This window comes from Zingiber officinale, chromosome 6A, assembly GCF_018446385.1.
Source record: "Zingiber officinale cultivar Zhangliang chromosome 6A, Zo_v1.1, whole genome shotgun sequence".
Classification (NCBI taxonomy): Eukaryota; Viridiplantae; Streptophyta; class Magnoliopsida; order Zingiberales; family Zingiberaceae; genus Zingiber; species Zingiber officinale.
In genome coordinates, this window is record NC_055997.1 from 88,978,285 (window position 1) to 89,050,373 (window position 72,089).

Consider the following 72,089-nt stretch of genomic DNA (forward strand, 5'->3'; position numbering starts at 1 on the left):
ATCTTGTAATGTTTTACTTATGGATCTTGTATGGATTCTTATCGTTGATGGATTTTGGTATAATTTGGATATGTTTTACTCCATGCCTGCCTGGACGGCAGAAGAGGTGGTTTTATCGGATTTGTATTTTATGAGTGTAGTGGAGTAGGAAAAATCGGATTTGAGCTTTACGAGTGTAGTTGAGTAGGGTTGTTTTCGAGTCATCGTATTACTGTTCTATTTGTTTACTATTAAACTGCGTGGTGGTGTCAGCCAGTGGCTGAAATTGATATTAACTGCGTGGTGATTGTTTTATTATTGTTATTATTCCAGCCGCATGTGGCTGAGGTATATGGTGATTGTAGAAAGTTTCAGATTGTCCGTCGTACAGGGGAGATGCTGCCGAAATTTCTTCGGATAGGGACTCTTCCGAGGCGTGACAGATCTTATGTAAGATTACATGAAGCTCCTGGACTTGGCTTGTCACCATCTTGGAGTCAACAATCTTGTAATCCCGGAATCGACCCACGATGAACTTCTTGGCCCCTACATCCTCCGTTTTGTACTTCTTATCCAGGGACTTCCACAGCTCCTTAGCCGTTCTCTTCAAGTTATACACAGCATACAATGAGTCGGCAAGGCAGTTGAGGATGTAGTTTTGGCAAAGGAACTCAGAATGAGTTCATGCCTCCACTACACTGATGGTTTGCGCATCTGCATCCTCAGCACATTTAGGAGGGTCCTCAGTCAAGAACTGAGCCAAATTGAGCGTGGTCAGATAGAAGAGCATATTCTGCTGTCATCTCTTGAAGTTCAGTCCACTGAACTTCTTTAGTTTTTCCCCATGACTGATTGACACAGTTTCAGTCAGGGCAGAGGGGGCCTACACGTGTTAAGTCTGTTGCACCTCAACATTCTTTTATGTGGCTATATCAACATAATCGAATCTATTTCAAGATTGTCGGACAATATGTTGCCGAAGATATTGGGGAATTAACTGAATTAAAATTACACAAAATCAATTCTAACTTATCTATCAAGATGACCTGAGCTGATAATCTCAGGCTGCCAGTGGGGGTTGATTTCTGCTAATTACTGAGTACAGACAGAGCACCGAATTCAAGCAGCAAAGTCTGAGCGAGTGAAACAGCCGACAGGCGAAGCGGCCGAATAGGCGAAGGGACCGAGGCTTGCGATAGTCACAGTTTCCTTGAAAGTGATTCACCCCACCTCTGGCTATGCTTTGAGGTTTCTTCGGGTCGTCTGTTTCCGAAGATACAACGGCAAAACCATTACGCAACCAAGCATTGGTTGTTCGTGGCAAACTGAGAATGCACTTGAGTGTTATCACGAGTAGTTCAGCCGAGCGAATGCCCGACTGAGAGAAGAATCGGGGAACGAATGTGGAGGAATTCTCTTGCTTTCGCTTTTCTTACGCGTCTCTCTTTACTCAAAATCTAGCCTCCTTATATAGGAGCTCCCATCTTGCACAGGTCGTACTCGCACATGAGTCAACCTTGGTCTCATCCCTGCGCACTCACACTTGAGAGAGTCTCTCCCCATGCATATGTTTATAACATCAATGCATGTGTCATAATTTAAATCAAAAATAAAGCCAAGAGACTTCTAATGTGGGATTAAACTCATGTACAATATAATCTCTTCGTCTCTATCTCTTTATTTCATTCATATTTCCAATCGTACCAACATAACCTTTATCATTGAGGACCTGGAAAAATAAAATTATTATTAGCAGGTCCGAGTTCTTTCACTGAATTAAAGCTGCAAAATGCGCTCTCTAGAAAGAAGATGAACGCGAAGACATACCTCGGGTGCAACATAGTTAGGAGTCCTCATGCAATGTGCAAATATAGGATGAGAAAATATAGGATTAAATCAAATCAAAAGAACCTAGTTGGAGAACCAAGTCCAATCAATGGGATTTTTTGAAGTTCAAAGATATCCTTCCCTGTATTTGTGGTGCAAATGCTCTTAAACCAAAGTCAGAAACTTTAAGTACACCAAAAGAATCTAAAAGCAGATTTTCTGGCTGCAAGTTAATCAAGGTTTCATTAATTTAGGCAGTTGAACCAAGAAATCCACTATAGCATACCCAATTAGTGAATATCAACAAACCTTTAAATCTCTGTGGTATACACCTCTAATGTGACAGTAATCATCAGCATCAATTAGTTGGTGAAAGTATCTCCTTGCTTCATCTTCTTTTAATCTGCAATGGTTGACCTAAATATAAAAAAAAATTGCCTCTGTCAATAATGGGAAGATAAGTTATTCCTACTAAAATACCCTATTTAAAACTTTTAAGTTGTTTAATATTTGCAATCTCAACAATGTATCTGAAATGAAAATGTGAATCATGTTGTCAGTCTACATTTGTGCATCTAACTTTCAGGCCTATTATAAACATTTGATTAAAAAAATAAAAAAAAAATCCTTACTATTTTGCCAGAGAGCTTGCCTCCATCAACAAATTCTAGAACAATGTATATCTTTGTCTTGCTAGCTATTACCTGGGAAGTCAAATTATAAAGTGATACCATAAAAACTCACAAGATACTAGTCCATTCGAAGTTAAACAAAGTTGTTGCAGTTTCAGAAACAAGGCTATGAAATATATAAACCCGTAAGAAAAATAAATATGTTCAGCAGAAGAAGAGTTAGTCGACCACCAGTAAATGTTTTTAGAACCATAACAGATATGGAATAGATATATAGTGATCCTGTCCAGAATCTGAGTCAGACGAAGATCACTTGAGATAGTACTGGTGTTGACAGAAAGACGATTTGACACACCTGGCGTATGTGCATCGGAAAAACAGATCCCCACGTGGAACTTAAGGATAGTGGTGACGAAACCGGCGGTACTTTGACCCTGCGCACACTCAGACAAGCACATGGAGTATTAAAGACAAGAAATCAGGAGAAAAGTCCCTAGCGCAGGCCTTCCGACGCTCAAGTCAGGTCTTTTTTCCCAGAAGAACAGTATATAAAGGAATAAAGAATTGTAGAAGATGAGTGTGAATGTGCGCATACCTGCTCAAGGGAGAGGACCTCCCTTTTTATATGGCGATGTGTACCTCTGGAGCCTAACCGATGTTAGAGAAGGTTGGGTGTCAGGTCCTATCGGATGAGAGAGGACACGTGATGCCCTCCCATTAGTTTAAAGAATGTTCCATTCCCAGGGAATGGTAGACCACTGGAATATTCCCTGAAGAATGACAGTTATTCTCTGACAGGAGGTTACGATTCTCTGACACTATTATCGCCTAGTGCTATCTGCTCCGCCTGGGCTAAGATGGAGGCCACTCGGGCTGATCGCTCAGTTGTGCTAGAATGACGAAACCTTGGTGAAGAGAATGAGTTGTTGTGGGTCGCCTGGGTGTTGTCTAAGCCAGTGGCGGAGATGATAGCTTTCACGACTTGACAGCTGGGGGGTCGGTCGAGAGTTGTCTTGGCCAGGTACCCAAACCCTTTATAAAGCCAGATTTGGCCACCTGTTTTGATTGTGCCAGACTAGGAATTATGAGACTACAAGCGCAGGGCGGTTCAACCCCCCTCCTTCTTTGGCTGTTGACTGGCACGTTTTATTGACTTCTGACTGTCATGTCGCTTTGACTTTTGACTATCACATCCTCTTTACTTCTGACTGTTACATCCTTTTGACTTCTGACTTCCTGGCCCCCTCGGGGCCCTCCTTTATATGTCGTATCACAAGTCTCCCCTCCAAGTCTAGTCAAAGGAGGCCCAAGTCCGACTAACTAGACCCTAGTTCCTTTGTTGCTCACTCCGGCGTGCAGGGGATTGGGGTGTGGTCGATTATCTTAGTAAAGGTTGAATCCTCCTTGAGTACGAAGACGGCTAGGGTTGAATCCTCCTTGAGTACGAAGACGGCTAGCACCTTCCGCTCAGCAACTCCAGTACCGTTGTTGGCCAAGGGCCATTGGCGCTTGAATTGACACTACAACAAAAATCCTCATAAACATCGGTGGAACAACAACAGTTTTAAGCAAAAATCGATGTCTTTGAGTATTTTACATCATTTTTTCCAAAAATCGGTGTCTATGAGCGCAGATTTTCGCTCATAGACATCGGTTTTTTAGGCGATGTCTATGAGCGCCTTTTTTTCGTTAATAGACACCGATTTTAACAGCGGTTTTTAAAATCCGATGTCTATGATAAAATAAAATAATTTAATTTTTCCACCCATACTTAGCCGAAATTTGCAATACTTCACTCTTCCCTCCAAACCTAAACCTATATCGCGCCGTCCACCCATACTTAGCCCTAAACCTATATCGTCGCTACGACACCACCACTTTCCTCCGACTATCTCTCTCAACCCCTCATCTCCCTCTTCTCCTTCTAGCGTACCTGCCTCTCCCGATCAGGATCAAAACCACCTGCTTCGGTCCTAAGCAAAACTGCAGCATAAATGATAGATACAATTCCCCCCTTCGAAGAGCACACCGGCCTTCCCGTCGATGACCCTCTACACGATCCCACTGTACATGTGGAAAGGGTTCTTGGGGTTCTTCACAATCACGATCATCCCGGGCAAGAAAAGGGGAAGCTTGGGGAGCTTCGGCTTCACCTGCGCCAGCAACACCGTGATGCTCTCCTCGCAGCCCGCCCTTGCCTTTGCCTCGGAAGGAGAGGGGTTCCGCTGGATGAAGTCTTTGAGGCCCTTTTCACTGCCTGGGAAGATTGAGGGTGAAGATTGAGGCCCTGTGGAAATGTGAAAACGCTAATCCCCTCCTTACATCTACACTCTTACTTGTTGCAGTTCTTTGATCTGATGTTGGTTTTGTTTGCCTTTTCACTATTGTGGTCGTCGCTGGGAGATTTGAGTGGATCGGTTGATATGTGTAGGGTTTACTCGATCGATTTGTTTTCTTTGCAAATCTACGCCCGTAGATCGGTTTGGTTCCTGCCTTTTAGTGGCTGTCTATGAGACCACCTTCGAACTCCGATTATATCAATCTTCTGGGTCTACAAAATCTGCACTCCGCCAAAATCGAACCTTTCCTCTCTGAGATACCATCGTTTATGATCAATCTTCTGGGGGCAAAGGAGAAGGAACAAAGAAGCGGAGAAGCTCGTGGATTCAGCGTGGTTCTCCATCTTCAAGCTGGTTTTCTTCTCTCTGGAAGGTTCCAACTACATTTAGGGGGTTGGAGCGATCTTAAAGGAATTCTTTCTTATTTCTGGGTTCTGATTTCTGGAGTGCTCTATTGGATTCACTATATCAGATCTAACATGATCGCTTGTCTTTATTCTGCGAGAGCTGAGTTTTCTTTCTTCCGTGAGAATTTGTGAGTGCTCAGGATTTCCCAAGCTTAACAACATTCATTTCTTTTCCTTATTTCTAATTTTTGCATTCTTGTTTTCTTTGTTTCTTGTTGTTGAATGTGTGCTGGTTAGCGGGTCTCGTGAATTTGCGTTGTTCGACATAGAACATGTTGAGTTTTGATTCCCTGTTCTTTCTAATTCAATTGGAAGTTTAGCAACTCCTTCGACGGAGATTTGAAATTGAATTTGTAATTAGTTTAGAAAATGTTCTGAATACTGCCCATCTAAATTCTGATTTCTGATTTCTTGTTTCAATAAACAACTGAGATTGATTAGATCTAGATTTCGCTTGAGCACTTAGCTTGGTTGTTGGAATTCATTTCTGGTTTAAAGTTTGTCAAGTTTAGATACATAAATCTTACATGATCTAGAGTGAGGTTATTCCGTAGGAGTTGTTAGATCCTGAACTTAGAGCTACTCAGTAATTTGAGTTGCATTAATTGGAAATTCTGATCTGAATAGGGATCCTGTAGAGATTTACATCAGAACCCTATTTGGGAGTTACAACAATTTTTTTCTGAGGTCTTTGAGAAATGACCCTAGGTTACCTTATGCTATACTAGTTAAGGGTAGAATCTAAGGGAAATTTTGTAACCAAGTTGTCGCGACACAATCTTAGGTTATCAAATTTTAGCATCGTTGTCGAGGACCTTTGAAGTGGTTGTAGTTCCTAAATTGACAGCTATTTCTTTGTTGTTATTTTGTTGGTGATTCTTGACAATTTTTGTATAGGAACAGTTTATGACCAGAAGTTCCACGAATTCAAGAAGTGGACTAGTCCCATTTGATTCGGAGATTGAAAGAACCTGTCGGCACATCGTGAGACGAGAAAGAAGTTACTATCTGTAGCTAGTACTGCTCCTTTTTCTGGAATCTTTAGTTCTACAGGGAGAATGAAATAGAACAGTAATCAAATGCTTAGAGATTTGGCATCTTCTGACGGTTCAAACCAGCCTTTATGCATCTCAGAGAGGAAAGGTTCCTGCATGAACATGCTGATCAATCTTCTGATCGATTTATGCTGGTTTTTAAATAACAATAACTATAATGATTGATTTCTCTAGCATGCGTGCAAAGTATTTACACAGACTGGTCCCTTATTTAACCTTTGTTAAGTCATCCTCTACATTTTCATTTATTGATTTAAGTTACTGGTTTGATCAAATATGGATTTATTATATAGTTGTTTGGGTTTTGTAATCTAACTAATCAAGCTACCTGTCATTGCTTGAAGCTTTTTGACAATCAATTATGCTCTTATCTTTTTTTTTATTTCATCTATAAATTATTTGATTCATGTATCTATTATGATTATAAATGTTCTTAATAATCACTTTTCTACTTGTAAATGCTGAAATGTTGTAGCAGTATTTTTCTCTTGTAAATATTCAATGTTTTCATGTATCTATTTTTCTCTTGATTTATTCAATGCAGGTTGATTTGGAAAGGATTGCTAAGGATACTCATGGCTATGTTGGGGCTGATCTTGCTGCTTTATGCACTGAAGCTGCTCTCCAGTGTATCCGTGAAAAGATGGACATAATTGATCTAGAAGATGAATCAATTGATGCTGAGATTCTCAATTCTATGTCTGTTACAAATGAACACTTTAAGACTGCTTTGGGATCTAGTAACCCATCTGCCCTCCGTGAAACTGTAAGTCTTTGCTTTGGTAATTGTAATCATTTTCAATTAGTTTTTTTCCTTCTAAATATGATTATCTACATGAATTTTTAAAATAAATTGTTGCTGCAAGAATTGAAAATGAGAAATTTGACATTGGTGTTCTTTCTAAATTAAACTTACAACTCAAGAAATTCTATAGCCTGATGTGCCTGGTTGGTAACTTGTGTTTACTGTCATATGTTGATGAATGGCCTAAAAACCACTTCTATTTCTACCTTGAGATATGCTGATAGTTTGTTGGGTTTTGATCAGGTTGTTGAAGTACCAAATGTCAGCTGGGATGATATTGGTGGGCTGGAAAATGTCAAGAGGGAACTGCAAGAGGTAGTTTGCTGGATATGTTTGAGGTTTTATGTCCACCAAGTGTGATTTTTTCTTTCTGATGGTGATATTCTAGGACTTCTACAGCATGTATATTTCTTCTATTTTTGTTCTTTGCTGTAGTTAAGTAGACCAAATAATACTTTTGTTTGACAGATTTGAACAGTGGATGTTTTAACTCAAAAAACTAGGCATTTGAAGGTGAAAAGTGGTGAGATTAGGGAAATGAAAGGCGCAAGAAGAATGGAGCAGTATAGCAAGTTGAACAGATTTTGATTCTCATAATTTAATGTAGCCTCAGCTTGATTTTTGACTCACGATGTTCTACCTTGATGTGTACAATATCTATTAGCTTTTGATGTAAAAAGAATATTTGTGTATTTTATGGATACTGTTGTAAGTAGAATATTTATGTAATTTGTGAATATTTGTGTATTTTATGGATACTGTTGGAAGAAGAATATTGGTGTAATTTGTGAATATTTGTGTATTTTCTTGGATACTGTCGGTTTTTTACTGTTTCGGAAATCGAATTTGTGTCGTTAAACAATACTGATATTACATCGATTTTCCACCGCTGTAAAACCGGTGTCATTAACTAATATTACATCGGTTGTATACCACTGCCAAAACTGGTGTTATTAACATATAATATTACATCGGTTTTACACCCGATGTCGTTAAGTGATACTACACCCGGGGCACGGGACGACGCAGACAAGACCCGGGAAGAGTTGAAGGACTATCGGGCGAGGGAGGACTCCCGCCTTGCAATGCACAAGACCTCCTTCTTAGCTTCCAAGGCTTTTGGGGCTATGGTAGGCCACCTTATCAACCAGATGTTGTGTTAAGGCAGCGAGGGGGCTCTGGTGCAACTGTGAGAGAAGGGGTTGCTCCAATCCACTTGAAGACTTTCTGGACCGGACTCGTCTTCTCAATGAGCTCCTCGAAGAAGCTTTCCCCATTTTTGAATAGTTTGTGATGTCTTGTAACCGCCTCCCTTTTTAAGCAACCATGTAATGTCACCACTTTCCCTTTGAACTTCACACTTGTAGTTATTAAAAATGTTGTATTCATGAACCTACTGTTAGCTTGCCGTGTTGTGCCTAAGTGTCTGCTGGGTTCGCTTAGGACCCTTTGACGTTTTTCGCTTATACGACTAAGTGATAGGTTAAGTGCACAACTCCTTCGTGGATGCCGGGTCGGCTTATCACCCGGGCAGGCATTGTTAAAGGAAGGGCTTGTTCCCCCGATCAGGCGTTATCGCTAGTCATTACTAGCCACTTTATATTCCCGAGCAGATTACCTCGTATTCATACCAACTACCCACCCGGTCGCAAGTCAAAGTGATTTTCTTTCCGATGTCATAAAAGCTTACACTCTTTTTTTACCACGTGTTCGTGGATCTAACTTTTTCTGACAAGACCACTCCAATATGGCATTCTAAGATGATCCAACGACCAACATCACTTCTGTGTCCATGATTAACGCAACATACTATTGGGGCAATTTCCCTAGGTCATGTTTGACCAGTTTGACTAAGCTTGAGTTGGGTCAAGCTTGAGTCAGGAATTGAGTTTTGATGTTTGACAATGTATGAAGATTGTTAGAGCAATCGTCCGATTGTGGAGATGGTCAAGGGATTGAGCAGGTTGATGAAAAGATAAGTCAAGTGGGTCAGTGTTGACCGGAGACTTGATCGAGTAAGTCCTAACTGGAGTTTAGGCAATGGGAAAGTCCTAACTGGAGTTTAGGTATCTGGGAAAGTCCTAACTGGAGGTTAGGCAAGAGAGAAGTCAAGTAGGTCAAAGTTGACAGGAGACTTGACTGGGAAACTCCTAATTAGAGATTAGGCAAAGGTAAGTCCAATAGGAAGGTTGGCAAGAGTGAAAATCCAAGTAGGTCAGTGTTGACCAGACTTGGTGGTGAAAGTCCTTAAGTGAGATTAGGCAATTGGAAAGTCCTAGTATAGCTAGGCAAAGGGAAAGTCCTGGTGAGGAGCCAGACAATTGGAAAGTCCAAGTGTGATCTTGGCAAAAAGGAAAGTCCTGGTGAGGAACCAGGCAATTAGAAAGTCCAAGTGTGATCTTGGCAAAGGTTGTAAGTCCAAGCATGTGGTCTTGGTAAGGTAAGTCCTAGTGTGACTTGGCGAGGAGAACCCGACAACTAGGATGAGGCCGATGGAAGCTCCAGAAGGCAAGGTGTGAAGGATGGGAAGATATTCGAGGGGCGCATGGCTGATGGAGGAGGCTAGAAGGCTAGTTCGAGGTTGGTCAGGAGTAGCCAAATGCTAGGCATGCAAACCCAATAGGTCACGGTTGATCGAGAGTTGGGTTTGGAAAGTTGGACTTGAGTTTGAGTCAAGTCCAGAGTGTTCAATCGATCGGGCGATCGATTGAACAGGCTACAATCGATCATCCAATCGATTGGAGTGTGCTACGATTGTTGGAATGGCCCAATCGATCGGCCGATCGATTGGGGTCAGGAAATCGCGAGCACAGAAGCTCTCCCAATCAATCGGGCGATCGATTGGGCAGCAGAAGCTCTCGTGCGGACGCGAGAGCACAGAAAGGCTCTGAATCGATCAACCGATCGATTCAGGCAGTCCCAATCAATCGGTCGATCGATTGGGAAGTGACCGTTGAGCAGGAAACGAGCAATGGACGGCTGGGATTGTGCAGATGTGACGTGGCAATCGATTGGGACTAATTTAGATCGATTGGGAGCACTGTATAAAGCATGGGCGAAGCATTTTCTTCGCTAGAACTTTGCGTTCTTTCTTGCGACTCTTCTGCGACATTCACAGCGATCTTCTTCAAGCTTGCAACACCAGTTCTTGAATGTTCTTGGAGACACGTCCAAGTCAAGAGGTGAGTTATAACAAGAAGAAGAATCTAGGGTTAGGGTTTGGTGTACAAATCTTGTAAAATTTCCCTTGTATCTGCTTCTCTTTGTATTTGTGTTGTATTGTGAGCTTGTAAGGCTTCTCCGCCTTCGGTAGTTATCGTTAAGGAGTGATTTCATAGTGGAGGGTGCGTGAGTGTGTGAATCCTTGGACTAGTCACCTCTTTTTGAAGTGGATACCAAGTAAATCCCTAGAGTTAGCGGTGTTTGTGTTTGTATTGTATTTTCCGCTGCATATCAAGACGAAGCAAGCACAAGCGCGCGATGAGACGCTATTCACCCCCCCCCTCTAGCGAGCATATCGGTCCCAACACATAACTCGTCTCTGGATCACATAATTGGCGTTGATGTCGAGGCATTCTTCCGGGTGTTTCCCCTGATAACTATGAATAGTCTGCTCGACTTCTCCTTTGGACTCCATACTGATAGCTAAAGTCGTCTTCTCTTCTCTCCTATCTTCCGTGTCGTTGCCTCCTCGCCTTCCTTTTGTAACTTCTTCATGGATTCCCCAACGCCTAAATATGCTCCCGGAGTCTCAACCTTCACCAGTGTAGATCTAGATGATCTCCGCTTCGCGTATGAAGTGTCCACGACCATGCATATCATCATATCCTTCAAGGTTCATCGACTTTTCCACCCTCCTCAGGGCTATGTGATTTTTTTCAAAGAACAGATTGTAGCCGACCTTCATTTTCCTATCCATCCCCTTTTTCTCCACCGCGAGTCGCTACTTCCGCATTCCCCTTTATCAGTTTACTCCTAATTCCATATGGATTTTGTGCAGGTTCGTTCTTCTTTATGAATTGTCTGACATTCGCTGGAACCCTCGCCTATTTCACTACCTCTTTACCCCTCGACGCCATAGTGAGGTTCTTTTTCGCTTCCAGGCTTGTACCCAGACTACCCTTTTTGCTCCCCTTCCATCTTCAAAGCCAAAGTGGAAAGATAAGTATTTTTTCCTTCGCTCTCCCTCTGCCGTGGAGTGACCTATTAAGCGGCGAGTATCCCTTCTTTCGGCACCTTATCTGGGAGACTATCGCTCGGATCCTACTTTATAGAGGCGTTAGCACAACTAGAGGGCTAGCGCTTTGATCTGCACGTGCTACTAACGGAAGATGTGTTGTATCTATTTAGGTTGAGCTTCGCCCCTTCAGAGCTATCACATTCTTTAGGTAAGTATTACCCTTGCCCTGACTTGCATTTGCCTCCTTATTTTGACCCTTGCTTTGCCGCAACGAACACTCTTGCCCAAGCGTCTTTGATCAGACCTCTCCCACTAAGCGCTTTGGAAATAAATCGCCGATGGCGTATAATCCTTGGCAGACGGGGCATCTTGCATTCCATTCCAAGTGCTCCCGGGACAACCGCGGATATTGCCTCTCGCCCTGTCGCCCCTCAAATGGCGTCGCCTATCCGCTCTGCTCTTGAGCTTGCTCGGCGGACTCATCCTGTTCCTTCTGCTGTCGCCCTTGACTCCAGAGGAGGGGTTAGATTCAGACGAGTAGCCGCTTTCATGTCGGTTGAGGCATAAACCTGCTGCATCCTGCCCAATAGCTGAGCCACTGCTACCCAAACGACGCCCATGCTAGCTGCATCCTCCGTTCCAGAGTCATAACTCCCGGGTGACCCTACTATTCCTCCAGAAGCCCGACCGGGGGTCGACCGAGGGAAACCCCCAGCTGTTAAGGAAGAGATTGATCCGAAGTGGCAACCTACACCAGCTGCTCAGGCCGAGCCTTCCTCTTCTCGACTGTTTACTTCCACTCACCCGACCCCCAATAGTACCGCTCCCAGACCATCATGGTCCCGGTGTTTCCGTTTCCACGCTACTATACATTCAGAGTGGGATTGCATTACACCCCCTCTCTCTAGGCTGTCTCTGTCTTGCTATGGGGGCAACTAGAAGCTGATTGGATGGAGTCTATGGAGTAGATGGATAACCTCCCACTGTCTGCTCAGGTGGACTTGTTCTCCGAAAATGCTACCGTGGTAATTCTTTGCCTTCTCTTATTTCTCCTCTCTTTCAATTCTAACTATCTGTTTATATGACTAGGTTTTTGCCGAGGCGTTGTGCTTGAGTCAGACGCCCCTATACATTTATCAACTAAATAAGATCGTAAAGGATCATATTGCTGACCTGGAGTCTCATCTTTCTGACCCCTCTTCGGCTCTACTCCAACTAAAGGCGGAGATGGAATTTTTAAAAAAATTTAAATGCATCCCAGGAATAGATCCTAAGCGAGGTCGTACTGGAAGCCAATCGACTACGGGATGACAAGAAGAAACTAGAAGCCCTCCATCAATCAACTGATGCTAAGTACCAAGAGGAGTTGACCCTCAAGGAGAAGGCCTTATCCGAGTTGGCTCAGCAGACTGTGGCCCTGGAGACCTATAAGCTCATGCACAAGTAGATGGATTGTTTGACTAACGAGCTTAACTCCAAAGTCATACTCCTCATGGATCATTGAAGGGATTTGGAGTCTCAAGCTACAGAGTTGGGCCTCTTACAAACAGAGCTATCTCAAGCCCGCTTGGCCCTATCTACTTCTTCTATTGCCTTAGAAGCTTATAAGGCTAGGGAGAGTGACCGTCTTCGAGCAAGCCGTGAAGAATGCTTGCGTTCTTCAAAGTTTGGCTCCTAAGTGGGAGACCATTTCATCCGGTCGCTCGCCTATGGAGCAATAGGCGCGGTCCAACAACTCTAAGAGGGAGGATATCTGTCCTCTAACCCTCCTGAGGATTTTCTGGACCATCATCGGATCATCAAAGAAATGCCTGATGATGTATTTTTAGAGTTTAAGTGACTCAGCCCATGTGTTGCTTCGTTTTTCTTTTACTTCCCTTGTTTATAAGAGCTTTCCTGTAGCCTTTTAATTCTTGCTTTTTATTAGTGTTCAACGATTTCTCCCCTGGCTAGATCCCATCGCGGTCGTACCCTCAAGTCATTGCGCACATGAGCCGAGTGGAACTTACCGCGAGCCACAAGAGCTAATTGTGAATGAGATTTTTAGATCCTCGCCCGATCGAGCTCGAGCGATGAGGCAGGGTCAGGAAGAGTTCTACTTGGGGCTTGCACCTGGAGAGAGAGAATAAAGGACTAAAGCATAATACCGGTCGATCTTTCCCGACTTGTCACTATGTGCATACTCCCTGTAGTGCTCATCCTCGACCTAGATCTTTCTCTCAAACAACTGTTAGTACAAAGAGTAACATTTTCAGACACAATAAGGCTGGGGGTAATTAGCACTCCATGGGCGGTCCAACCTCCTACCCTGAGTGTCTTGTAGGTAATAGGCACCGGACGCTAGTTTTTTAATGACTTTATAAGGGTCGTCCTACTGAGGTGCTAACTTAGTTACCTCTCCTACTGGTCTGATCCTTTTCCATACTAAATCTCTTTCTCCGAAGAAGCGGGGGATCACCTTCTTATCATAGTTTTGCCGCATCCTTTGTCGGTACGTGGTTAATCAAGCGGTCGCCCTCTCACGGGTTTCACTGATAAGATCTAGCTCTAGAAGCTGCCGCTCGGCATCTTCAGGGTTGTACAGTAATCGTTGGGCAGATGGAATCCCAACCTCGACCGGCACAACTGCTTTGTTACCATAGACGAGGTGAAAGGGAGTGAGCCCTATACTCTCTCGTAGAGTCGTTTGGTATGTTAGGGTTGTTTGGTGCTAGAGGGGGGGTGAATAGCTCATCGCGCGCTCATTGGTTGCTTCTTTGATGATGATATGCACTGAAAAATACTCAAGCAATGCTAACACTAGGATTTACTTGGTATTCACTTCAAGAAGAGGTGACTAATCCAAGGATCCGACCCTCACTCACTCATCCACTATGAAAATACTCTTTTACGGTAACTACTGAAAGCGGAGAAGCCTTGTACAAGCTCACACACAAAGGTATACAAGAAGAACAGAATACAAGCTAATGCAATATCAAATCTTACAAGATTTACACGGCAGAAACCCTAGCTTGCTTTTCTTCTTGCTTGAATACACCTCTTGACTTGCTTGGAAGTGCAACAACACTCCTATCTAAGCCTCCAATATTTGGTGTGTGTCAGTGAGCTCAGTGGAGAACAAATCGTGAAGATTGGGAAGAAGCACTCAAAGTCGTGTCGAAGAAATCACTCGCAACAGCTTTAAACCTGCGCAACGGTTGGATCCCAATTGATTAAATGACTCTCAATCAATTGGGGAGGCTTTGAATCGATCGGCTGATCGATTCAGAGTGTCTCTGTGCTCTGCTGGAAATGGCTGAATCGATCGACCAATCGATCCAGCATTTCTTGCGTCCGCGCGCGAGAAATCCAGTCTCCAATCGATCGGTCGATCGATTGGAGATGCCCAATCGATCGGTTGATCGATTGGAAAAGATTCTGTGCTCGCAACAATTGCTCCCAATCGATCGACCGATCGATTGGGCCAAACCTTCTTCGTGCACACATGCAATCGATCGGTTGATCGATTGACCCACCTTTGACTTGTACTAATGGATCTAGAGAGCTTCGATTGCACTCATTTCAGTTCCTGTGGATTCTTGATATTGCAAAGAGTTCAAATATGTTATCCATTGTTTATTTTGACTTTTAGAATGTGTTAAAATATAAGAAGAAAGAATCAGTAAAAAACCTCCACGTTAGGCCTGATATGAATCATATCAGGCCTATGTTAGGCCTGATAGGATTTTTTTTATCCTACATTCTTATGTTTAGCTTGCAGTAATTGTACAAGTGAAAGAATATACTACTGACCCAAACATAAAAATCATAATGAATTACAGAGACAAAATATAGTATTTTTGAAGAATTACAAGACAAGAAGAATTGGACTTGTAAATTAAATACCTCTTATTTTCTTACAATGATACAAGCTGAAGTCCTCAGTAACACACCATAAGCTAGAAAGCATGCATGAGATAACATCTTGTTACTATCTCCATTTCTCATGAACTGAAGCAGCTACAACCTTGCTTTGGCATCTACCCTATGGCGTGATATTTGACTGCACTTTCTTCTGACTTCAATAGCTCTTCACCACACAGCCTCAGTCGTTGCCCTCTTCTCTTTGGCTTCTTTGTGAATCATAGCAATTTTGTTTTTCATTTTCTCAGCATATTCTGCTTCTTGTTCTCTAATTTTTGTTGTCCACACAGTGTTAGCGCAATCAAAGACACATCTATTATGAAATGAAGAGTTCCTAAAATAATTGAGCATTCCGAATAGAGTAAGACCCACATTGGACCTGATATAGAATCATATCAGGTCCACGTTGGGCCTGATATGGTTCCATATCAGGCCTAACATGAGCCTGATATAATTCATATCAAGCCTAACGTGGAGATTTTTTTGCTAATTCTTTCTTCTTATATTTTAACACATTCTAAAAGTCAAAATAAATAATGGATAATATATTTGAACTCCTTGCGACATCAGGAATTCACATAAACTGAAATGGGTGCAATCGGAGGTCTCTAGGTCCATCAGTGGGTTTTGACCAAAACTCACTAATGGACCTAGAGAGCTCTGATTGCACTCATTTCAATTCCTGTGGATTTATGAGATCACAAGGAATTTAAAATTGCTATTCATAGTTTATTTTAACGTCTCTAAATATATTAAAATGTTATTAAAAAATTAACTAAATCTTAAATGTCATTGGACAGATATGATTTATATATCAGATTTATGCTATACATACATGTAAATAAAAAAGAAGACAGAAAAGAAAGGAAAAAATAAAAGAAATAACATGCATATGAGAGATGAGAGAGGAGATAAGAAAGAAAAGAGGGAGAAAAGAAAAATGACAAAAAAGTTAGGGTGTATTTGATTTGTCTCATTTTCATTTTTATTTTCTAAAAAATGCGCGTTTTTCGTTTTTCAAAATATGACTTTTCCGCGTTTTTCGTTTTCTTAGAAAACACTCTCTCATTTTCTTAAAAATGAATGTGAAAAACGCAAACCAAACGTATTTTTCATTTTTTCAGAAAATGAAAACAGAAAACAGCATGAAAAATACAAACCAAATGTCTCCTTAGATTTGTCATAAGAATTGAAAAGGAAGTGCACTTGAAAAAATATATCGTAAATATCAAAGTAAAAGACGTGTCAATTAAAATTTCTAGGTGCGCTTATTTATTATTAAAAAGGAAAATAAAAGATACACTGCGTGTCAATGCCACCACCTTCCGTTGCTCCCTAAGCTAATCGATCAATCCTCTAACCATTTTGTGTTCTCCACAAGCCCTAACGCCTTCGCAGCTCAGCCACCTACCTACTACCGCCTCCCACTTCAACCCTAGAAGCCGTCACCCGATCATGGCGTCGTCGCTGATGCTCGCCACCACAGTAGCCCGTCTTCCCTCCTCCCCGCTTGAGGTCCGCCCCACTCCCCGCCGCCGTTTCGCCGCCGCCTTCACTGTCCACGCCGTAGGTGGAATCAACCCTGACGTCCGCAAGAACGAGGATAAGGTCGTCGACTCCGTCGTCGTCGCCGAGCTCACCAAGCCCCTCACGGCTTACTGCCGGTACGCACCCCCTCCCTATTTCTCTCTCCCTCTCTCCGTAGCAAGCGATCTTGCTGAGATCTGTCTTGTCAGGTGCTGGAGATCGGGCACGTTCCCGCTCTGCGACGGCAGCCACGTCAAGCACAACAAGGCTACCGGCGACAACGTCGGCCCGCTCCTCGTTAAGAAGTAGACAAAGCATGTGTCCTGTCAGAAGATTGATTGATATTTGCAAACGAATGAAGCAATCGATGTCTATTTTGTCAAGTATGATCTGTATCTTTCTCGTGGAAAAATAAATCTGGTTAGTACCAATTTTTATTGCCACATTGAATGCTCCACCAATTCGACCTGCACATCTCACCGTGGATCGAATCAACCTGTTGTTGAGGTCCATTAGCCTCGCCGTCTCCGGCTTCAAACCCTTCACGGCCTCGCTCGCGCAGAAACTCTCCGCCCACAACGCCAAGCGCGGCGGTCTTCTCCTCGTCCAGGAGCTTGAAGCCCACAAACTTCTCGGCCGCCCTAATCCTCCCCAACCGCTAACCCAGCGCGATGTCCAGGTAACCGATATCGTCGCCGCCGAAGAAATCCTTTCTTCCCTTTTCTGCAGCCCGAAATGCTTCTTCCATAATCCATATGCTGGAAAAAGATGCGCGCATCTTCTACTCCTCTCACGACGGCTCTTCGTCCAATCCTCTTAAGATCCGCATCGCAGATGCTAACTAGCGCATCAAAGAGATAATTCCAAGGTTAGAACGATCAAACTGAAGCTGTGATACCGTGTCGTCAATGTGTGTTCCTGAAGTTGCATTCCATGAACAATATTTAAGACGTCTTCCATCTTATTTGGAAGGCATTTGTGTTATTCATCTGAGCCTTTTTTATACTCTCTTTGCCCTGCAAAAAGTGTTACTCTAACAAAAAATATTTAACCTATAAAATAAGGTTAGTACAATAATAATAAGTAGTAATAATTAGTTCATGTCTTTTCAATATCAAGAACTAGTCAGGGTCTTAGTTTAGGGATTCAAAATAAATCTAAACTGGACCAGTGCCTAAAGTCCAAACTTAGACTCATCCTCATTAGAATTCTCTCCTCTAGTGACTTACCCTCACTTACCAACTTGCAGTCTATTTATTAGCTCTCGACCCACCAGGTCTTCTCGCCAATTGTCTGGTCCGCAAATTCAACTGGACTTCGACCAGCTATCAAACCCTACGGACCCAACCGAACTTCTCGCCAAATATCAAGTCGGCCCTTTGACCTATCTAGGCTTCACACCAACTATCAGGTCCTCAGACTTAGTTAGGTTTCTTCTTAATGTCAAGTCTCCTAGACCCGTCAATCCCTGCATGCTCGGTAAATGTATTAGATTATAAAAATACTTGACTTAACTCACTTGTCATTTATCAAAATTTAAGTCGGACCGTTAGTATAAATTACACCAATAATCTCTCTCTTTTTAATTTAATGACAATCTGAATTAAAGTTAGGAAAAACAAGTGCATACAAATGTAGTTAGAGAAAAATAATGCATAGAATAACTTGATGTGCATAAATCTATTCTTTGTTTCTTCTCTTGATCATCTATTCTTTTTCACATTCTTTTTCTAACTTAATCTCCTACTCTCCTCTTTGGCATTCATAAAAAAAATATAATGCACAAGTGTACAAAAGTATGTGATCTAAATGCTCAAGTAAACAAAGCAAGTAAGAAATTTTTCTAAGTGAGTATAAACACACTTACAGGTTTGATCGTGACTTTTGCATTTTTCAAATAACACTGAATAATTCAGCGGAATAAAGAACAAGTAAAACAAAAGCAATGCTAACACAATTTCTTTTACTTGGTTCGGAGTCTGTGACGACTCCTACTCTAAGGCTCGCGATCGTTGATTGCTTTCGTTGGACAATCACTATAGATCCGAAAAGGTTTTACAAATCTGCAAGTACAAGTATTAACAAAAACAAAGTGTACCGACAACAAATGATTAGTAGTTCATTGATTGTCGGAGCAGTAGTTAGGCGTTGTTGAGTTGTTCCGAAGCAGCGTGCACGTAAGATGATCATTCTGAATGTGTTGTTAGTGTAGTCCGAAGCTGTTGATCGACCCTCCTTTTATAGTCGAGTCAAACCTGATCCAGATCCACTAATCTCGGGATCAGTCTTTGACTCAAAGTCGATCGGTTGACCAATCCAAGTGTTCGGTTGATCGAACCCTCTAAACTTGCCTAGCTTCTCATCCACAAGCTCCTGCTCGGATAAGAGTCTTTGTTCGATTAACCTATCCTATCGTTCGGTCGACCGATCCCCAACTTATTTGGTCCGATCAACTCAGCTCGACCACATCGATGTCTATCCACTGTTCAATTGACTGAATCCTAGGTTCGGTCGACCGATTCGTTGGTTGAACCCAATCAGTTCGCTGGAAATTTGATCCTTCTGTTTGAGTGTTCAGTCGATCAATCCGGACATTCGACCGATCGATCAAGGCGAATCTAACCCTACAAAAAGTGTTTGTCTCCTGCAAAATAGGCTTAAACAAATAGAAAATAAAGCAATATGAAAGAATAACTTTTGACAGCCTCTGAACTGTCCGGTTCTGACTTTCAGATTTCCTCCAAAAATCCTAGGTCGAACCGACACCTACTATTCCCTCAACGGGGAACGCGCCCTCACCTACTCCTCTCAGGAGAAGTTACTTGTTGCCAGACTGGTCTTCCATACCGATTGGACTTTTGCTCAATGCCTGAGACTTCAACTCTTCATGCTGGACGTCTGCTCCATGATCCGTCCAAACTTTCACCTAGTCCGTGACCACCAGGATTTTCACCTAGAGTCCCCGACTATAGGATTTCACCCAAAGTACACGACTCGCCAAAAATTTCCACCTAGGGCTACCACCCCTAGGACCTAGGGTTACCTCCCCTTAGGGTTTTTCATAACCTAGGGTTACCATCCCCTAGGACCTAGGGTTACCTCCCCTTAGGGTTTTCTATAACCTAGGTTTACCACCCACTAGGACCTAGGGTTACCACCCCCTAGGACCTAGGGTGTCATGCCCCAGGTAGTTCCTGCTAGAAGAAATTTCGGTAGTATCTCCCCTGTACGAGTGACAATCTGAGACTTTACTACAATGCCCTCAGGGCCACACATACCTCGACCAACACGGTCGGAACATATATAATGAAATACAATAAGCAATCCATGCAGTTTATATATTTTAGCCTCTGACTGTCACAACCATGCAATTTACATTTGAAAGCCACCTACTCCACTACACAACGGAAAACTTAAAACCACAACAGAGAAAATAACGCAGCGGAAAAAGATGTGCAGTAGATCAAAACTCAATGAAAATCCTCAAATGCCATCATACATCATATATATATTAAATATACCAAGTAAAACCAAAAACCAAAATGTGCAAACTCGTCGCGACGCGAAGTGGTGGGGGACTAGCGACTGGAACCTCCTGATAGCATTAACCTGAAATGGTAATATCAATGGGGTGACTCAACTTCTCAGCGAATACTAAGTTGACATGCATAGTAAATAATAACCAACGGTAATAAATATGCGTACAGTCTCCTGAAGTAATATAACAATGCATAACTGAAGATAAGGGAGAAGTTGTACTCACCAAGATCTCCTTTTAACTACAAATAAGGAAAAATATCAAACCTTTCTCTTAATCCTTTTATAGAAACTATAAAAGGAAAATTTTAATTTTAAAACTCTCTTTTAAATCATGGCTTCCACATAAGGAAAGATTTTAAAATTAAAATCCCTTTTATTTTTATTGTGGCCATCCACCTACTTGGGCTTCAAGCTAGGGCCGACCACCTACTTGAACCCATCTCTCCTTGGTTTGGCCGACCCTAGCTTGGGCTCCAAGCTAGACTTGGCCGGCCACCTTAAGGTGGGTAAGAAGTTGGGTTTAGGTGAGTATAAGACTTTATAAATAAGAGGCTACGACAGGGACCGAGAGAAGGAATTGGTTTTGGTCTCCCGATGTACTTGAGCTTCCCGTGTTCACCCCGAACGCCCAACTCGAGTTCATCAATAATAACTCATACCACTAAAGAGTTATTATTGAACTACTACACCAATCCCATATTACTATATGGGCTCCTTCTTATCACGAGTGGGTTAATCTCCCTGTGTTTAAGATATCAAATGTCCACTAATTAATTGAGTTACTGACAACTCAATTAATATCTAGCTCCAAGAGTAGTACCACTCAACATTGTCGTCATGTCAGACTAAGTCCACCTGCAGGATTTACATGACAATCCTTGTGAGCTCATCTTGGGGGCATCATCAACCTAGATTCCTAGGGCACAGTTTCCTTCTATAATCAACAACATACACTATAAATAATATTATTTCCCAACTTATCGGCCCTGTTGATTTATTGAACTAAATCACGCCCTTTGATAAATTAAAGAAATAAATACTAAATATATGCACTTGTTAATATATCAGGATTTAGAGCACACACTTCCATAATAACAAAGGTCTTGTTCTTTTATACAGTCAGTATAAAAAGAAACTACCTTAAATGATCCTGCTCAATACACTCAGAGTGTACTAGTGTAATTTTATAGGTAAGATAAACTAATACCAAATTACTATTTTACTCAGAGTGTACTATGACTATTCCAATGGGTTGTTCCTATCCATTTTATTCATGAGCTAATATTTATAATGTAACGACCCAATTTTCCCTATTTCAAGTTCTAAATGTCCTTAAAAATATTTGGAAATACTTTTAAAATATTCTAGAGATTTTTAGAGTATTTTTATGCAATTTTTGGAGGTCGTTTGGTATTTATACTAAACGAAAGAAGTTTTGACAAAAAAATATCCAAGCTGAGATTCGAACCGAAGACCTCGGACCCGAACCAAACCTTAACCGAACCTAGCTAGCCAACTGTTCCACAAGTGTTTCGTGAACGATTATGGAACGAGATGTATATAAGTTCTAATTGATACAGAAATACCTTAGGTTTAAAAAGGTTGCAGAAAAATGGTCGAGCCGAAGCTCGACCCGGCGACCTCCGACTTAGCCAGGCCTTTACCTGTCCAGGCTGACCAAGTGAGCAAGCGATTGTTTCTTGAAGAAAACCGAAACCAATAGTAGTTAAGCGATATTTTAGAAACCGAAAATAAACCTAGGTATTAAAGGATAAGTTAAGGAGAGGAAATTTTCTCTCGATTAAACCTCTTCTCTTCTGCGTGCGTCGGCGATTTTTCTTTCGGGCGAAACAGGACCGCAGCTAGGGCACGGTTCCGGCGGCCGGTGAGGGGATTCTCTGGAGGTTCTTCACCAGTACAAGGTTCTCTCGTTGAGGCGGAGCCGTGAGCACAAGCGGAGACCGAGATTTGAAGCTTCACTCGAACCCTAGATCTCCCTCTTCGGCTGTGAGTTCAAGGACACGAAGGGTAAGTCGCTTACTCACCTACGGTAAGGGTGGTTCCGGATTTCGATTGATGTTTCCTTGTATCTTTGATTTTTGAAGCATGTTGTGAACTTGCTGCCATGTTGCTGCCGTGAGCTTCATTAGGGTTACAAGAGAGGAATTTGTTTAGGTTTTGAATTAGGGTTAAGCTGTGAAGGTGTTACAATTAGATGGATGGTTAAGGTTTTGCTGCCGTGTACTTTAAAAATCTTAACAAAATCCTTCTGTGAAGAATACAATATCTACACATATGCATCTTCTTTGTTCAAACTTTAGAATTGGCAGATCCATCTTGATGCAGGTTAACTGTAATCATTCCCCAAGCACCGCTGGGATATTCTTGAAAAAAATCTCGATAATCATTATAAGTCTTTTAGTAAACACAAAGCAACTGTGTTTTGTTTAGCTAGGTTACAATTTAGAAAATGTAAACCTTGTAACCTTGTAGTTTTAGTTTTCCTCTTCGTGCTCAAGTTTCAGATTTAGTTCTCTTTAGTTTTCCTTTTGTTAACCTTGTATCTAAGTATAAGATTTCAGTTTCAGATTTAGTTTCTTATGCTTTCTTAACTAGTTGGAACAACCCTATGTTTAGCATTTTCTGTTTAGATCTTTTTGTGCCATTAATGGGCACGAACAACCATATGTTTAGCATTTTCTGTTAGACCTTTTTGTGCTATTTAGAGGGCACGAACAGCCTTTAATCTAAGTACATAGTATTAGTTTTCTTTGCTATTTTAACAAACATGATCAGCCCTGTTATTAGCATTGCAGTTTTAGTTACTTCGTTACTTTAACAAGATTGAACAGCTACTCCCTAAGTGTATGCAGTTTTTTTTTAAGAATGCAGATTTTTCTTCTTTGATTTATTTCTGCTGTAGCATGCCTAAAGATTTCAGATTTATTTTCCTTGGTTTTAAATCTGTTGTAGCATGTTGGAATAGACTAGTATTTTACTTGAACAAGTATAAGAAAGATAAAGAAAAGAAAGAAAAAGGTCAAGACCTTAAGTAGATTCCCAAAGTCAAGACTTTAGAAATTTTAGCACACAAGGTGCTTGTTAAAATGTCAAGACATTTAAAGAAGAAGTAATAAAAGATAATAAGTATTTTACTTTAGAGAGGCTGGTACCCGACTTCCGAGGTTGTCGTTAAACAAATCTAGGTGACCAATTCCAAGGTCTTGGCCCTGGTAAGACCAAGGTCTTTACCCTCGTAGGACTGATGACTAGCTATCACAGTCTCTATTAGGGAGCGCGCATTGGTACTAAGCCTGGGCCTAAGAAAGAAGTTGATTATTATTTTTTAAGTATTAAAGTATGAGTTTTTAACCAAGAAGAACTTTATTATTGTTTTGAAGTAATAAAGTATAAGATTTGGAACAAATGAAACAAGTTTCACATATGCTTAGAATCAGTAAGTTTAGTTCTTTTGAATTCTAGCATGCAGTATTAGTTTTATTTGTTTCCTGATTAGTTTATTGAGCATGATTAGATTTATCTACTAGCATGCAATTTATTCTTGTATATCATGAGTATGCAGTTTATAGTGCTTTACTATTGATTATGCATGAGCAGATTTATTTCTAGTTTCACCACATTTAAACATGATGCAGTTATATTTATGCTTTATTTTCTTTTAGAGCATTCAGTTTCTAGTTTTTCTTGTATACATGCATATTCATGTTTTTGTAAGTTAGATAGCGCTTACTAAGCAAATTTTTCTTATAGATTGCATTTCCTCTTACTGCAGATAAAGGAAAGGAAATGATATAGCAAGGGAGGTGACAAGGTGGTGCGGGTGGTGTGTGATGTCAGGACTGTGGGAGAGAACTGGAAAGTTTTGAGTTTTCGTGTCTAGTGGATGTGAAGTAATTGAGTTGTACTTCATGGTTGATGTCATTGAGACTGTATTTTATATTCTATGTTTCTATTGAGTTTATTCGTGTTTTAGTTTGCATGCTGTGATGAGTTTCTATGTAATAAGTAGATATTATAGTTTTTGACACTTATTAAACTGCATGGGTGATTGATACATGTTCTAGCCGCCTGTGGCTGAAGTATATATGAATGTATCTCTGTTTATGGTCACCGGTACAGGGGAGACTCTGTCGAAATTTTTCGGTAGGGATTCCTCGTGGTTTCGATCACACCGGTTAAGTAGAGTTAGTAGATAAGTAACGGTCATCCTTAGAGAGTAGTTTAGTATAGTAAGAAGGGTGGTCGTTACATATAATTTATAAGGAACTGATAACATGATCTTCTGTGTGTGACACCACACACCATGTTATTTTCAATATAAATTAATTGAACAACTACACTTAGCATATAAATGTATACATTTGACCAATATGATTCTTTATTTCAAAATAAATGTTTACAAAAAACTATGCTTTTAGTATACACTCTTGTTGGTGCAACCTTAGGTCAAGGTTGACCTGGTTGACCTGACTCGAGTTGACCTGACTCGAGTTGTATTTTGATGTTTGACGAGAATAGAAAAGTTCTATTCTGATGCTTGACGAGAATAGAAAAGCTCTATTCTGATGTTTGATGAGAATAGAAGAGTTGTATCTTGATGTTTGACAAGAATATTGGAAAACTTGGGAGGTTGTGGGTGCAACCCTTGGTCAAGGTTGACCCGACTTGAGTTGATCTATTTCGAGAAGTCCAAGCAGGGAGATTGGCACGGGAAAAGTCCAAGTATGGAGACTTGGCACGGGAAAGTCCAAGCAGGGAGCTTGGCATGGGAAAAGTCCAAGCAGGGACTTGGCACGGAGAAGTCCAAGTATGGAAGCTTGGCATGTGGAAGTCGGAGAGGTCTTGGTAGCTCGTTCTCCGGTCTGTGGTCAGAGAGGGCTCGGTAGCTCGTTCTCCGGACTATGGTCAGAGAGGGCTCGGTAGCTCGTTCTCTGGACCGGATGTCGAAGTCGGAGAGAGCTCGGTAGCTCATTCTCCGGACTAGGTCAGAGAGGGCTCGGTAGCTCGCTCTCTAGACCAGGAAGGCAGATAGAAAATCCTGGTGAGTGAAGCCAGGTGAAAGTCTTGGTGAGTGAAGCCAGGCAGATTGGAAATCCTAGTGAGTGAAGCCAAGTGAAAACCCTAGTGAGTGAAGCTAGGTGAAAGTCCTGGTGAGTGAAGCCGGGCAAGGAAAAATCCAGATGGATCAAGGATGATCGGACATCTGGTGTTGAGAAGGTCAAGTAGGTCAAGGGAGTGACCGGATACTTGGCACGAAGAGAAAAGTCCAAGTGGGTCAAAGGGATTGACCGGACACTTGGTGGGGAGTCTTAGCAGGTCAAGGGAGTGACCGGATGCTAAGCATGATGTACCAACAGGTCAAGGTTGACCGGATGTTGGTGTGGGAGACTTGGGGGAAAAACCAAGCTCTGGATCGATCTGGGGACCGATCCAGTGATACGGCTGATCGGTCTGGTGACCGATCAGTAACCAAACAGAATGCTTCTGTGGATTATCTGATCGGTCTGAAGACCGATCAGGAAGCAAACAGAAGAGAAGAAGGAGAAAGGCTGATCGGTCCAGGGACCGATCAGACTCCTCCTGGACCGATCAGCCTGATCGGTCCAGGCTTAGCCTGATCGGTCCCAAGACCGATCAGGGACAGTGTGGACCGATCAGGTTGGAGCCTGATCGGTCCAGGCCTAGCCGTTGTGAGTGACAACGGCTAGATCTCAGTCTTCGTGTCTTCTTCTGTCTTCACAGGTTTGCAGGTTCAGCTATATAAAGAGTCGAGCGACTCTACAGGACCTTCTTCTTGCTTCTGCAAGTTCTTCCAGGTTCCTTCTGCGAGCTTTGCTGAGCTCGTACTTCTTGAAGCTTCGCGTGAGCTTCCCTGCTGCTGGCATCCGTGAAGCTGCTGCTTCATCAACGGATCTCCAGACGAGAAGGCAAGCTTGTTTGTTTTACATTCATATTGTCTTGTGCTTCTTTGTATTTTGTGTACTTCTATCTTGCTGTTTGCAAGAGTTATTGTGGCGAGGTTTCTCCACCCAGAAGGAGTTCATATTAGCCGGTTTTCCGGGGTCTCATCCACCGACGGATTGATAGGCTTCGTCCACCTTACGGACACGCCGAGGAGTAGGAGTTTCATCTCCGAACCTCGTTACATCGCTGTGCTTGAGGTTTGAATTCTCCATTTACGTTTCTGTTGTTATTTTTCCGCTGCGCTAACTTGATTTGTAGAAAGAAACGCAAATTTGGGGTCGGCTATTCACACCCCCCCCTCTCTAGCCGCGACCGTCGATCCTAACAAGTGGTATCAGAGCAAGGTTGCTCTTCGTCGGATTAACACCCGGGGGAGCACAAGCTAGAGAATGGATCGACTCGGAGAAGACATCACGATACCACCCTTCTACGAGTGCTGTGACTTCGCGTATTGGAAGGTAAGAATGAAGTATTTTCTTATGACTAACCTAGCAAATTGGAATTGTGTACAAGTAGGTTTTATTCCTCCGGTGGATAGAAAGGGAGAACTTCTCAAGGAAAAGAAGTGGACGAAGGAACAAATCCACCAATCCGTAATCAACGATGAGGTAACGAAAATTCTTGAATTTTCATTACCTAATGATATGTTGTGCAAGATAGGTGGATACAACAATGCCAAGGAATTATGGAACAACTTGGCTAAGTTCCATGAGGAGAGCTCCACTTCAAGTCATGAAGAGGAGTCAAGTGAGCCAAGTAGCTCACATCATGGAGGATAGGAATTAGAAGTTGAGGGCTACTCAACATCTAAGGAAGAGGAGGAGGAGAGTTCTTCTTCAAGATTGGAGCAAGAAGAAGAAGCCTCTACTTCCGGAAGGGATGAAGAAGAAAGCATACAACCATCCTCAACCCTAGGTAACTCAAGCAATTTACTTTCAAGTAAATTACATATAATGTGCTTTGAGTGTAGGGAATTTGGGCATTACAAGAGTAAATGTCCAAAGAGGATTAGGAAGACTCCACCGGCGCCAAAGGTAAGAAAGTCGGAGTCCCGATACGCAAGGGTAAGGAGCACGTGGTGTGCTTCCAATGCAAGCAAAGGGGACATTATAGAAGTCAATGTCCGAGGGGGAGGCAACCTCACAAGGACAAGAGACCGAGCATGTCTATAGGGGGAGCTAAGGCAAACCCTAAGGTAATCTCTAAGGCACATTCTTGCAATTCTAGTAGGATGTATGCTAGTAGCCTTATTGCCATTGTCAATAATAATAAGCATGATAACTATAGTAACCGATATACGTGCTTAGGTGCCAAACATATTAGCCTAGATAAGGACAATACTAGAAAAACCAACCCTAGAATTAACTCATCTAAGGTTAAGGAAAACCTAGGTAGAAATCCCAAAACAACTAGACATATGCCTAGGAATACCTCAAAGAAAAATGACAAATTAAAACTTGAGGTATTAGAAAAGGAAAATCAAGTCTTGAGGTCAAGACTTGACACTTTAGAAAAGACCCTTAAGAATTTGGAGAAATCATCTTTAGGGTCTAAGGGTCAAAAACCAAAGCCCAAGGACATGAGAGGTTTGAGTCACAAACCTAAGTCTCAAGTGGTCAAGCCCACTTACCATAATGTTCCATTCGATTATGGAACAAGACCTAGGGCTAGGAAGACCATCACCAAGGTCACAAGGGGAGTCACCCCTAGAGTTGATCTTGATGAGTCTCAAATGACCAAGGCTTTAAATCCTAGGAGGATCATTAGGAGGGTTGCTAGGGAAGTCATCCCTAGTGAATATTTAGTGAACCCAATGAGCTCAAATAGGTATTGGGTTCCTAGGAGCGTGATTCCATCACGCTAGATGAATTAGGGTGTGCCAACCTTAATTGAATAGGTAGTTAACCTAATCATGGAAAAAGGTGGCACTTTAGGAATGTTCAAGGTGTAATCAAGCCTTGAAAATAAGATTAAGAAATTATTTCTAAGGTGATTAGCATGTGCCAACCATATTCGAGGAATTCTCTAGGGTCAATCTAATTGGCACATAGTGATCTAAAAATCTTTAGTATATGATTTTAGGTCTATTACACTTAGGAATATAGAATTTATGGCAAAATGATCAAAATTATCAAAAATGACAACTAAAGCTAGAATTAGTTATTTTCTATGCCTTTATATGTTATTTGCCATATATTGTTTGCCATATGCCATGTCATGACATCATATTTATTTTATTATCATTTGAAATGTCATGATAATACTTAGGTTAGCTATATGTCATGCCTTATTTAAGTTTCATACTTTATGTCATGACATCATGACACTGGTACATGTTTTTACTTATGATATTATTTTATGTCATGTCATCATCTCTTGCATTTATGATCAATTAAATTGATTTAAGGATAAAAAACTCAATTTGATATGGAAATCAAAGTGTTATTTAGAAAATGCATGAGAACTTAGCTTAAGATGACCTAAACCCATATCTCACATCAAAATTGACTTGGATGTGTTTGATACACCTTAGATGTGTGTGAGATATGAGGATCATGAGTTAGGATCAAGGTGCATAGTTCTTGTACCTAGATGAGCCTAATTCGAAATGGAGGATCATAGGGAAAGCTTGTGTACAAGTCATGTACATTTAGCCCTAAGATTGTGGTCCTAAATTAAATGGTTTAAAATCATTTCAAAGTTGATTTGAAAAACCTTGATGAAGCTTTTCTAGTGATAGCATTCATCATTGAGTAAGTTGATACAAAGATTGATTAACTTTGAGATATTTCAAAATCTTTTGAACTTTGTATCAAGATTTGAAAATGGAAGTTATTTTCATAGAAAACTATTTTTTCTTGATAGTATATGTTATGAGGAATGTATTCTCAAAGTTTTACAATTTTTAAAATTTTCTGAAATTTTCTAGGAGTTTCTGAATTTCGGGAGGAAAATCAGAAATTCTGATATCAATCTTGTGGACCGATCAGAGAGGATTCTGATCGGTCCAGGAAAGTGTGGATCGGTCACCAGGACCGATCCAGGAGAGTGTGGATCGGTCTGGTGACCGATCAGAGCGTGCCAAATGCTGATTTTTCGACTGTTGACTGAAATTTCAGCTATGGAAGTTAGTGGTTTAGATTTCTAAAGGTTTGAAACTCTCCAAGACATTGTTGGTGCAATGGTCAAGGGGGATTTGACCTTTAGGGGGAGTTTTTACTCCTAAAGACTTGAGTGATATGGGATTATCACTAAGTTAATTGTTGACCTTAGTATCAAGAGGGAAATTAAGAGTTTCAATGAAAGGTATGGGACTTTCATTAGGAAGAAACTCTTGACCTTGATTCACTCTTTTTGATGTGTGTCAAAAAGGGAGAGAATGGGAGAAAGTTCTATTCTGTTCAAGGAAGAACATTGGAAAACCTAAGTTAGGTTATCAGTTTAACCTAACTTGATTATGGTTTTGTCAAACATCAAAAAGGGGGAGATTGTTGGTGCAACCTTAGGTCAAGGTTGACCTGGTTGACCTGACTCGAGTTGACCTGACTCGAGTTGTATTTTGATGTTTGACGAGAATAGAAAAGTTCTATTCTGATGCTTGACGAGAATAGAAAAGCTCTATTCTGATGTTTGATGAGAATAGAAGAGTTGTATCTTGATGTTTGATAAGAATATTGGAAAACTTGGGAGGTTGTGGGTGCAACCCTTGGTCAAGGTTGACCCGACTTGAGTTGATCTATTTCGAGAAGTCCAAGCAGGGAGCTTGGCACGGGAAAAGTCCAAGTATGGAGACTTGGCACGGGAAAGTCCAAGCAGGGAGCTTGGCATGGGAAAAGTCCAAGCAGGGACTTGGCACGGAGAAGTCCAAGTATGGAAGCTTGGCATGTGGAAGTCGGAGAGGTCTTGGTAGCTCGTTCTCCGGACTGTGGTCAGAGAGGGCTCGGTAGCTCGTTCTCTGGACCTGATGGAGTCGGAGAGGGCTCGGTAGCTCGTTCTCTGGACCGGATGTCGAAGTCGGAGAGGGCTCGGTAGCTCGTTCTCCGGACTAGGTCAGAGAGGGCTCCGTAGCTTGCTCTCTAGACCAGGAAGGCAGATAGAAAATCCTGGTGAGTGAAGCTAGGTGAAAGTCCTGGTGAGTGAAGCCAGGCAGATTGGAAATCCTAGTGAGTGAAGCCAAGTGAAAACCCTAGTGAGTGAAGCTAGGTGAAAGTCCTGGTGGGTGAAGCCGGGCAAGGAAAAATCCAGATGGATCAAGGATGATCGGACATCTGGTGTTGAGAAGGTCAAGTAGGTCAAGGGAGTGACCGGGTACTTGGCACGAAGAGAAAAGTCCAAGTGGGTCAAAGGGATTGACCGGACACTTGGTGGGGAGTCTTAGCAGGTCAAGGGAGTGACCGGATGCTAAGCATGATGTACCAACAGGTCAAGGTTGACCGGATGTTGGTGTGGGAGACTTGGGGGAAAAACCAAGCTCTGGATCGATCTGGGGACCGATCCAGTGATACGGCTGATCGGTCTGGTGACCGATCAGTAACCAAACAGAATGCTTCTGTGGATTATCTGATCGGTCTGAAGACCGATCAGGAAGCAAACAGAAGAGAAGAAGGAGAAAGGCTGATCGGTCCAGGGACCGATCAGACTCCTCCTGGACCGATCAGCCTGATCGGTCCAGGCTTAGCCTGATTGGTCCCAAGACCGATCAGGTTGGAGCCTGATCGGTCCAGGCCTAGCCGTTGTGAGTGACAACGGCTAGATCTCAGTCTTCGTGTCTTATTCTGTCTTCACAGGTTTGCAGGTTCAGCTATATAAAGAGTCGAGCGACTCTACAGGACCTCCTTCTTGCTTCTGCAAGTTCTTCCAGGTTCCTTCTGCGAGCTTTGCTGAGCTCGTACTTCTTGAAGCTTCGCGTGAGCTTCCCTGCTGCTGGCATCCGTGAAGCTGCTGCTTCATCAACGGATCTCCAGACGAGAAGGCAAGCTTGTTTGTTTTACATTCATATTGTCTTGTGCTTCTTTGTATTTTGTGTACTTCTATCTTGCTGTTTGCAAGAGTTATTGTGGCGAGGTTTCTCCACCCAGAAGGAGTTCATATTAGCCGATTTTCCGGGGTCTCATCCACCGACGGATTGATAGGCTTCATCCACCTTACGGACACGCCGAGGAGTAGGAGTTTCATCTCCGAACCTCGTTACATCGCTGTGCTTGAGGTTTGAATTCTCCATTTACGTTTCTGTTGTTATTTTTCCGCTGCGCTAACTTGATTTGTTGAAAGAAACGCAAATTTGGGGTCGGCTATTCACACCCCCCTTCTCTAGCCGCGACCGTCGATCCTAACAACTCTAACAACGTCGGTTGTGGTGCGAGCTCAATGAAGGGGAAGAGTAAAGAGGGGGGGGTGCGGCGGTGGAGAGGCTAGGGCAGTGGCGTCGCAAGGGAAAGGCGATCGGCTCGGGGATGAGGAGAGGGCTTTGTAATCGGGGGAAGAAGAAGAATCGTTTACGGCGTCGGTTTGGGGGGATATGAGGAGACAACGTTCGACGCAGTGGGGAGGGAGGAAATCGACGTCGGGTGAGGATGTAGGGCACGCGAAGGAAACAGAGGAAAAGAATAAAAGGAAAAGAAAAGGAAAAGGAAAAATAAAAATCAAACTTTTACTCGTTTAAATGGGGTAGCCTAAACAGGCTTTCCCGGGGCTCAATATCTATCCCCGTAACCTACACCATACGGTCTCCGAAAAATTCTTAGAAAATTTCTAAAAATTCTAAAAGATTCCCTTATGGCTATTTGCCCTTTTTCGGTATTTTACATAGGGTTATCTCCCTCTAGGGTTTTCTATAACCTAGGATTACCACCCCTAGGACCTAGGGTTACCTCTACCTAGGGTTTTCCACCTGCCTAATATCTACTAGGACTTTTGTCTAAGAACACTTAGTATTTTCCTGCAAGCTCAATCACACTTGTTAGATAACAAGACAACTTAACTTTGAATCCTTTGGCATTATCAAAACATAGGTTCAATCGTCTAGTGCTCACTGCACTAACAACAGGTTTATTATAGGAAAGAATTAAGAAAATTTTCCAAAGTATTTTGAAAGATATTTCAAAATTTTTGAATGGTTTCAAAACTTAGAAAATTGAATTTGTTAAAATAAAATTTTTTGCAAAGCTAAATTATTAAAGAAGTTTAGAAACTGGTTTTCAAGATAGATTTCAAAACATGTTTTTATAAAAATATTACAAGAATTTTGTAAAATATTTTAAAAGGTTTTCAAAAAATTTGTCTAAGCAAAATAACTTTGGAAATATTTTCAAAATAGCTTTTAAACAAACTAAAAGGTTTGCTAAAGATAATTTTCAAAGTGAAAGGATAAGTTTTGCATGAGTTTTCTAAAATTTTCAAAAAAAATTCAAAGTGTTTTCAAAAACATCTTTCGAAGTATTTTGAAGCAACTTCAAGACACTTGCATTTGATTTTTCAAAATAGATATTTAAAAAAGTGTAAGAATTTTTGCAAAGCAAGTTTTGAAAGGTCTTTTGTAAAATATTTTTCTCAAAGATTAGGTAAATTAATTTAGTGCAACTTTTGAAGGTAAATTTTTCAAAGCAAGTTTTCAAGGAGTTTTGTCAACAAATTTTTTTAAAAAATATTTTAAGTATTTTATAAAATATTTTTACAAGTATTTTTTAAGTATTTTTCATGTAAGTTTCATAAATACATGGAAAATAATTTCCAAAACACTTTTTAAGTTGTCCAAGCAAATTCTCCCCCTTAACCTGATATTAAAAAAAAATATTCATTTAAAAATTATATTTAAAAATTATCCTTAAATATCTAATTGTTTGTTACTAACTAACTATTAGAAGATAACAGTGTTCATTTGGTTAGTCAAGTTAAGTACTAATATTCAGTTAAAAATTTACTGAAAAAGAACTACTTAACTTGATCAATATACTGTTTGTATTTTTCACCATTGATGCACTGATATAAACATATGAAATTCAAGTAAAAAGCCTATGTATCTCACGCATTCTAAATTTTTGAAAACACAATTAAGGTAAACCTAGTATATTTATAAGATGCTTGTTACCTAGATCTATAGGATCAAGTTTTCTAGGGGTTTGATCTAGACTAAGGTCAAAATAAATTTTTAAACACTAAGAAGATAAGAACTTTTAGAAAATATAAGTAAAAATTTTTCTTAGAATTTATAAATCATTTGAAAATTTAGAATAAGAGTCCTAGTCTAATATTCCTAATTTTCTTCTTAGGTTACTAATGTTTAAAGATAAGTTAAGTTCGAATTCGTAAGTTCGATTTAAGTGTATTCAGTAAGTTTTATTTTTGGATTGATAGTTTTCTTGAAACTAAATTAGATTATTTCTTATCAATATTGAATATTATTTAAGTTTTAATGGTATTAAGTTAGGTTTAATTACAGTTAAGTTAAATTAAGGAATACATTGTAATTAATTTAAGTATGAATTGATTAATTAATTTCTAGTATAATTAATTATTTGTCTTGGATTAATAATACTTAGTTTAAATTAGGGTATTAATTAAGTTAATGCTTTAACTAAGATTATCCTAAATTATCAAATTAGGTTAGTTAATTAAAGTTAAGTTTAAATTAATATTTTGAGTTTAATTCAATTAAGTTTTATTTATTAATTATTTAATTCAGTTTTAAGTTTAATTAAATTGAAGTTGATTTAATTATTTATATAATTAAGATTAATTTAATTAATTAAACTTTAAGTATACGATTTCATTAATGTGTTAATTTAAGTATAAGTTTTAATTAAGTTTTTGGGTTTTAGCTAAGTGTTTAAATTTTAACTAAGTTTTCAAGATAATAATTTTTAAATTAAAATATTTTTTAAATACTTTTTAAAATATTTTTAAAGGATTTCTTACAATAATTTCTAAAATAATTTTAAAAATATTTTTAAAGGATTTTTAAATAATTTTTTTAAAGGAATTATTAAAATATTTTCAAAGGATTTTTAAAATAATTTAAATGTAAATTTAAATTTAATTTGAATGTAATTTTAATTTTATTTAAATTTAAATTTAAATTTAAATTTAAATTTAATTCGAAATTTATTTAATTTTAATTTTATTAATTTTAAGTTTAATTTGAATTTTAAATTTTAATTAAGTTTTGTTTGATTTTAATTTTTAAGTTAAGTTTAATTTATTTTAATTTAATTTAGTTGTAATTTATTTTGATTTAATTTTATTTAATTTAAATTTTTATCCTTATTTATCTCATCTGATCTATATTTTCAATAAATGGAATCCTATCATTTTGTGAGATGTGTTAAGTTGAATTTTAGAGTTTGATTTAACTTATGTTAGATTCATGTTTAGCTTTGGGTTTAACAAACGGGTGGGTGAGACGCTATTCACCCCCCTCTAGCGAACGTCAAGGTCCCAACAAGTGGTATCAGAGCTAGGTGAGCTCTTGTTGGACTAATCGCCAAGAGAGCGACTAGAGGAAGAAGATGGAGTCGGAGGGACCTCTCGGATGGGACATCCGAATCCCACCTCTATACGAGCGCGAGGACTTCGACTATTGGAGGAAGCGCATGGAGATGTGGTTCCAAATGAATTGGAACCAATGGATTACGTTGGAGGAACCGTTTAAAGCTCCAACGGACAAAAAGGGAAAGCGTCTCCGACGTCGATATTGGACCGATGAGCAAAGAGAGCAATCGGAGACAGACAAGGAGGAAACTAGAATTTTAATTAATTTATTACCTCCTAATGCAATATTGAATGTAGGTGAATACGAGAATGCAAGTGACCTTTAGAAAAAGGTAATTACGCTTCATGAGAGTCCTACACAAATCCAAGAAGAGAATAAACCTAAGGAGAAGGACACATTGGTCCAAGAAGAGAAGGACCAATCGAATGTTGACATGAGCTCAACATCCGAGGAGGGGAAGGAAGATGAGGAGGTATCATCCACATCTTCAAGGGAGGAAGAAGTGGAACCGTCCACATCTTCAAGTGAAGAGGAAGAAGAGCAATCCAAGGAAGAGGAGATCTTGGAAGCTCAACCCTCCACCTCAACTACCAAGAAGAGCACAAAGGATCACATCAAATGCTTTGAGTGTGGTAAGATGTGGCACTACAAGAGTAGGTGTCTTTCGCTCAAGAAGGTAAAGGAGGTAAACCCTAAACTCACTAAAGTTAATTTAGAAACTAATATGAGTTGTAGGAAGAAGAATGAGAAGAAGCACATTAGGTGCTTTACATGTGGTGAGTGGGGTCACTACCACACAAAGTGCCCAAGGAGATGAGAGCTCAAGAAATTGGCGCACTTGAAGAAATGGGAAAATAAGAGGAGCACAAGTCAAGGGGGAGCTTCAAAGGTAAAAGGGAAGGTAATCCCTATTTTGAACTTTTAATCCAATCTCCAATTCTTATATGCTTGTTAGAAATAATGTAGATTATTTACCTAAGCATAATCATGGATTTAGGTATAATGATAGAAATAGGGTTAACATGGTAGATAACCCTAAGAAATCATACACTAAGGGTAGACCTAATAAGACCCAAACCACTTTGCCTAAGGGAAGGAAAGTGGGTGAAAACCTAAGCATTAATCCCAAGAAGGGGAGACACATGCCTAGGAAGAGTAGGTCTAGGAATGTATATGATGGACATGTTGATTCTAGGGTTAGAACCCTAGAATTGGAAAATCAAGCCTTGAAGAGAAAGCTTAAGGAAATGGAGAAAGTCCTAGAGAGGTTCATTATTGGACCTAAAGGACTTGACATGTATTTGGGTGGTCAAAGACCCAAAAATGTCAAATTAGGTCCCTCCAAGACTAAAAGGAGGTCAAGTGCTAAGGTAGCACATAACATTGGTAAGGGAGGTGTGACCAAGGACAAGGGAGCGTCATCCAAGGTCAATAAGAAGGAATATGCTAGGGTGGCATATAATTATGGCAAGGATGGGATGCCCAAGGTTAAGGACAAGAAGAAATTAACCAAAGACAATGTGTCTAAGGTTAAGAAGGTGAGTTTTGTAGGCCAAGTGTCACCCGAGGTGCACCGAAGTGGCCTAGCCATAATGGATGAGTCACCAAGGGAGGTGACTAAGGTTAAGATTCCTAAGGTTAGGAAGAGCCTTTGGGACCCATGGTAGATGGGTTATCAAATGTACCAAGTGGTTAGGAGATGGACTTAAGTTTCTAACATGGTGGGTTGACACAATTGGGATGTATTTCATGCATTGAAATGTGAATTGAGTTCATATTGCATGAAAATTAGTTTTTTATATATAGATGTCATATAAACTAATGCTAGGAATGCATTATGGTTTAGTATGGGCAGATACATCAAAAGGAAGTCAAAACTAGGACTTTAGGTTAATGTTCAATTGAACCATTTAGCTAGTTTTGAATTTTGTGTCAATCTTGGGATCTATGATAAATATATTTTTATATATATTTTCCCAAGTAGACATGGATAAAATAGACCTCTCCACAAAATTTGGATTTTTTTGAAGGTCTGTGGAATTTTTGGCGCATTTATGAAAGTGGATAAAAGGCTGATTTTTGCCCAAAAAGAGTACCAGTCGACTGGTACAGTTACCAATCGACTGGTAACAGTAATTTTTAGCACAGAGGACCTCTGTAAGCTTATTTTTGACGAGGCCAGTCGACTGGTAGCACTGTTCATGAGCACAGAATGTCTCTGTAAGCTCATTTTAATGATGTCAGTCGATTGGTACTTATAGCAGTCGACTGATATGATCTGAAAATATTTTTTAGCATTAGAAAATGAACAAAAGAGTGGTGAACATGTATGTAATCTTATGGGGGATTAATACATGATGTTTATGGTCATTAGAGGTCAAAGAGTGCAATAATTGGGATATTGTTGGAGCTCTTTTTAATGTATGGTAAAGGTGGAGAAATTTAAGTTTAAGTGGGAAACCTACATACCTTTGCAAGAAATCCTAGCTCAAGGGGGAGCTTAGGTGAAGGGGAAGCGATTGCTCATTTGTTAGCAAAGGGGGAGAAATTTATCTTTACAAGAAATCCTAGCTCAAGGGGGAGCTTAGGTGAAGGGGGAGCTTAGGTGAAGGGGGAGCCTAGGATTAGGTTCCATGATTTATGCATGTGTAGATTGTATATTTATTTGCATTATTATTGCTATATTGTTTCCCTAACTTAAACGGGTTGCCAAACATAAAAAAGGGGGAGATTGCTGGAGCAATCTGGGTACCTTAAGTTTTGATGTTTGAGCAAAGGTTTAAGTTAGGATTATTGTTGTATTTGATATGCATTGTGAGTGTGCAGGATACAGGTACAACAAGGAAAGTCCAAGTGTGATCTTGACAAAGGAGGAAAGTCCAAGGATGAGTCTTAGCGGTGTAAGTCCAAGCATGTAGTCTTGGCAACGTAAGTCCAAGTGTGACTTGGCAATGGATGAAGTTCCGGAGGCGCGACCTCTTGGCAAAGGAAGACCCGATAACAATGACAAGGCCGATGGAAGCTCCAGAAGGCAAGACATGAAGGATGGGGAGGCATCCGAGGGACGCAAGGCTGATGAAGGAGGCTAGAAGGCTAGGTCTAGGTTGGCCGGGTGAGAACGAGTGATGAGTGAATGTACTTGGGGTAAAATCCTAGAATTAGGGTTTACTGTAGTAGTACTGTAGCGTTACTGTAGTAGTACTGTAGCAGTTGACTGGTGGTTTCATTAGTCGACTGGTGCAGTCGACTGGGAGCGAACAGAGAGTTGGTATCGAGCCGTTGGGCTGCAACGGTCGAATTTCCACGAAGGGCAGTCACTGCATGTTTTGGCAGTCGACTGGTAGGCGGGGTTTTCTAACTTATGGCCTATATAACCAAGCATTGGAAGCTTGGTTAAGGTTGACGAAATAGAGGTGGTTAACTTCTATTAGTAGTCTACCAGTGCCCTAGCTTCTCAAGAGTCCTTGGTGAGAGTTTGTGGCGAGGTTTCTCCACCCACAAAGAGCTACACGAGCTAGCCGGAGGTTTTCCAGGGAGTCATCCACCGACGGATCGGGATCATCCACCTTACGGACAACCGTGGAGTAGGAGTTTCATCTCTGAACCACGTTAAACAACGTGTCATTGGGTTTGCTTCTTGTTTATTGTTTTCTAGGGTTAGCTTTGTTTTTGTTTGTTAGTATTTTTGTTTCTGTTGTGCACTAACAAGTGTAGGAAGCGACGATTTGGGTGAGACGCTATTCACCCCCCTCTAACGAATGTCAAGATCCCAACACTAAAGTCCAAACTTGCACTCATCCTCACCAGAACTCTCTCCTCTGGTGACTTACCTTCACTTATCAACTTGTAGAGTTGAAGAAATAGGTAACAAAACATCTAACTCTTGTGCATGTGTTTTTTAAATGAGTTTTTATTATTTCTAATATATTACATCAATACCATATCAACAATATAAAAATCTACTATTCTCATCATAATAAAAAAAACCTCCATGCAACTTTTTATAGGCTCAACTTACAAATCACATATTTTTATTTATTTATTATTTAATATCTCTATATAATTTTTATTTTATATTTTAATTAATTATGATCTTTAATTTAATTTATTTATAATTTTAATTGATATATTAATTAATTTATGATTTTTAATTTAATTTAATTTATAATTTTTATTTAATATTTAATTAACTTATAAATTTTAATTTAATTATAACATTTGTATTTTTATATTTATTTTTAAAATAATAATTTGTTAACAATTTTATTGAAAATTTGTATCTTAATATTTTATTAAGAATATGCCCTTACTAACTAATTTTGATGAAATTATGTTAATATCATTTTTTTTTTCTTTTAACACCTACAATAATTTTAAATTTATTAGTAATTTTCACAAACACATCAATTATGGATCTATAGTTCAAGACTCAGCTGCGATATATTATTATAAATTTTTTTCATTAATCAATCAAGGATCTAGAATTCGAGACTCCGACATTTTATTAAAAAAATTTCTCATTAATCAATTAGAAATCTAGAGTTCTCTTTAGTCCAACATCTTAGAATTGGCAAACAGAAAAGCTTCTATAAATACCTTGGACTGGAGATATTAAAAAGTATATTTTTATCGATTTTTTTTTACTAAGATCAAATATGATATTAAATTATTTTTTTATAAGGGAAGTTCGTTAACTCTTACCCAATTTATGGATGACCTTTTGGTTAAGATTAAGTGTAATATTTATTTTATCAATTTAATATCTAATATAAATAATTAAATTATTTTTTTATAAATACCGGTGTAAAAAATTATAAAAATAGTAGTCTTAGTAGTTACTACCTAATAAAAATATTTAAGTCTTGCCCAATCTAGTCAGTTTAGTTTATATAAGAAAAGAATTATCACTCACTAGAAATAAAACATTATAAAATTAAATTTATTGCTAAAATAATTCACAGATGAAGTAAGTCATTTTGAAATTGTTTTGAATGTCATTAATCATTGGCTCTATTTCTCATAGAAAAAAAAATAGGTTTAATTTTTCATAATTACTCTTAACCAAAAATCTCAAACTTGCTTGTTGAGTTTTTTTTTTTTTTTAATTTTATAAACCTGATTAAAAAAACCTGACATTCGTGCCGTGCCTTTCTCTTCTCATTTGCTAATAGTATAAATATGAATTACAATGTATGCACACCCTTCAAAATCTTCGTCCTGTTTTATTTATATCCCTGATTGTTAGTGTTACTTGCTCACCACCCTTAATCGGCTCCCCTTCTTCATGGCAGCTTTGGTCGCTGCTGCTGCCGCTTCGGCGGTTGGGTTTCTGCTGCTCGCTGCTATCCCCGCCTTCTTTTTCTTCCTCTTCTTAGGCGGCGGCTGGAAGAGGAGGCAAGTACTGCTTCCCCCGGTGGTGGGCACCATCTTTCACCAGTTCCTCAACTTCCATAGGCTTCACGACTACCACACAGAGCTGTCGCGCCTCCACAAGAACTACCGGTTGCTCTCGCCCTTTGGCGGGCAGCATTTCACCACCGACCCCGCCGTCGTCGAGTACATACTCAAGACCAACTTCAACAACTACGGCAAGGTATCCCTTTTTAAGTAAGCACCAGAAATGTTACGTTCATCATTAACTGACTTAATGATCTGGTTAATGCAGGGATTGCACAACTACAGAAATCTGCGCGATTTGTTCGGAGATGGCATATTTGCCGTCGACGGCGATAAGTGGCACCACCAGCGGAAGCTCGCGAGCTTCAACTTCTCCACCAAATCCTTGAGAGATTTCAGTGGTGCCATTTTCAGAAATAGTTCTTCCAAGCTCGCAAGAATCCTCTCTGCCTATGCCAACTCCAATGAGCAGTTCGATATGCAGGCAAGCTTTTTCTTTAATTTCTCATACATTAATTAATTTTAACCTATTCATGCCTAAAACTAAGCTTCGAGAGCCCCAACAGGATCTCCTGATGAAATCCACCATGGACTCCATCTTCAAGATCGCGTTCGGGTTCGAGTTGGATTGCCTGGGTGGTTCGAATCAGGACGCTGTCGAGTTCGCCGAAGCATTGGATACAGCAAACGAATTCACCCTGTTGAGGTATGTGCATGCCTTCTGGAGGATCATGAGATTTTTGGGAGTTGGAACAGAGGCAGCTCTCAAGAAAAATCTCAAAGTGATCGATGAATTCGTGTACAAAGTGATGGACATCAGGTTCAACCAAATAGCCAATGCTCATCAGGAAAAGAGAGAAGACATTCTGTCAAAGTTCTTGGAAGAGATCAAGAATCAGACGACGACAATGGATACGCGATATCTGAGAGACATAATTCTGAGCTTTGTCATCGCCGGAAAAGATACCACGGCCGGCTCGCTCGCTTGGTTCTTCTACTTGATCTGCAAGGACCCGTCAGTGCAAGAGAAGATACATCAAGAAGTGAAGCGAGTAGTGCTACTCGAAACTAAAGAGTGCACAGACTTTGTTGAGTTTTCGCGGAACATAAACGATGAATCCATCAACAATCTCCACTATCTTCATGCTTCCCTCACCGAGACACTTAGGCTCTTCCCCGCAGTTCCTCTAGTGAGTTTAAGTGCTACAATTAGCCGAAATGGCACGATCTTAATGAGAATTCTTTTGTTCGACTGCAGGAAAACAAGGTTTGCTTCTCAGATGACATTTTACCGGGAGGCTACAATGTGAGCAAAGGCGATATTGTGTTTTTTCAGCCCTATGCGATGGGTAGAATGGAGTATCTATGGGGCGAGGATGCCCAAAGTTTTCGGCCGGAAAGATGGCTCGATGATGAAGGGATCTTCCAGCCTGAAAGTCCATTTAAATTTGTAGCATTTCAGGTGAATAATTCATTGACCCTTGTAGAGTTGGAGAAACAGGTAACAAAACATCCAACTCTTGTGCATGTGTTTCAGGCTGGTCCAAGAATCTGCTTGGGGAGAGAATTTGCCTACAGACAGATGAAGACATTTGCAGCAGTTCTTCTCTACTTCTTTCAGTTCAAGCTCAGTGATGAGGAGAAGGTTGTCCACTACAAAACCATGGCCACGCTTCGAATTGATCAAGGTCTTTATCTTCAGGTGTCCTCGAGACAAAGAACATCTGAATGAAGTGTGTCTGCAAAAGTAAGTTAAAAGAATAGTTCGCCTTTAAATTAAAAAACTAGCAGTGTTTATCTTTTGGAAATGAATGATTCTAACTATTCCCTGCCTGTCAATTACAAAACTAGTTTTTAAAACGAGTTTGGGCAAATTCATAAAATTAAATTTTTATATTACTCAAGGATTATATATATATTTGTCTTCTAATTTTTTTAGCCAATAATAAGTATATAACTATTTGATCCATTTGATCTTATAAAAAATTATTATTAATTATCAGAAAAAATCGGAAATATAGACTCCTCACGGACGATCAAAATGTGTATTTGTCTTATCGAAAAGACAACTAAGACCTATGGACAATGAAGAATGATAATATCAAAATTTATAAGTCATTTTCAAATATAATTAAATTTTTTTTGTGAAACTCAATAAATATGTGAATTATTTGAAACATCCAATATTTGTCATAAATCCTTCACTTTTATTACATTAATGTGGATTACATCTAGAAAAAAAAATAATAGAACTAATATGGAGATAATTAGAGGGGTCGCGTTGCTAAAAGAAAGTCATTAATTAGTCTTACTGAGATGTGGTCAAAATCAATCGAAGACAATTTTTTTACTCTGAAAATCCAAGTTCCATGTCGTTTTAGACTCCGAACCATCCCCGATTTCTTGTCATCCCAACTTTGGATCGTTCCGGTTCCATATTGTAAAATACAACACGTGAATAATAATTAAATAATAAAATTATTTGAAAAATAATTTTATTGAATTTTTTAGAAATTTTTAGAACTTTTTCTGAATTTAAACGAAGTTCGTATGATATATTTAAGAGATCGAGTTATTGGACTTGGAAAGCATGTTTGGAATAACCAATTAATCACGCCGATTTCCCTTCTTACCCTATCTCTCAGCCCGATCCCCCACTTCATGCGAGCGCCTTCCTTCTTCCCGATCTAGATGGCGCTATCTCTCACGATCTTGCTAATGTCGATCACCACAGTCGATCGCCGCTATCGTCTACCTCTTTCATTATTTTCCATGAGTCGTAGTGTCGAGTGTCGCTTCTCATAGGAACACTGTCGTATCCTCCGTGTGTAGACTACTCGACAACATCACAAATCTATTACCGACATCTTATCACCGTTCGAGTGCCTCGGCGCCGTTCGACCCACCTCCAGCCGAGCCTCTCTCCATTGATCGAGTTTGTTTGGGGGTCATTCTTCTTCTCGAATCGCTGCATCTACGTGGGTTGATATTCGGCCAAGAGGGGAACTTGAGCGCTAGCATCAATCCTTTGACGCTACTCCTATGTGCCACGGCTCCAACCACGGGAACCCCTTGTTCCAGTCTACATACGTGAGAGATTGAGCTCTCTCATTCCAATTTTTCTTCTCCGTTGAACGCTCGATTTTGGTTGGGTTTTGGCCACCGATGGTAACTACAACCACTGGATTCCCCTCTTCGGATACCTCTCTACCTATAGGGAGGGTGCTGGACCTCTTCCCCTAGTCCTACATGAAGCCTCTGACCAAAATCCTTCTATCGGCTGACCATCACTGTTCCAGCAAAAACAGGCAAGGTAAGGGCTAGAGGAATTTGGAATTAAGGTTACTGTCTTGATTATGGTTGATGTTGATTGAGGTTTATGATGGTTTGGGATGTTGGTAGTTGTTGGGACAACCATTGTAGCCCCGGTCGTCACTATTCGTGGCCGATCCACAGCTCCAATAATCTTTCTAGTTGTGAACTCCTTCGATCGTAAGCCACCAATGACCATTGCTAGTTTGTGGTGAGTACTATTAGAAATGTTAGTTCATATCTTTTTTGGATTAAATTGAAGCATGTGAGGGAAGAGTTTGGATCGGTTTAGATTGATTAATAGTTGATACATTGATTATAAATCCTTAGTTTTACCTTGTATCCTGTATTTGTAGGATTCGAGTTAGATGTGATTTTTTGGACTTGTTGAAGACGGTTAGCATGATCTACAGCTAAAGGTGGGTATTTCTTTCTTGGTCTCTTTAGTTCTTTGAACTTGGTACATGGTTATTTTTATTTGATAGATTATGTTGTTTTACCTTAAATCTATTCGTATTGTTATCCTGCTTGATACTTGTGCTTGACCTTTAAGATGATCTATTTATTTCATATACAGTCTTAGCTTTTGGATATCCATACTCTGTTATATACTTACATGTAGAGTATGTATAGTAGGGGATATCTTATTGTCTAAGCTAGCATGCTGATTATGCATTTGAGGTTGAGTTACATATGATTGGTATGTGTTGTAGGAGTCACCTGGTTCATTGTCCATTTATATGCTGTGTGTGTACACATGTCCGGTGTTTACTATTGGAGGAATCATATTGATTGTTTTTATGTTGCGTGTACATGTGTCTGACTATTGGGGATATTATGTCGATAATAACTATGTTGGCGATTTTGTGTCTGGTGTGATATTGGAGGTATCATGTGATTATACCTACGTTGTAGGGTGCGTATGTATGTGGTGTGTATCTGTCTGATGTTGCATTAGATGGATCATTGTATTGGAGGTATTTATGGTGGATTGAGATGTTATATTAATGATGATCATGTCTATATCATGATTATTACATCATGCTCATCATTTGCATTGCATACTGACAATCAAATGTCTCCCTTGTGGTTGAGCTAGTTGTCAATGATTTTAACGTCGCGCACTCGACCACTCATGAATAGTGGTAGCTGGAGCATTTGCCGCTGGTCCTGTCGTGCCACCCGGCCACTAGGCATTGTGATATCCGGCGTTGTGAGCAGTTAGGGACCCCATCGCTATGTAATTAGATAACTACTTAGCGCGCTTTCCCCTCGGCCACTCGAGAGTAGTGTTTGCTGGAGGATTGTATAGTTGTCATTATCCCGACCCCTTAGCCACACAGGGGTCGTGGAAGGTGGAGGGATGGGCAGGAATGACACCATATGGCATGCATGCACATTTGCATATGATGCACGGTGCATCTTGTAGATATATATTTGCATACATTTCAAGTAGATACTAGCTACATGTGATTGTGATATGTTGCACTTGTTTGAACTATGATTATTGCATATGGTTGTCATATTTCATACATGTCATTTATTATACATGTATATGTTGTCGATTATATTGCTCAGGTGTTACAAGCAGATTTGTTGATGATCTCCGATGAGTTTACTGATATTTATACCGTATGTATCGATTCTAGATTAGGTATGTACATTTATTATGTCATTTTCGATCTTGACCTTATATGTTAGATCCAGATTGAGTATGCATGCTTATTATGCTATGGGTGATCATGATCTTATGTATTAGATCTAGATTGTATATGTGTATTCATTATGTCAGTTATGTTTAGATGCATTGATTATGTCGTATATGATCATATTCTTATATCTCTATTGAGATTGTATACTTTGATCTTCATATTTTTATATAGACCATGCACTATCTTATCTATTATCCGTTGAGTGGCCCGCACTCACCACCGCATTTGTATATTGTCTTTTTCCTCATGTAGCAGGTAGATGATTGTGAAGTCGCTTGGAGTATTCTGTCTGCCGGTCTCACGTCACATCAGAAGACGGTCTTTACTTCGTTCTGATTTTCTTTTCATGTTTTCTTTAAGGTATTGGCATTGTATTGGTGTTTAGTCATGTGACTTCTTTACCGTTTTTAGTATCTGGTTGTGTTTAAGCTGTGCCGACATGCATTGTATCTTTTTGGTTTATATGAACTTTCCTTTCGTTTTTCACTGTATTTTTATTATAGTCGTGTGGGTTGTTTATTATACAACTGCGTGGTTGTGATCATTTTGTTCCAACCGAGTGGAGAGTGTATATAACTGTGTAGTTGTGTATATTCTGGCAGTGTGGGCTGATGATTATAGCTTGTGTGTATTCTTGTGGTTGTATTCATGATTCATATTGTTACAGTTATAGGGGAGATGTTGTCCGTTTGCTAGGCAGGGACCCCTCTGGGGCGTGACACATATCGTTCTTGACTCTAGATCGTCCCCAGTCACATGCCGTTGCGAGCTCTGGATCATCACCAACTCCGTGCCACTCCTAGCTTCATGCAATCTCCCTATTCGTACCGTTCCCGATTCTATAAGCAAGGCGTGGAGTTGTTGCTCACGGAAGATACCGATAATGTAGCCATTTTCTTCAGCAAATGTGGGAAAATGAAACTATTTATCCCAGAAAATATGGGAACGTAAATGGTAATCTCCGAATACATGCAGAACGTGAAGACACAACTACAACTTTATAAAGGTCATTTGCTCTTGCAGGCGCAGGTACAAGCACACACATTTAGACTTCTAGAAACCTTAAACCATTGTTCTTCTTCATTCTCATTGGCTAAAGACTTACTTGAGCATCGGAGTGACTGTGATGGGGAACCCCGACCGTCATTGTAACCCTCTCATTATGGTTCTCTTCCACTCAAGCTTTGGCTAATCTCTCCACTAGCCCTTATTGCTCTCGGTTGATTGACGACTTAGTCAACCTCAACGTCAACTCATTAGTGGTTTGTTTATCAGTGATCTCAGGCAGGATCAAATTGGTGTTGTTTGTGGGAATACTAAGTTTAAACCTAAACTAAGACGTTGAGATGCATGACGTCAGAAGACCTAATGTTGTCATCATGAGAACAATTGATTTCAACTAGTTAGTGGTTTCTACGGTGTAGGCGGTGTTGCAGGGACAGTACCAATAGTTGGCACCTCCAGTACCCAACCCTCCATCATTTGATAGGTCGCCTCGATTGACAAGCGTCGTAAACGCCTTCTCAAAGGTAAACTCGATCAACCAGAATGCCCTAGGCTGTGATCCATACTCAAATAGGACATCAGTTGTGCGTACATCACCCTTGGAATTCTCAAGAGAGACCCCACATTGAGGCCCTTCAAGTGTAAAGACTCCCACACCTAGCAAAACAAAGGCCCTCCAAGACCCTCTATTTTAAAAGAACATCCTTTAAGATGAATTACTACGATACTTTTGAGTCCTATAGATAAGGTAATATCATGGAACAACCAATCCTGAAAACCATATATGCAAATTCAAAAAGGCCTTTGTGTTACACCAGTATATGGATGACATCAAGTGTCAAGTCTTCTTGATAACTCTTTCGGACTCAGGGCAAAGGAGGTTTAATCGTCTTCTCACTTCCTCCATTAGGACCTTTGAAGGCTTCAAGATGACATTCATGCATCAGTTTGCGACCAGTCGAAGGTATCAAAAAACTCTGCTCGATCAATTTGCTCTCAAGAAAAGACCAAGGAACCTTTGAAGGAATACTGATTGCAGTTCAATCGAAAAGCCATGGATGTTCACTCAGTTAACTCAGACGTTCTAGTCAGCGCCTTCCCCTAAGACTTGATGGAGGGAGATTTCTTCAAGTCCCTATCTAAGAAGCCTCTATCAATTTTGACGATTTACAGGTTCAAGCGATCAAATATGTTCATATTAAGGAAATCTAGTCGTAAAAAGAAAATAAGTTCCAACTCTAAGTTCCACCTCCACTCAGTTGTACCATAGATCTCCTCTTATTCCTTTATGAAATCTATAACTCATGAATAGAAGAGGAGAAAAGGTTGTGCAAATGATGGAAGTGGTCTTGGCATCTGAGTTGGGTTGAGAATTCTCTAGGATAGATTGTTATTGCGTCTATCATCAATCAAAAACCCACTCTATTTGAGATTGTCAACAATATGCAAGGGAGTTACAATGAGTCACCAATCCATGAAAATCCAACTGAAATCGATGAGTAGAAGATCTCCCAAGCCCTACCGACACTCTCGCCATCTTACCCGACACGCCGCTACTGATCGTAGTTAGATTGGTAAACTCACTCGCCCTTTATGGAGCCGCAAGGTTTGTTTCAATCACATAAGGAGATGGGTCAAGAGAAGGATAAAGAGGAAAAAGGAAAAGGGAAAATTGATCCACGAGGAGTTGTCTATATAATTTTAGGAGGTCTAGTGGATGAAGACTACACTCGGGCTAGAGAGGCCCATGGTCGAAGAATGGAGAGTTATAGAGTCGGCACCAGTAGAGAAAAAAGGAAGGGACCCCTCAATTAGCTTTGGCTTTAGAGATTTAGAGGGAGTAAAGGCTCCTCATAACGACGCCTTGGTGATCGAAACTCTCATCGCCAATTACACTATGAATAGAATGTTCATAAACATAAACAATTATGTCAATATCATCTTCAAAAAAACCTTCGACAAAATGCAGCTTGATGGGGAAGGGTTTTATCTGATACACACCTCCTTGTAGGGATTCATAGGACATGAAGTACAACTGCTCGGCCAGATTGATATCTCCATTTTCTTGGAAAAAGAATCATTGATGAGAACTCGATGTATTCCTTTCATTATCTTAAATACGACCTCAACCTACAATGTCATGGTAGGGAGACCAGTGTTTAGTGCTTTCTAAGTAGCAGTCTTCACTTTCCACAAAAAAAAGAAAGTTTCTTGTGGAAGACCAGGTTAGAGAGGTGAAAGGGGACCAGTCAGTGGCCAAAAAAAAAAATACTATATTGATGTAATCAAAACCGACTTATACAAGGCTCACCAAACCTAAGATACCTCAATACAAGCTATTCAAGAGGTGGCGGTGTCTCAACCTATAGAAGACCAAGAAGACATGCAAATCCATCCCAATAGGCTGGAGGAGATCACCCTAGTAGTTGCAAATCTCCACTCGGAACTTAAACAAGACTTGATTGTGTGTCTTTCATGCAACCATGATGCCTTTGCCTGGTTGTCTAAAGAAATCACAAGCGCCTCTCCAACTGTGATATTCCACTAGTTAAATACACTTTTGAATGTTCGGCCGACCTAGTAGAAAAAGTGATATTTCCCACTTGAGTAGAACCAAGTGATCCAAATATAAATTAATAAGTTACTGGAGATCTGACACATCCGAGAAGTCCAATTCTCGATTCGGCTTACAAATTTAGTACTAGTGTTTAAGCTAGATGGTAAGTGGAGGGTCTACATTGACTTTCGAGACCTCAACAATGCATGTCCAAAGGATTCTTATCCTCTTCCCTGCATTAATCAGCTGGTAGATTCAACTTCCGATTATGAATTTATATGTATGTTGGATACCTACCAAGGCTATCATAAAATTTTCTAGGTCCCCCTAAGGATCAAGAAATGATTAGTTTGTTATTTATAATAAGAGCCATGAGACTTTTTGTTATACTATCATGTCGTTGACTTAAAGAATACAGGGGTAACTTATCGACAACTTATATAAATAACATTCTAATCAAGATTGCTTGATCTGAGAATTTAATCTCAAACATAAAAGAAACATGTAATACTCTGAGGTGCTACGGGTTCAAGCTCAACCCTAATAAATGTCTATTCAAAGTAAAGAGAGGGAAATTTCATAGCTACATCATCACTGAACTAGGAATTGAAGACAACCCCGAGAAGGTCCATGAACTTCAAAATATGACTCCCCCCGATGCAATCTTAGAAAAGGACAGTGATTGGTCGGTCTCATCCTAGCCTCTTGCGATTCATCTCTCGTTCCATTGGTCAGAGTCTACCCTTCTTTAAGGTGTTAAAAAAGGTTTCCAAGTTTGATTGGTATGCAAACTGTGATAAGACTTTTGCCTAGCTAAAAGAATATCTATCTAACTTATCAATCTTCTCCAAGCCAGTAGCAGGTGAAAGGCTATGGGTGTATTTGTCGGCAGCCGAGGGAGCGGTCGTCACAGTCTTGCTACACCAGAAGGATAGTCTACAACACCCCATCTATTTTACAAGTTACCTATTGAAGGACACTGACAGCATATACACCATGTTAGAAAATTTTGCTCTAGTATTGGCCCTCACCGCTCGTCGATTGTTGTCATACTTTTTATCTCACCAATCAAAGTCCTCTCCAACATCACTCTTGGTCGAGTGCTAACAAATCCTGAAACCTCTAGGACATTGATCAAATTGACCACTGAAATGAGAAAAATATAATATTCAGTATTAGCCACAAACTACTATCAAAGCTCAAACCCTAGCAAATTTCTTAACTGAAGTTTCCGATCAAAAAGCTGAAGGAATATGGAAAGTTTATGTGGATGGATCATCTACTCGATAATGCAGCGGTGTTGGGATACTATTAATGTCTCCTCAAAAATATATGCTCTAACTTTCCGTCCGACTCAACTTCTGAGGGTCCAATAATGAAGCCGAGTATGATACTTCACTCACAAAACTCCAAGCGATCAAGCAGGTCGGGACTTCTTGAGTTATCATCCACTCAAACTCCTAGTTGTCCGCTCAACAGCTAGACGGAAGCTTCAAGATCCAGAATGATCGGTTGTGGTGCTACTCAAAAGTTTTTGAGAGATTGAAAACTGAGTTCCAAGAAGTCACTCTGTGGAAGATTTCCCGATTGGAGAACCAAAAGGTAGATGAGCTAGCTAAATTGGCGAGCATGATCTCTACTTGGACCCTGGAAGACTCGGTGTTTCAGACTCTACTAGTTGTTCAAATCGATCAAGTACCAAGTGTTGTTCCCTTTGGAGGCCGGCAAGAGGGGAGGGGTGAATTGCCCTATAAATTAAAACACGAATCTTTCTCAGATTTCAACTATATAATGAACACTTGTAATAAATAAATAAAAGAGACTAAGTAAAGAAAAACATACACCAGAGTTTACTTGGTTTGCAATCAGGGGATTGCTAATCCAAGGAATGTAAGCGCACTATCTGATTCTCCTCTGGGCGGAGTAGCCTCTTACAGCGTTGAACGTACAAGAAGAAAAGTAAAGCACACAGAGGTTGATTACAAGTTCGTCGTTCTGATTAATTGATTTGCTTCTGGACCAAGGCTATATTTATAGCCTTGGTCGGGGCGCCTGGAAGGGTTCCGGGCGCCCTGGGGGGATAAAACTTTATCCCCCAACGTTCAGATCGAGTTTGACTCGATCTGGTCAAAAACCTCATTCCGGGCGCCCCGGAGGGGTCCGGGCGCCCCGGAGGGTTCCGGGCGCCCCGGAGGGTTCCGGGCGCCTCGGACCCCAAAAGTCAACTCTGGTTGACTTTTTCCGTCTGGTCGCTCCGCTTCGGTTCAGCTCGTCTCGGTCCGGGTCTTCTGTTCCGGCTCCACTAGCTTGGGTGATCTCGGCCATCCGGAATAGGGCTCACCCGAACCCATGTTCCGAGCAGCCTTCCTTCCCTGCTTCTCATCGTCGCGCACGTTCTTCTCGTCCACCGGTGTACTCTTCCGCGGACACCTCGTGCCTCGGACGCACCGAGCCCGTCGGCTCTCTCCTGTGCCGTCCTTCTCGCTAGCCGCGTCTTCCGCTCGACTTCCTGTGTTCCTAAGTTCCTGCACACTTAGACACAAGGGTTAAACAACGCAGGACCTAACTTAACTTGTTTGATCACATCAAAACACCTCGGGGTTCCAACAATCTCCCCCTTTTTGATGTGAGCAACCCAAGTTAAGCTAGGGAAAAACAGATGCAATAAAAACAATTTATTTGTAATTAAGTCCAAAGATATTTCATAAAAAAATTTATATACCTCCCCCTAGACTTAACATTCTTCTCCCCCTTTGATCACATTAAAAATAGGGGTTCTTTAAACAAGTCTAAGGTAAAAAAAAATTAAGTGAATTTTCATAAAACTTTTTAAGGCAATTAATATTAATTTCTAAGGCAATGTTTCAAAAGAGAATATTTAGTAAAAAAAATTCTAAGTCAATATTCAGAAAATTTTAACGTGAATTTTTATAAAAGATTTCTAAGGCAATTTTCAAAGAAAAATGTCTAAGACAGTATTCATAGAAAAATTCCTAAGTTAAAAAAAATATCTAAGTTAATTTAAAAAGATTTAAGTCAATTTCCAAAAAGAATTTCTAAGTCAATTTTCAGAAAATTTCTAAGTCAATAATTTTCAGAAATTTTCTAAGTCAATTAAAAAAAATTTTAATTTCAAAAAAAATTATTATAAATTATATAAATTGAATAACTCTTTTAAAGCATTAGGTAAATTAAATTAATGCTTTTTCAGTTAGTCAGTTAAACTTTTCATTTCGATACTTGGCTTCCATGTCGTGGCGAGGCACTAGGCCTTCTTGGTTATTGGAGCAACAACCACTTCCTTAGACAAAGCCTCATAATGAAATTAGTCGTTTAATTTCCTTGCTGAAAATGCTAAGTTAAATTAAACAGGTTTTTGGAACCCAGTAGAGGTTCCTACCTACAGGGTTAACCAAGTATTTCCTAGGTACATAGATTTTTGATATATTTCTAATTTGACTTTGATGAAATCTATAATACCAATTTAAACCTCTATAATTTCCAAAAGTAGAAATATTTGAACTTTTATATTTTTTTCAATCTTTCTATTTCTTTTTTTAGTTTTTCATTGTGAATTTTCAATTTATCAAAATCCTCTATTAGACATGATTTTGCTAAAATTCCTTTTGTTTCCAAAATTTCATTTTTTAATTTGGCATTTTCTTTTTCTAATTTATACATGGATTTAGTCATTGCCTTAATGCCAGTAAAGTTGATCAGGGTAAGAGGCATACCTCACTTACCATGTCGGACTTAAAGCCCGACCCTCCTTCGTTGCCTTCATCCGAGGTCGCTCCTCTTCATCGTTGCTCGATTCTGATATACTTTGTCCATCGTAGCTTGCCATCGGTGCTATCCGGCATTTTTGAGCTTGATTCAGATGAAGAAGTGTCATCCCAAGTTGCTTTTAGGTTGTGTTTCTTGGGAGACTTCCTTTTGTCCTTTTTGAGTTCTGGGCAGTCTTCTCTTATGTGTCCCTCCTTTTGACACTGGTAGCATCGCACCTTTCTTCCTTTTTGATTCTTTTTATTCTGCATTTTAAATTTATTAGACCTAAAGAATTTTTTAAAATTTCTTACCATGTGCGCTTCTTGATCATCTTCGGAGTCTGACTCGAGTTCATCCTTCTGAGTTGTGTTCAGCGCTATAGTCTGGGTTGTATCCTTTGTCGTTCCTGCACATCTAGTTTCGTGTAATTCAAGAGTAGAAAAACATTCCTCTAATGTACTTACCTCCAGGTCCTTTGAGATGTAGTAGGCGTCGATGATTGACGTCCACTCTGGAGTTCTGGGAAAGGCGTTGAGTGCGTAGCGTAAGGCGTCCCGATTTGTTACCTTTTCACCGAGGTTCTCGAGACCAGTAACTAGTTCTTTTACCTTTGCATGTAGACCGGCTACTTTCTCACCTTTCTCCAAGCGGATGTTCATTAGTTTGTTTCGGAGGATGTCCCTTCTAGCGAGCTTCGCTTCGGATGTGCCTTCATGGAGTTCTAGAAACTTCTTCCAAAGATCTTTAGCTGATGAGTAGCTTCCGATGCGGTTTACTTCCTGAGGCGGTAATACGCTTAGCAGGTGATGTTCCGCACGGCTGTTTGCTACGAACTCATTCTGCTCTTTTTTTGTCCAATTGCTTTCTTCTTTTTCTTCACCGTTCTGATTTGTTGGAGCTACAAAACCGTATTTCATAATAAAATAAATTTCAATCTCGGTTTTTAGAAATACCTCCATACGACGCTTCCAGTCTGTGAAGTTCCCCTCGAATTTTGGTGGAACGATGCTTGGTTCGGCCATCTTTGTTGCTTCGATCGGCGGTTAGTCCTCCTGAAGCGTCCTTGCTCTGATACCACTTGTTGTTCCCTTTGGAGGCCGGCAAGAGGGGAGGGGTGAATTGCCCTACAAATTAAAACACGAACCTTTCTCGGATTTTAACTATATAATGAACACTTGTAATAAATAAATAAAAGAGACTAAGTAAAGAAAAACAGACACCAGAGTTTTACTTGGTTTGCAATCAGGGGATTGCTAATCCAAGGAATGTAAGCGCACTATCTGATTCTCCTCTGGGCGGAGTAGCCTCTTACAGCGTTGAACGTACAAGAAGAAAAGTAAAGCACACAGAGGTTGATTACAAGTTCGTCGTTCTGATTAATTGATTTGCTTCTGGACCAAGGCTATATTTATAGCCTTGGTCGGGGCGCCTGGAAGGGTTCCGGGCGCCCTGGGGGATAAAACTTTATCCCCCAACGTTCAGATCGAGTTTGACTCGATCTGGTCAAAAACCTCATTCCGGGCGGCCCGGATGGTTCCGGGCGCCCCGGAGGGGTCCGGGCGCCCCGGATGGTTCCGGGCGCCCCGGACCCCAAAAGTCAACTCTGGTTGACTTTTTCCGTTTGGTCGCTCCGCTTCGGTTCAGCTCGTCTCGGTCCGGGTCTTCTGTTCCGGCTCCACTAGCTTGGGCGATCTCGGCCATCCGGAATAGGGCTCACCCGAACCCATGTTCCGGCCTTCTCCTCGAGCAGCCTTCCTTCCCGGTTTCTCGTCCCTCGAACGCCGCGCACGTTCTTCTCGTCCACCGGTGTACTCTTCCGCGGACACCTCGTCCCTCGGACGCACCGAGCCCGTCGGCTCTCTCCCGTGCCGTCCTTCTCGCTAGCCGCGTCTTCCGCTCGACTTCCTGTGTTCCTAAGTTCCTGCACACTTAGACACAAGGGTTAAAAAACGCAGGACCTAACTTAACTTGTTTGATCACATCAAAACACCTCGGGGTTCCAACACCAAGCTCAAATAAGCCCACCGATTATAGTTGTTTACGAACATGTAGATGTGAGTTTTATTAATGAACATAGTTCATTTAAATTATTCACAAACATTATTTACGAATATTATTCATAAACTTTGTTCATAAATATTAACGAATTGAATACATATGTATTTAAACTTGTTTGTTTAGTTTAATGAATTATTCAAGTTTGTTTATTTAATTGATTTTATGTGTATTGAACGACCGTAAACAAATTGTTACCAAATCCAATACCAAACTTGTTCATAAACGTTTATTTACAACCCTACTAAAAGATAAAATAAAAAAAATAGAATAACATCGTATTGCAATGGGAGCAACACCAACAATAGTATCTTGAGTTTTGTGTCATCGGGAAAAAGCTCTTTCCACCTGCTAACCTCTTATCAGTAGGCTATAAGTTGACCCTTTGATTTATCTCCCTTCACATAATCTGGAGACGGACTATAAGGAATTCTGGAGTGAGCGTAATCAACTTTTGCTATAATTAAGTTTTACACTATCAATCCCACGGTATAGTTGAGTTGGTGCTCGTGTAACAAAGTTGCTTCATTCATTATGTTCTGCTCTATCATTTCAAGGGTAGACCTTTGAGTGCATAAACTATGTTTTGAATTTACTTGATAGACAAATCTAGAAAAAAATTATCTAGACACCTAAATTATCAAAACAAATATATATAATATCTTGAGATTTTTGTGGAAATAAGAATTGAATATCCCATCATCAAGCACAGGGCAATCAAACTTAAAAATGCAATATTGTGTTTTTTCAGCCCTATGCGATGGGTATAATGAAGTATCTGTGCGGCGAGGATGCCGAAAGTTTTCGGCCGGAAAGATGGCTAGATGATGAAGGCATCTTCCAGCCTGAAAGTCAATTTAAATTTGCAGCTTTTCAGGAGAGTAATTAATTGATCGTTTTAGAGTTGGAGAAACAGGTAATAGAACATCAATCTCTAGTGCACGCTGGTCCAAGAATCTGCTTAGGGAGAGAATTTGCCTACAGGCAGATGAAGACAATTGCAGCAGTCTTCTCTACTTCTTTCAGTTCAAGCTCAGTGATGAGGAGAAGGTTGTCCACTACAAAACCATGACCACACTTCAAATTGATCAAGGTCTTTATCTTCAGGTGTCCTCGAGATAAAGAACATCTGAATGAACTGTGCTTGCAAAAATAAGTTTAAAGAATAGTTCCACTTTAAATACAAAAATGCAAATTAAATAAGTGTTGGCCTTTTGGAAATGAATGATTCTAATTATTTTCTGCCTGTCAATTCCAAAACTAGTTTTTAAAACGAGTTTGGGCAAATTGATAAAGTTAAATTCTTATATTACTCAAGGATTATATATATTTGTCTTCCAATCTTTTTAGCCATGTAATAAGTATACAACTATTTGATCGATTAATCTCGACTTGGTCCTATGAAAATTTACTATTAATTATAAGGGAAAATTGGAAATGCTCCCCATGGATTGTCGACATCCCAATTTATCATATCTCTAGATCAAGATATATATGTCTTCTAGAAAAGACAACCAAGCCTTGGACAACCAATGAGTGATGACGATATTAAAATTATATTTACAAGTCATTTTCAAATATAATTGAAGGTAAAGAAAGAAATTTTGTAAAACTTAATAAATATGTGAATTATAAACACCCTATATTTGTCACGAATTCTTCACTTTTATTACATCAATGTAGATTAGATCGAAAAAAATAATATAATTGATACAGAGATAATTGGAGAGGCCACGTTGCTAAAAGGAAATTAGTAGTCTTACTAAAGTGTGGTCAAAATCAACAAAAGGTAAATCCTTGACTCTGAATTATCCCAATTCCATGTCATTATAGATTCCAGACTATCCCCGACTCCATGTTGTCCCCAACTCTAGATTGTCCCATTTCGATGTTGGTCTTGACTCCAGTTCATCCCCGACCCAAATCGTTCCCGGCTCAGGATCGTCCCCAAATCCGTGCTGCTCTCGACTCCGCACAATCGCCCTTATCCGTACAATTCCCGACTCCACAAGCAAAGTGTGGAGCCGTTGCTCACAGAAGATACTGATAACATAGCTGTTTTCTTCAGCGAACGTGGGAAAATGAAACCATTTATCCTAGAAAATGTGAGTAACATAAACGGAAATCTCGAAATACATGAAGAACGTGAAGGCACAACTACAAATTTATAAAAGGTCATTTGCTCTCGCAAGCGCAAGTATGGACACACACATTTAGACTTTTAGAAACCTGAAACCATTGTTTTTCTTCATTCTCATAGGTTGGAGACTTAATTACTCGAGAGTCGGAGTGACTGTGCTGGGGAACCTCGACTGTCATTCTAACCCTCTCATTCCGGTTCTCTTCCATTCCGACTTTGGCTAATCTCTCCACCACCCCTTATTGTTCCCGAATGATTGACAATTTAGTCAACCTCAACATTAACTCACTGGTAGTTTGTTCGTTGGTGGTCTCAGGTATGATCAAATTGGCGTCATCTGTAGGAACACTAAGTTAAAGCCCGAACTAAGACATTGAGATGAACAGCATCAAAAGACCCAACATCGTCGCCATGAGAACAAATGATTTCAACAAAATAATGACTGTCGCGGTGTAGGCAGTGTTGTAGGGACAGTCCCAATAGTCGACATAGCCAGTACCCAACCCTCCATCATTTGAGATGTCACCTCGATTGACAAACGCTATAAACACCTCGTCAAAAGTTGACTCAATCGACCAGAATGCCCTAGGTTACGATCCCTACTCCAATCGGGGCATGAGCTATGTGTATATCATCCTTAGAATTCTCAGGAGAGACCCCACATCGAGACCCTTCAAGAGGAATGGTTCCTACACTTAGCGGAACAAAGGTCCTCCATTTTCAAAGAACATCTTTTAGATGAATTACTATAATACTTCTGGGTCCTGCAGATCAGGGAATATAATGGAACAACTGATCCCAAAAATCATATATGCAAATTCAAAAAGGCCTCTTTGTTACACCAGTATACGAATGACATTAAGTTTCGAGTCTTCTTGATAACTCTCTTAGACTCAGCGCAAAGGTGGTTCAATTGTCTTCCGACTTCCTCCATTCAGACCTTTGAAGAGTTCAAGACAGTGTTCATGCATCAATTTATGACCCGCCGAAGGTATCAAAAAACTCCGCTCGATTAGTTCGCTCTCAAGAAAAGGCCAAGGAAACTTTGAAGGAATACTGACTACGGTTCAATCAAGTAGTCATGGATGTTCCCTTAATTAACTTGAATGTGTTGGTCAGTGGCTTTTACCAAGGCTTGATGGAGGGATATTTCTTCAGGTATCTAGTCAAGAAGCCCCTATCGATTTTGATGAATTAGAGGCTTAGGCGATCAAATCTGTTCATGTTAAGGAAGCCTAGTCTGCAAAAAGAAAATAAGTTCCAACTCTGAGTTCCACCTCCACTCGGTCAGACCATAAAGCTCCTCCTATTCCTTTATGGAATCTACAACTCATGAACAGGAGAGGAGAAAAGGTCATACAAATGGTGGAAATGGTCTCGGCATTAGAGTCGGGTCAAGAATTCTCCAGAATAGATTGTTATTGTGTTTATCATTAATCAAAAATCCACTCTACTCGAGATTATCAACAATATACAAGGGTGTTGTGACAAGTCACCAATCCACAAAAATTCAACTAAAGTCGATGGAGTAGAAGATCTCCTAAGCCCTACTGACGCTCTCGTCATCTTATCCGCCAGGTCGCTACTGATCCTCAGTCAGATCGGCAAACTCACTCACCCTTTTGGGAGCCCTGAGGCTCATTCTAATCTCATAAGGAGACGGATAGAGAGAAGGATAAGGAGGAAAAAGGCAAAGGTAAACTTGATCCACGAGGAGCTATCTATATAATTTCGATAGGTCCAATGGATGGAGACTACACTCGACCAAAAAGGTCCATGGCCGACAATTAGAGAGTTATAGAGTCAGCACCAGTCGAGGAAATGGAAGCAGCCCCTCAATCAACTTTGGGCCCAAAGATTTGGAGGGAATAAAGGCTTCTCATGATGATGCCCTTGTGATCGAAACTCTCATCGCCAATTACACTATGAAAAGAGTGTTCATAGATACGGACAATTCCGTCAACAACATCTTCAAAAAATCCTATGACCAAATGCAGCTTAATGGGGAAGTGATTTACCCTATACACACCTCCTTGTACAGATTCACAAGACACAAAGTATAGTCACTCAATTTCCTTATAAAAGGATCCATTAATGAAAACTCGGCGTACTCCTTTCATTATCATAAATACAACCTCAGCCTACAACATTATAGTAGAGAGACTGCTGCTAAGTGCTTTTGAAGCAACAGTTTCCACTTTCCACCAAAAAAAAAAAAGTTTCTTGTGGGAGACCGGGTTGGAGAGGTGAAAGGGGACTGGTTAGTAGCTAGATAATATTATGTTGATATAATCAGGACCGACTTATACAAGGCTCGCCAAACCCAAGGTACCTCAGTACAAACTATTCAAGAGGTGTCGGTGTCTCAAGAGATAGAATGATGGGATATGTCCGATGCGGTATGTGCTAAAAACATATTTCGTAAACATGCATAGCGGAAACCTTAATGATAAATAAACGAATTTATTACATCACACACACCACATGCATGCAAAATATAATCACGCAGACAAGATTATAAAACAAAACGAAATTGAATAACAATTATTCTATTTTTATTTTTGATGAATATGTAAATAGATCATGGAAAAAATGTATACAGGCCGAAAGGTATGAAAGATCCCAAATACGTCACTTCCAGACTAATGTTGGATCAGCTATGGGAACTTGAGTACCGTATAGGGCTGGTGTATGCACAAATACACCAACCTACATCATAGTCAAACATATCACAAACACAACTCGATCGTACATATGTCACAGTCATGTATCTCTCACATTGATCTCACACATCCATACACTCTGTCACTATCCGTACTATCACGTTAGTCGCAACGTCTCATCATCATTAGTCCATCTCGTCCTGATATCCTCTCGTGCTACCGGCCGCCCACGGTCGCTTTGGAGACAATCATCAGGTTCCAAGCATGGTGAAGGAGACAAAGTGAACGACCGCCACTAGCCATCCGTATCCGGAACTCCCCATCGCTCTGTGATACTTTGGAACTCCAGTAGCCCATCCACGCTTCGGCCATTATTGAGACTCCACCTTCAACTTAGTCAAATCTCTGGCGATTGCCCAATAAGGCCCCTTATGGTGTGGCTGTTGGTTAACCCTAGGAAAACGTACCGGTTCCATTGTACAAAATTTTTGTACAAGTGTCGAACCTTTCCTTAAATAACCTATTGTGTTCTTTAGAAGTTAAATTACGTATCGCAGACCGAACTTAATATCATTGATTCTAAATTTAATTTATCTGTTCTTAATGGTTTAGATTTGAATCACAAGCGGAACTTAACACTATTGATTCAAATCCACCTACGTTATTAATTCCATTAAATATTAATTTCTAAAATTGGCTTCCAGGACTGCATGGCGAGGCACATAGCCTTCTTGGATATAGGAGCAACCACCACCGCCTAGTCAAAGCCTTTTAAGGAAAGCTAATATTTAATTTCCTTAAATAACTCTAGGTTAACCAAAAAGAACAATCGAATCACAAATTCAAAAAAGAAGAAAACACAAACTCGAAAAATAAATTCGAAAAACTAGATCTAATTGCCTCTTGTATTTAGAATTCTTACAAAGAAAATAACTAGTATGATGAGGAAGAAAATTACTAGTTATACCTTCTCTTTATAAGCTAATGACCTCGAGATCTTCTGCCGTATTCCTCGCCTCGCCTTGGACGTCGTGTGGGCGACGATCCTCCAAGATGAAGACCACCCAAAAGAGCTTCTCCTCCTTGTAATATTCAGCCACCACCACCACAATAGAAAAGAGAGCAAAGGGAGAAGAGAGGGAGAGAGGGGCCGACCACCAAGAGAGTCTCCAAGCCAAAGAATAAGAGTTGTGTCTCATGAAGCCCTCTCACCCCTTATTTTATATAACTTGCCCAAGGCAAATAAGGAAAAACTTTTTACAAAAAAATAAAATCATCCAAGAGTTTTTCCTTTTTCCTTTTTCCTTTTTATTTTTCCTTTTTCTTTCCTCTTGATTGAATCAATCACCAAATCAATGGTTGTGATCAATCCTATTTGGTTTAGGATTGAGTTTGGCCGGCCCCTTGCTTGGGCACTAAGCAAGGTGGTCGGCCACCATATTTAGGAAAAGAAAATTAATTTTTTTATAAAATTTTACAAGAAGAAAAAACTCTTATAAAATTTTACAAGTTCTCTTTCCTAAAGTTAAAAAGAAAAGTTTTAAAAATTAAAACAATGTTTTAAAATTTAAAACTTCTCTTATAAAATTTTCTTTTTTTTATCATGATGATAGAAAATTTTAATTTTAAAACTTATCTTCCTTTTTTTCTTAAACCATGAGGATGGTTAAAAAAGGAAAGTTTTAAAACTTTTAAAACTCTCTATTAAAACATGTGGCCAAATTCAAATAAGGAAAGTTTTTAAAATTAAGATCTTTCTTTTAAAACTTATAGTTTTCTATAAAGAGAATATTTTAAAAATTCAAAAACAACCCGCCATGTTTGAATATTGTGGCCGGCCCCTACTAGCTTGGTCACCAAGCAATAGGGCCGACCCTTTAAGAGGAGATGTGGCCGGCCATTGCTTGGTCACCAAGCAATGGACCGGCCCCCTTCTTGGACACCAAGATGGGTCTTTCTTTGGATGGACTTGAGGCTCTAATGAGGCTACGCAGGGACCTAGAGGAGAAATTAGTTTTGGCCTTCCGATGAGCTTGAGTATCCCGTGCTCGCCCCGAACAGACAACTCAAATTCATCGATAATAACTCATTCTACTAGAGAGTTTATTACCGCACTACCGCACCAATCCCAAATTACATTATGGGCTCCTTCTTATTATGAGTGTGTTTGTCTCCCTGTGTTTAAGATTACAAATGTCCACTAATTAAGTAAGTTACTGACAACTCATTTAATTAATATCTAGCTCCAAAGTAGTACCACTCAACTTTATTGTCATGTCGGACTAAGTCCACCTGCAGGGTTTAACATGACAATCCTTATGAGCTCCTCTTGGGGACATTTTCAACCTAGATAACTAGGACACAGATTCCTTCTATAATCAACAACACACACTATAAGTAATATCATTTTCCAACTTATCGGGCATATTGATTTATCAAGCTAAACCTCACCCTTTGATAAGTCAAAGAAATAAATATTAAATATATGTACTTATTATTATATTAGGATTAAGAGCACACACTTCCATAATAATCAAGGTTTAGTTCTTTTACTAAGTCAGTACAAAAAGAACTTACCTAAATGGTCCTACTCAATACACTTAAAGTGTATCAGTGTAATTTATTAGTCAAGATAAACTAATTTTTAATTACACTACGACTATTCTGATAGTTTGTTCCTTTCTATCTTAGTCGTGAGCGACTGTTTATAATTTATAGAGAACCGACAACATGATCTTCTGAGTGTGACACCACACTCCATGTTATCTACTATATAAATTAATTGAACAATTACATTTAATAAATAAATACAGATATTGACTAATGTGATTCTTTTATTTCAAAAATTAAATGTTTACAAAAGCTAGGCTTTTAGTATATACTCCAACAATCTCCCACTTATACTAAAAGTCTAAGCTGTCGTATCTGTTGCCATACATCTGATTCCCATCCCCTCCACCTGTCGATCAAAAGCTTTCGCCGAAAGGGCCCTAGTGAAAGGATCTGCCAGGTTATCCGCTGATGCAATCTTGGCGACGACAACTTCTCCTCGCTTGATGATGTCTCGTATCAGGTGGTACTTGCGCTCTATATATTTACTTGCCTTATGGGCTCGTGGTTCCTTCGATTTTACAACTGCACCGCTATTATCACAATAAATTATGATGATCTTGGGCAAACCAGGAATCACATATAAGTCCATTAGAAAGTTCCTGAGCCATACAGCTTCTTTGGATGCCTCAGAAGCTGCCACATTCTCAGCTTCCATAGTTGAGTCCGAGATGCATTTCTGCTTAACACTCCTCCATGCAATGGCTCCACCTCCCAGAGTAAACACATAGCCTGATGTAGACTTATTATTGTCCCTATCTGATTGGAAGTTCGAATCTGTGTAACCCACAGGAAGCAAATCGTCAGCTTGGTAGACTAGCATATAATCTCTAGTCCTTCTCAGGTACTTTAATATATGCTTCACAGTAGTCCAATGTCCTTGTCCATGGTTACTCTGATATCTGCTAACCATGCCCACGGCAAAATAGATATCAGGTCTCGTACATAGCATTGCATACATAAGGCTTCTTACAGCCAAAGCATAAGGAACTGCCTTCATGTCCTCTATCTCCTTTGATGTCTTCGGAGACATCTCTTTAGATAAGGCTACTCCATGCCTAAAAGGTAAGAAACCTTTCTTGGAGTTCTGCATGCTAAAACGAGCAAGGATTGTATCTATATATAAAGCTTGGGATAGGCACAACATTCTTTTCTTGCGATCCCTTATAACTTTGATCCCAAGAATGTGTGCACATTCTCCTAAGTCCTTCATATCAAATTGTTTGGAGAACCATACCCTTACGTCTGATAATACCTTGACATTGTTGCCAATTAACAAAATATCATCTACGTATAGTACAAGAAATACCACCACGTTTCCGTTACACTTCTTGTATACACAAGACTCATTCGGACACTGAATAAATCCATATGACTGGATTACTTCGTTAAATCGGATGTTCCAAGATCTTGAAGCTTGCTTCAGTCCATAAATGGACCGATTAAGCTTGCACACTAGATGCTCTTTGCCCTTTTCAATGAACCCTTCTGGTTGATTCATATGGATGTTTTCTTCAAGACTTCCATTAAGGAAAGCTGTCTTGACATCCATTTGTCAAATCTCATAATTCATATGAGCGGCAATGGATAAGAGTATCCGGATAGACTTAAGCATAGCTACCGGCGAAAAAGTCTCCTCATAATCGATTCCCTCTTTCTGAGTGTACTCTTTCACAACAAGCCTTGCTTTGAAAGTTTCTACCTTCCCATCTGTCCCTCTTTTCATTTTGTAGATCCATTTGCATCCAATGGCTTTTACACCATCAGGTGGTTCTACAAGTTCCTAGACCTTATTGGAATACATAGATTCTATTTCAGAATTCATTATCTTTTGCCAAGATACTGCATCTATATCTTGGAGTGCTTCATCATATGTCCGGGGATCAGGTTCATGTTTACCCGGGATCAAGTTCGAAGACTCTCCCAAAAACATGAATCTCTCAGGCTGCCTTACAACCCTCCCACTACGACGAGGCACCGTCTGTGGTTGTGTATCATGTGTGACACGTATTGCAGTCTCTTGTGGTACTACATCTTGTACTGTTGGTACTGAAGTAGACGTGTCCTCTCTAAGTTCTTCTAAAATAATTTTGCTACTGGGCTTGTGATCCATTATATAGTCTTCTTCTAAAAACTGGACATTGGTGCTAATAATGACCTTCTGGTCTTTAGGACTATAAAATAAACCACCTTTCGTTCCTCTGGGATAACCCACAAACACACGAACTTCTGTACGAGATTCTAACTTATCAACATCTGATTTCAACACATGTGCTGGACTACCCCAAATCTGAATATGTCTTAGACTGGGCTTCCGCCCATTCCACAATTCTATGGGAGTAAAAGATACTGATTTAGAATGTACTAAGTTCAGAATGTGTGCTGCTATTTCCAGAATGTATCCCCAAAATGAATTTGGTAATTCTGAATAACTCATCATCGATCTAACCATCTCCATAAGAGTCTTATTCCTTCGTTCTGCCACACTATTCTGTTGGGGTGTACTGTTAGAGTGTATACTAAAAGCCTAGCTTTTGGTATAAATATTTATCTAGAAATAATAATCACATTGGTCAAATATCTACATTTATGATAAATGTAGTTATTCAATTAATTTATATTGTAGATAACATGGCGTGTGGTGTCATACACAAAAGATCATGTTATCAGTTCTTTATAAATTATAAACAGTTGCTCACGATTAAGATGGAAAGGAACAAACCATTGGAATAGTCGTAGTGTAATTAGATATTAGTTTATCTTGACTAATAAATTACACTAGTACACTCTAAGTGTATTGAGTAGGACCATTTTAGGTAAATTCTTTTTATACTGACTTGATAAAGAACTAGACCTTAGTTATTATGGAAGTGTGTGCTCTTAATTCTAATATAATAACAAACACATATATTTTATATTTATTTCTTTAATTTATCAATGGGTGGGATTTAGTTCGATAAATCAATAAGCCCGATAAGTTGGGAAATGATATCACTTATAGTGTATGTTGTTGATTATAGAAGGAATCTATGTCCTAGTAATCTAGGTTGAGAATGACCCAAAGAGGAGCTCATAAGGATTGCCATGTTAAACCCTGCAGGTGGACTTAGTCCGACATGACGATAAGGTTGAGTGGTACTACTCTTGGACTAAGATATTAATTAAGTGAGTTGTTAGTAACTTACTTAATTAGTGGACATTCGTAATCTTAAACACAGGGAAATTAACACACTCATGATAAGAAGGAGCCCATAATGTAATTTGGGATTGGTGCGGTAGTGCGGTAATAACTCTCTAGTGGAATGAATTATTATCGATGAACTTGAGTTGTGTGTTCGGGGCGAGCACGGGATACTCAAGCTCATCAGAAGGCCAAAACCAATTTCTCCTCTAGGTCCCTGTCGTAGCTTCATTATAGCCTCAAGTCCATCCAAATGTAAGACTCTTCTTGGTGTCCAAGAAGGGGGTCGGACCATTGCTTGGTGACCAAGCAATGGCCGACCACATCCTCTTATAGGGGTCGGCCCTATTGCTTGGTGACCAAGCATGTAGGGGCCGACCAAGATTAATTCAAATAGGAGGGGTGTTTTGAATTTTTAAAATCTTCTATTTGAAAAAAATTATAAGTTTTAAAAGAGAGATTTTAATTTTTAAAACTTTCCTTATTTGAATTAGGCCACATGTTTTAATAGAGAGTTTTAAAAGTTTTAAAACTTTCTTTTTTAACCATCCTCATGGTTTAAGAAAAAAAAGGAGATAAGTTTTAAAATTAAAATTTTCTATCATCATATTAAAAAAGGAAATTTTATAAGAGAGTTTTTAAATTTAAAACATGGTTTTAATTTTTAGAAACTTTCCTTTTTTAACTCCTTCTTTAGGAAAGAGAGCTTGTAAAATTTTATAAGAGTTTTTTCTCTTGTAAAATTTTTTTAAAAAATTATTATTCCTTTCCTAAATATGGTGGTCGGCCACCTTGCTTGGTGCCCAAGCAAGGGGTCGGCCAAGCTTAATCCTAAACCAAATAGGATTGATCACAACCATTGATTAGTGATTGATTCAATCAAGAGGAAAGAAAAGGAAAAATAAAAAGGAAAAAGGAAAAACTCTTGGATGATTTTATTTTTTGTAAAAGGTTTTTCCTTATTTGCCTTGGGCAAGTAATATAAAAGAAGGGGTGAGGGGGCTTCATGAGACACAACTCTTATTCTCTTGCTTGGAGACCTCGTGATGGCCAGCCCTCTCCCTTTCCCTTTGCTCTCTTCTCCTTGGTGGTGGTGGTGGCCGAATCTTAGAGGAAGAGGAAGGATTCTTTTGGGTGGTGTTCATCTTGGAGGATCATCGCCCACACGACGTCCAAGGCGAGGCGAGGAATACGGCAGAAGATCTCGAGGTCATTAGCTTACAAATAGAAGATATAACTAGTAATTTTCTTCCGCATCATACTAGTTATTTTCTTTGTAAGAATTCTAAATACAAGAGGCAATTAGATCTAGTTTATCGAATTTATTTTTTCGATTTTGTGTTTTCTTCTTTTTCGAATTTGTGATTTGATTGTTCTTTTTAGTTAACCTAGAGTTATTTAAGGAAATAAATATTAGCTTTCCTTAAAAGGCTTTGCCTAGGCGGTGGTGGTTGCTCCCATATCCAAGAAGGCCATGTGCCTCGCCATGTAGTCCTGGAAGCCAATTTTGAAAATTAATATTTACGGAATTAATAACTTAGGTAGATTTGAATCAATAGTGTTAAGTTCCGCTTGCGATTCAAATCTAAACCATTAAGAACAGATAAGTTAAATTTGGAATCAATGATGTTAAGTTCCGTCTGCGATTCCTAATTTAACTTCTAAAGAACACAATAGGTTATTTAAGGAAAGGTTTGACACTTGTACAAAAAATTTTGTACAGTGAAACTGGTACATTTTACTAGAGCTAACCAACAATTGGTATCAGAGCTAGGGTTTGCCTCTGTGTATTTTTAGAATTAAAATAGGTTATGCACATGTCATACATAATTTAGGAAGGAAAATAGTAGGATGTGCTAACTTTTTGGTTGCAGGCTCCAACTATTATGGCTTATTGATATTGTATGTGATTGGACCCTTGGACATGTCAAGGACATTATTTGTGTGCATGATTGTATGTATAAAATACAGCAGGAGCTGTATTATTTTTAGATTTTTATTTTTTTGATCTAGAATACATGTACATTCCCTCGTGGAATATAAGATCGATATATGTAAAATTCTATTTTTGTTGTGGATTGGATTCTTGCGAGGCGTGGTACTTTTGGAGCACCAGAGGCGCAGCGGAATAAGAAGCAAGATGGATGCGACAACTCAACCTGATGGCGGTGGCTAAAGATGGTAGCAGCTAGGGTAGGAGCACATGGAGGATAGTAACAGGAAAAGGTCATAATAGTTGGAAAATAATTTCCATATTTATTGCTTTATTTACTGTGATGTGTGTGTATGCATGTGATGTATGCTAGGATAACTTAAAATTCCTCACTTTAAATAACTAAGTGGGAGAGGGATTTATTTTAATAAATTTCACGGTCTCCATTACTGGTTTGTAAGTGATGCAAACAAACTTGCGCGTTGACTCTGAGTGCCTTCCTCCATATCGGATGAGTTTGTTTGCGGATCACTAGATCAAACTTCCATTTAGGATGACTATAGGAAATTAATTAAGAGCGTGTGATCTTCCCCATCGGAAGGGGCATAATCTTATTAATGGACTTAGTGTCAAGTAATGGTATACACTTAGGCACGCCTAATAGTATCCTCCCCATCGGAGTCACTGCTATTATTTATGTGACCGAAGAAAACCAACTATTAATTTGTCATAAAAATAGGTTGACAAGATAATAAAATTAAAACCCCCTCTTACAAATGTTGAGATTTTGTATACGTCCACACTATCGTGGCATGCAAAAATTCATGATGTATGAGGTAATTTTATTTGTCAATTTGACAAGGAAATAAAATTAATGGGAAAACCCCCTCTAACAAATGTTCGGTTTTATATACGTCCACACTATCGTGGCATACAAAATTCACGGTGTTTGAGGTAATTTTATTTGTCATAAAGACTTATTGACAAGATAATTAATGGGTAAAACCCTCCTCTTACAAATGTTCAATTTTGTATACGTCCACATTATCGTGGCATGCAAAATTCACTGTGTTTGAGGTGTTGGTGAATTTAAATAATATTGTTTAAGGAATCAATGTTATTTTAAATTCAAAAGTTTTGACCAAATATTTGATCAAAGATAGATCAACTATTAATTTTATTCATCATAAAGTAAAGTTGACGAGATAATAAAATTAATGGATAAAATCTCCTTTTTGATTTTGTATACGTCCACACTATCATGGCATGCAAAATTCATTGGGATTTTAAGGTGTTGGTCTTGACCAAATATTTTTGTGATTCTTAGGATTTAAAATGTTTGTCAATCCCCTAGTTGTTATACTATAGAAAAGACTTAGTAGTCCCAATTGTAATGATTGGAAATAGGACTTGGACATTTAAGTAGATTGTTCTCTTAGAACTAAGAACAAAATAGGTGTATTTCATTCATTAGTTAATACATGATTAGTGGTGTTATCTCGGTACCTGGTGTATAGATACAGGAGCCACTGATCATGTCTGCAATTCATTGTAGAGGTTCAAGGAAACCCGATAACTATATAAAGGGGAAGTCACCGTCTACATGGGAACTCTGTAAAAGTGGTAGCTGTTGCAGTGGGAGATGCTTATCCTCTGATAGGAATAAAATATGGATTTTAAAGAAATTATCTTTACGTACCAAGTTTAGAAAGAATTTGATTTCGGTTTCTAAACTAATCAAAGAATAGATATTCTATCTATTTTAATAACAAACTTGTTATCAAGAAAATAGGAAAGATATCTGTTCTGGTACGTTGGTTGACAATTTATAAATCCAATAACTCCCATAATGCAATAAATGGAAATTAGTAACACATCTTCTAACTTTAATAAGGGAAAGGAACCTTCGAAAATGAACCAATCACATCCTTGGCAGTCTAAGACTAGGTTATATTAACTTGAGTAAGATTCAAAGGATAAAAACCAATGAACTCTTAGATTCATTGGTAGTGGAAATCTTTCCAACCTGAGAGTCTTACTTAGAAGGAAAAATAACCGAGAAGCTTTTAAGTCTAAGGGATATGGAGCCAAAGATATAATGGAATTGGTTCATTCTGATTTGTGTGGTCCTATGACTATCTAGACAAGAGGTAGTTTCGAATATTTCATCTATTTTATAGACAACTATTCGAGACACAGATAGATTTACTTGATACACCGCAAGTCTAAGTACTTTGATTGGTTCAAAGAGTATGAGGCTAATGCGGAGAAATGTCAAAGTAAAAATATCGAGACACTACGGTGAGATCGTAGTAGCAAATACCTCTAGGGAGAATTTAGGAGTCACTTATCAGAAGTAGGGATTCAATCCAAACTAACTGCACTTGGTACATCCTAACAGAATGGTGTAGTAGAAAGAAGGTATAAGACTCTTATGGAATAATTAGATCGATGATGAGTTATTTAGAAAATTATCAAATTCGTTTTAAGGATATACATTGAAAACGGAAGTGAACATAGTACCTTCTAAGTCAGAACTCTCTACTCCCACAGAATTACAGAATGGGCGTAAGCCTAGTCTGAAGCATATTCGAATTTGGGTTGTCTATCACGTGAGAGACACTGAAAAATTGGACATGAGTTCACTTGTTTGTGAGTTATCCTAGAAAAATGAAAAGAGGTTTGTAGTCCTTAAAATTGGAAGGTCATTGTTGGCACCAATGCTCGATTTGAGAAAAGGACTATACTATAAACCACAAGCCCATGAGTAAAAATTATTCTTAAGGAAATTAAAGGGCACGTCTAACCTAGTACCAACTGTACAAGATGAAATATCACAAGAAACTGCAACACGTATCACAAATGATACACAATTGCAGAAAGTATCTCGTCGTAGTGGGAGGGTTGTTAGGCAACCTAAAATATTCATGTTTTGGGAGAGTCTTTGGACTCGATCCCTGGTGGACATGAACCTAATCCCCGGACATATGACGAAGCATTCCAAGATAAAGAGGCAGCATCTTTGCAAAAAGCAATAAATACAAAATTAGAATATATATATTCTAATAGAGTCTGGGAGCTTATAAAATCATCAAATGGTGTAAAAGTCATTGGGTGAAAATTAATCTACAATAGGAACAGAGGGATAGACAGGTAGGTAGAAACTTTCAAAGCAAGGCTTGTTGAAAAAGGAAACCTTTTTACTGGTAGTCATGCTTAAATTTACCCGAATTCTTTTATCTATGAGATTTAGCAAATGGATGTCAAGACAGCTTTCCTTAATGGAAGTCTTGAAGAAAACATCTATATAAAGCAACCAGAAGGGTTCATTGCAAAGAACAAAGAAGCATCTTGTGTGCAAGCTCAATCAGTCTATGGACTGAAGCAAAGCTTCAAGGTCTTGGAAAATCTGGTTTAATGAAGTAATCCAAACCTTTGGATTTATTTAATAACCGAATGAGTCTTATGTATACAAAGAGTGTGATGGAAACGTGGTGGTATTTCTTGTACTATACGTAGATAACATTTTTGGTAGTTGGAAACAATATCAAAGTGTTGTCAGAAATAAGGGTATGGTTGTCCAAACAATTTGATATGAAGGACTTGGGAGAATGCATATATTCTTGGGATCAAAGGGATCGCAAGAAAAGAATGTTGTGTCTATCCCAAGCTTTATATATAGATACAATCCTTACTCATTTTAGCATGCAAAACTCCAAGAAAGGCTTCTTACCTTTTAGGCATGGAGTAGCTTTATCTAAAGAGATGTCTCCGAAGACATCAAAGGAGATTGAGGACATGAAGGCAGTTCCTTATGCTTTGGCTGTAGGAAGCCTTATGTATGCAATGTTGTGTACGAGACCTGATATCTGTTTTGCCGTGGGCATAGTTAGCAGATATCAAAGTAACCCTGGACAAAGACATTGGACTGCTGTGAAACATATTTTAAAGTACCTGAGAAAGACTAGAGATTATATGCTAGTCTTACAAGGCAGATAATTTGGTCCCTGTGGGTTACATGGATTTTAACATCCAATCGGAAAGAGACAATAATAAGTCAACCTCGGGATTTTGTGTTTACTTTAGGAGGTAAAATCATAACTATGGAAGAGTGATAAGCATAGGTGTTTTTTCGGACTCCACCATAGAAGCTGAGTATATGGCAGCCTCTGAGATAGTCATAGAAGCTGTATGGCTCAGATACTTCAAGATAGACTTAGATATGATTTCTGATTTGCCCAAAATAATTTGGTGCAGTAGCAAACTCGAAGAAACCATAAGTCCATAAAGCAAGTAAACACAATAGAGCGCAAATACCACCCAATACGAGAAATCGTATAAACGAGGAGAAGTTGTTGCCGCCTAGATTGCATCAGATGATGACCTATAGATCTTTTCACTAAGGCCCTTAAGGCAAGAGCTTTTGATGGGCATATTGAAGGGTTGAGAATCAGATGTATGACAGCAGATATGGCAACTTAGTCTTTTAGTATAAATGGGAGATTGTTAGAGTGTATACTAAAAGCCTAGCTTTTGGTATAAACATTTATCTAGAAATAAGAATCGCATTGGTCAAATATCTACATTTATGATAAATGTAGTTGTTCAATTAATTTATATTGCAGATAACATGGTGTGTGGTGTCACACACAGAAGATCATGTTATCAGTTCTTTATAGATTATAAACAGTTGCTCACGACTAAGATGGAAAGGAACAAACCATTGGAATAGTCGTAGTGTAATTAGGTATTAGTTTATCTTGACTAATAAATTACACTAGTACACTCTAAGTGTATTGAGTAGGACAATTTTAGGTAAGTTCTTTTTATACTGACTTGATAAAAGAACTAGACCTTAGTTATTATGGAAGTGTGTGCTCTTAATCCTAATATAATAACAAACACATATATTTGATATTTATTTCTTTAATTTATCAATGGGTGAGATTTAGTTCGATAAATCAATAAGCCCGATAAGTTGGGAAATTATATCACTTATAGTGTGTGTTGTTGATTATAGAAGGAATCTATGTCCTAGTAATATAGGTTGAGAATGACCCCAAGAGGAGCTCATAAGGATTGTCATGTT

General features: G+C 39.5%; 3 protein-coding genes across 3 annotated transcripts; all 3 read left to right on the plus strand.

Moving 5' to 3' along the window:
• The first annotated feature begins 4,947 nt into the window (after positions 1–4,947).
• LOC121995013 (cell division cycle protein 48 homolog) lies at positions 4,948–7,447 on the plus strand. The gene is made up of 3 exons (XM_042548872.1): positions 4,948–5,208; positions 6,784–7,005; positions 7,288–7,447. The coding sequence occupies exons 1-3, from the start codon at positions 4,948–4,950 to the stop codon at positions 7,402–7,404; spliced, it is 600 nt and encodes a 199-aa protein (XP_042404806.1). The 3' UTR covers positions 7,405–7,447.
• An 8,992-nt stretch (positions 7,448–16,439) lies between these two features.
• Positions 16,440–17,097, plus strand: LOC121996856 (CDGSH iron-sulfur domain-containing protein NEET-like). Its single transcript, XM_042550995.1, has 2 exons — positions 16,440–16,791; positions 16,864–17,097. Exons 1-2 carry the CDS (start codon positions 16,583–16,585, stop codon positions 16,961–16,963), a joined length of 309 nt encoding a protein of 102 aa, XP_042406929.1. The 5' UTR covers positions 16,440–16,582; the 3' UTR covers positions 16,964–17,097.
• LOC121995015 (cytochrome P450 704C1-like) lies at positions 17,022–41,796 on the plus strand. The gene is made up of 7 exons (XM_042548873.1): positions 17,022–17,037; positions 17,080–17,333; positions 39,913–40,260; positions 40,333–40,548; positions 40,631–41,254; positions 41,323–41,526; positions 41,602–41,796. Exons 1-7 carry the CDS (start codon positions 17,022–17,024, stop codon positions 41,794–41,796), a joined length of 1,857 nt encoding a protein of 618 aa, XP_042404807.1.
• The last annotated feature ends 30,293 nt before the right edge of the window (positions 41,797–72,089 follow it).

Coding starts and splice junctions, on each gene's coding strand:
- LOC121995013 (XM_042548872.1), top strand. CDS start 4,948: ATGAGACCACCTTCGAACTCCGATTATATCAATCTTCTGGGTCTACAA. Junction 5,209..6,783: donor GAATTCTTTCTTATTTCTGG/GTTCTGATTTCT, acceptor TATTCAATGCAG/GTTGATTTGGAAAGGATTGC. Junction 7,006..7,287: donor CATCTGCCCTCCGTGAAACT/GTAAGTCTTTGC, acceptor GGTTTTGATCAG/GTTGTTGAAGTACCAAATGT.
- LOC121996856 (XM_042550995.1), top strand. CDS start 16,583: ATGGCGTCGTCGCTGATGCTCGCCACCACAGTAGCCCGTCTTCCCTCC. Junction 16,792..16,863: donor CCCCTCACGGCTTACTGCCG/GTACGCACCCCC, acceptor CTGTCTTGTCAG/GTGCTGGAGATCGGGCACGT.
- LOC121995015 (XM_042548873.1), top strand. Junction 40,261..40,332: donor ACTTCAACAACTACGGCAAG/GTATCCCTTTTT, acceptor TGGTTAATGCAG/GGATTGCACAACTACAGAAA. Junction 41,527..41,601: donor TTAAATTTGTAGCATTTCAG/GTGAATAATTCA, acceptor CATGTGTTTCAG/GCTGGTCCAAGAATCTGCTT.